The sequence below is a fragment of the Macaca fascicularis genome, chromosome 14 (genome assembly GCF_037993035.2).
Source record: "Macaca fascicularis isolate 582-1 chromosome 14, T2T-MFA8v1.1".
Lineage (NCBI taxonomy): Eukaryota > Metazoa > Chordata > Mammalia > Primates > Cercopithecidae > Macaca > Macaca fascicularis.
This window is the reverse complement of record NC_088388.1, coordinates 2,023,648-2,091,609: the sequence shown is the minus strand read 5'-3', so window position 1 is coordinate 2,091,609 and position 67,962 is coordinate 2,023,648. Positions and strand designations below refer to the sequence as shown.

The following is a 67,962-nucleotide window of genomic DNA, read 5'->3' as shown; positions in this document are numbered from 1 at the left end:
GACACCTGAGCACTCAGGCCACCCTGGGCAGAGCCGGGGCGGGGCGCTCGGGGGCCTGGCGCTGCCTCACCGAGGGATCCCCAGGCATCAACCCTGGGGCAGGCAAATGAGCCTCTTCCATGGACCTTGATGGGACCTGGGGGGATCCTTGAAGAGCTTCAGCAGTCCTGGACACTGGGCATGGAGGCTGGGCCACCCGGGGCCATCATCAGGGACTCAGGTGTGTGGGCCTCAGCCCGGGGTGACAGAAGCTCACAGGCGGCAGGGTGAGGCCAGAGGTTGGGTCTTCAGGCAAATCCCTCCAACGCCCTTTTGAGCAGGCACCCAGACCTACTGTGGGCCAGGACCTAGAGGTGGAGGCCTTTGGGGAACGCCGTGGAGGGGCACAGCATCTCCGAGGGAGGACAGGGTCTGCACTGGGTGCTGGGAGACAGCAGGGGCTGAGCGGTGGGTTTCCCTGACCCCAGGGAGGTTCCAGAGGAGTGCAAGGGAGGGGGCATTAATATCATGGCAAGAAAGGGCAGGACTTGCAGAGTGAGCAGCGACCGAGGTAGGTTTTGTGGGATGTGCAGGAGCTCACCTGGATAGAGGTGGCTGAGGAATGACACTGCGAACTGGGGATCATGGAGCCCCAAACCCTTCTGGGGCAGGAAGTGGGAAGGGTCGGGGGGGTCTCCCCTTTGCTCTGACTGAGCACTCAGCCTGCAGAGGACAGCGAGGAGCCGCCGAGGGGTGTGGAACAGGGATGCCATGGCTGAAGCAGTTTTAGGAAAGGTCCCAGGGGCTATGACTGAAGAGAGATTGGGGACGGGGGTCGTCCCACAGCTGACAAGAGCAGAATGAGCCCTGAGAGATGCCAGCTCTGGTGCCACAGTGACCAGCCGGGGAACGCCTTCAAGAAGTCAGGGAGCGTCCAGGGCTTCTGCTTCCTGCTGGGCCCAGTGTGCCACCTTGGGCTGCCAACACCAGAAAGCCCAGCAGACACAGGAAGCCCCATGCCTGTCGGAAGCGGTTCCCCTCCAGGAGGGACAGCGGTGGCAGCCTCAGGCCATGCACTCTGGGGCCATGTCCTTCCCTCTCTACAGTCCACCGTTGTCAAGGTGGGCTCTGGCCATCTCTGCTGACCCCAGAGGGGTGAGGAAGCCTCCCCTTCGACCAGAAACCACCCTGGGCAGGAGCATCACTTCCTGGATCCGGGCAGCGGCTGGGAGCAGGAGGTGCCAGTGGGCGTGGGCGGGGTGCGGGTGCCTGAGGACTGTGGGGTGGACACGGAACTCGGGGGAGGCTCTAGGCTGGGGTTGTCCTCAAGGGAGTTCTCAGGTCACCCCAGGATCACCCTCGCCCTCAGGCCCGGTGGGGTAGAGGAGAAACTGCAAAGGTCTCTCCAAGGCGAAGGGCGTCAGGGCCCTCAGCACTGAGGGACGTGCGTGCTCTTCAAAGAAGGGGCCACAGGACCTCCGAGGGAAGCCAGGAGGCTAGCAGTGGGCCACAGAGGGGCTGGGTGGGGGGGTGGAAGCCGTCCCTGGCATGCCATCCTGGCCCTGGTTGCCGTGGCCACCCTGGTGGGGGCTGCAATGCAGGAGGGGGGAGTCATTTGGAAACGCATGGCATCTCCTTGGGAATGTCTTCTGCAGCCTCCCAGGGTCCTCCACACTGGACGGGGGGGCCCGAGCCTCTGCAATGACCACACCTGCAGGGCCTGGGGGCTGCGGGCAGATGGCACTCCTAGGAAACACATCGACGAGACACACGGCCTGGAGTCTTCGGGAGAAGCAAACAAATCGCCTCCTGACGTCCAGGGCTGGAGGCTGGATTCCCCATCTTGGGGCTTTCTGGGTCCGTCTGCCACGAGGGTCTGGTGTTCATTAAAAGTATGCCCCTGGGTTGCCACAGAGCCCTTCCCTGTGTGCTCCCTTGAGGGGTGTAGGGCCAAGGGGACCCTGGCTGTCTCAGCCCCCCGCAGAGCACGAGCCCCCTGGTCCCCGCAAGCCCGCAGGCTGAGGATGATTCAGACAGGGCTGGGGAGTGAAGGCAATTAGATTCCACGGACGAGCCCTTTCTCCTGCGCCTCCCTCCCTCCCTCCTCACTCACCCCCGCCTCCATCAGGCACAGCAGGCAGGGGTGGGGGACGTAAGGAGGGGAAGGTGGGGGACCCAGAGGGGCTTTGACGTCAGCTCAGCTTATAAGAGGCTGCTGGGCCAGGGCTGTGGAGACGGAGCCCGGACCTCCACACTGAGCCATGCCCACCCCCGACGCCACCACACCACAGGCCAAGGGCTTCCGCAGGGCCGTGTCTGAGCTGGATGCCAAGCAGGCAGAGGCCATCATGGTAAGAGGACAGGTAGGTGCCCGGCGGCTGCAGTGGACGGGAGCCCAGGGCTGGTGCCAGCTGCCTCTGCTACTCCCCAGCCTGGCCGGCAACCCCAGGCTCAGGGTCCATGCAGACCCCTGGGACCCGGTGTGGGTGTGGAGTCCTGGGCACGGCGGCATCCCCTGTGCCTGGTGTTTGAGTCCCTGTTGGGGGAGGGTAAGGTGATGCCTGTCCCTGTGTGTGCCCCTCGTAGGCCGACCTCCCTCGGGAGTTGTGTGGGTCCCTGAGTCTTCTTTCATCTTGAATCTTAATGATGGGAACGTGGAAACAAATCCATCCAAAAAATCCCACATGGCCAGAGGTCCCTGGCTGCTGCACACAGCCCCCACCCTACTCCCACCTGCCCCTGCCTCCCTCTGCCCCAGCTGCCCTGGTCAGCACCCCAACCAGCCTGCCTGCTCCGGGAGGCAGCCCCAAGGCCCTTCCCGGGCTCTAGCAGCAGCTCATGGTGGGGGCAAATAGGGGGCAAGTCCAGAGTCAAAGAGTATCTGGGCTCTGGGGCGATTCCCATTGGCCTGTTCCTCCCTTATTTCCCTCATTCATTCATTCGCATGGAGTCTGTGTTCCCTGTGACCTGTACTTGGAAGCCCTGTGTACAGGGGGCTATGCCGGCCAGGCGGGATCATCGGGAGCTTCTCAGCCTTCAGGAAGGGTTTCCAGTGCCTCCGTGGGCACACAGAACCATGGTGTCCCTGGCACATTTAAAATGGATTTTTATTTATGGACCTCGATTGAAACGTGGTGTGAGTTGTAGCAGTGTCATTTCCAGGTACCTTCTCAGGGACGCGGGGTGCCCTCCCCCGCCCTCCCCCACCAGGCTCCCCACCAGGCCCTCCCCAGGGGGACCCAGGCCCAGCCTCACGGGCTCTCCGTGGCCTGGAACTGCAGCCCTAGCTGCATCCTACACCCCCGCCCCAAGGGTAAGAGGCAACTCCAGGAGGGGCTTCTGCTGCTCCCCTTCGTGTTCCATGACCCTGGAAGATCAGGGTGAAGCTGATTCTTCTCTTACAAGAGGCCCAGAGCCTTCTTGGGAGTTCAGGTCCAAGAGATGAGCCCCTCGTGTCTGCCAAGTCCCCCTCTGTCCAGGCCTGGGACAGCTCTGGGATCGAGGGGTTGGAGGTGCTGAGCCCAGGGAGAGACACCTGCACCCAGAGCTATGACAAAGGGCAGAGGGATGACAAGGCAGCCAGGAGCAGGCGCCTGGGGGGTGGCGCAGAGGGGCAGGGCCTGAGGACAGGTGTCCCGATAGGCTGTGAGAAAGGGCCCCTGTGTGGGAGGCAGGAGGGTAGGGGGTTTGTTCACCGGGGCCCTGTGGGGGCAGCTCCTTCCTGAGCTGCCGTTCCCTCCCCGGCAGCCAATGCCACTGTCCAAGACATCGCCCTCTTCCCATCACTAATCCAGTTAGCGCCTGGCCTGGGGACGGGTGACACAGCGTCTCTGTCTGTCTGTTCCCCACAGAGCGAGGAGCAGGCGAGCACCCTCCCAGCCCCTACTCCTCCGCCCGCCCCCACCGCTTCTGGCTGGGCTGCCCCCATCGGGAAGGGTGTGCAGTGCCTGCAGGCACCTCGGCTAGCGTCTGCCCCAGCAGGCACTCAGTAGGCGCTCAACAATGTGCTCTCATGCCCGGCCTGTGTGCCATCAGCGCCGCCCAACTGTGGGATCAGCTCTGGGTGGGGGTCCCCGGGTCTCAGCAGGTGGAGGAGGCATGGGTGCCCCCTGTCCCCACAGTCCCCGCGGTTCGTTGGGCGACGGCAGAGCCTCATCGAGGACGCCCGCAAGGAGCGGGAGGCAGCGGTGGCAGCAGCAGCTGCTGCAGCCCCCTCGGAGCCCGGGGACCCCCTGGAGGCCGTGGCCTTTGAGGAAAAGGAGGGGAAGGCCGTGCTAAACCTGCTCTTCTCCCCGAGGGCCACCAAGCCCTCAGCGCTGTCCCGAGCTGTGAAGGTATTTGAGGTGAGCCAGTGGCCTTCGTGTCCCTGGGGCAAGTTCACCTGTGGGCGGGGCTGTGTGGGGTGAGTTCCTGGCCCCTCTATAGCAGAGGTGCAGCTGCCCAGGCCCCTGAGGCTGGCACAGGATGCAGCGGGGGAGTCTCAGGCCTCGGCTCAGCCCCCATGGCATCTAGCTACACCCCCGTGTTTTTGAGGGATCCTGAGCCCAGCCCTAGGGCTGAAGCCACCGAGCCTCCACTGTGCCTCCTGCCTTGCCCATCCCCTGGATCCCCCTCATCCACCATTTCACACATGGGGGGCTCCCAGCAGGGCAGCACGGGAGGCAGGGGTAGGATGGTGTGCCCTCTCCCTCCCGCCCAGCACAGCAACTGAGGTGATCACTGATTGCATTAGTCACTCCGGCCCCACTGTGCCCAGGGGGGCAGGTGACCCGGCTCCCGGAAGAAGCTCCCAAATGACATTAAAGCCAGACTCCCCCGGCCCAGCTCCGCAGAGCCCGAGGGGCACTGCAACCCATCGCCCTTGTTGCTGGGCAACGGAGGTGGGGGTGGAGCAGACCCTTCTGGCCAGTGTCCTGGATGCTCAGGGGCCATTGAGACTCAGGGCCCATCCTACAAACCTGGATGAGGCCACCAGGCTTGGGGGCACCTTCTGACCAGTGGCTGAGGAGCTGGACAGTGTGGCACAGCCTTGGAACACACAGACAGAGCCGCCCAGAAGCAGGTCAAGCCTCAAGCGGTGACAAATCCCGGTTAGGTGCATGACACAAAACCCAATTTGCCAGCGGCAAACCCTGGTCTGGTGGCCAACAGCTGACCTGAGCCTGGAAGAACAGGATCTGTGTGCTGCTAGAATAAAAGTCAAGGGCAGGGCCTGGCCAGCCAGCCAGAGGTGCCTCCTCCTCCCCTCCTCCTCACCCTCTCTCCATTTCTGTCTCTCCTCTCTCTCTTCCTGCTTTTGCTCCCTAAGACGTTTGAAGCCAAAATCCAACACCTAGAGACCCGGCCTGCCCAGAGGCTGCGAGTCGGGGGCCCCCACCTGGAGTACTTTGTGCGCCTCGAGGTGCCCCGAGGGGACCTGGCCGCCCTGCTCAGTGGTGTGCGCCAGGTGTCAGAGGACGTGCGCAGCCCCGCGGAGCCCAAGGGTGAGGCAGTTTTCTGTCCTTGAGTGCTGCCAAATGACCTTGAGACGCTGGGGTGCAGGGGCTCCTGCAGGGGGACCCTACAGTGACCACGTGGTGGTGGACTGATTCCCTCTCTGTGGGCTCCACTTTGCCCCCCGTTTTGCTACACATCCGTGTCTGGGCCTGGGGCCACCTCCAGAATCCCCCCGCAGCTATCGCAACCCCTGCTGCCTCTGCCCCTTGGAAGTCTTGTAGGGGAGGCTGCTTCAAGGTGGGTGACGCGGCCCCACGCCTCCAAGCTCACCAAGACCTCTTCCTCCATCCCCCATAAAGTCCCCTGGTTCCCAAGAAAAGTGTCAGAGCTGGACAAGTGTCATCATCTGGTCACCAAGTTTGACCCTGACCTGGACTTGGACCACCCGGTGAGTGGTGTGCCCCCCCACTCAGGCCTCCTGCCCCTGATCACATCCCCTACCCTTATCCCAACCCTGGACAGGAGTCTGTCGGCTTCGGGAGCCCCCGTGGCCTGTGCCCCCAACCTGAGCACGGCCTCCTGACCCGTGCACCCCTCTGCCCTCAGGGCTTCTCGGACCAGGTGTACCGCCAGCGCAGGAAGCTGATTGCTGAGATCGCCTTCCAGTACAGGCAGTGAGGGGCCCCTGCGCTCGGGACCCAGACTCCGTCCTGCAGGCTCACGCTGGACCTGGGGGGCGGGAGGGAAGGACAAAGGGGAGGACCCATCTTGTCACAGCATCATTGCCTCCTGCCAGGCAGCTCTGCTCCAGAGCTTTCCATGTCCCCAAATCCTGGGGGGGAAACTGAGGCCCGGGGGGGGGCTAGAGCAACAAGCCGAGGCCGCACAGCCGGCTCATGGCACAGTCAGCTGGGGTGCACCCTCCTGTCCATCCTCCAACCCAAAGGCCTCGCTGCACAAGGCAGGTGTGGACCTGTGCCCAGAGAGGCTCCCTCCCTCCCTCCTGCCCTTCCCACTCCCCGAGGGGACCTGCTGACCACTGGCCCCCTCCCCAGCGGTGACCCGATTCCCCGTGTGGAGTACACTGCCGAGGAGATTGCCACCTGGTGAGACCCCGTGCAGCTAGCTGGCGAGGGACTGGGGAGGAGCCCGGGGGATGCCTCCTGGAATCCTGGTGTGTGAGGGCCGACTCCAGGGACCTCGGCACAGCAGGAGAGACTAAGGCCAGGAAGAAGAGGGACCTCCAGGGATCAGAATGTTGGGTTGGGAGGAACAGGCTACCCATCCTGTCGGGCCATCCCTCACCGCCCCCTACCCCCTGGGATTCCCCAAAGCCACCAGCAAAAGCCCTTCCCAGGGGCCTGGGTCTTCACGGGTCCCCAAGAGGCGTGCGTTGGGAGGGGTTCAGGCAGGCAGAAGCACCCACAGCTCAGGAGGGGCTTCAGGGAGGGGGGTTCCGGCACTGGGGTGGGCTTGGAGGGCCCTGAGCCCCGCTGCCCGCAGGAAGGAGGTCTACACCACGCTGAAGGGCCTCTACGCCACGCACGCCTGCGGGGAGCACCTGGAGGCCTTTGCTCTGCTGGAGCGCTTCAGCGGCTACCGGGAAGACAACATCCCCCAGCTGGAGGATGTTTCCCGCTTCCTGAAGGGTGGGCCCAGACGGAAGGGGCGCGGAGTGGGGCGGGGGGGGGGGGGGGGCCGGGGACGGTCAGCCACGCGCCCCAGCCCAGCGCGGTTCCAGCCCGTCCTGGCTTGGCAGTGACCTGAGTGGCCCCTTGCAGAGCGCACGGGCTTCCAGCTGCGGCCTGTGGCTGGCCTGCTGTCCGCCCGGGACTTCCTGGCCAGCCTGGCCTTCCGCGTGTTCCAGTGCACCCAGTATATCCGGCACGCGTCCTCGCCCATGCACTCCCCTGAGCCGTGAGTGCGCGCCCTGGCTGCCAGCCCGAGGGTGGGGGGTGCGGCGCGCGGCCGCTCAGCCCCCCTCTCCCTCCCACGCGCAGGGACTGCTGCCACGAGCTGCTGGGGCACGTGCCCATGCTGGCCGACCGCACCTTCGCGCAGTTCTCCCAGGTACGCCGCGGCCTCGAGCGAGTCGGGTCGCCCAGGGGCTGGCCAGGCGCCGGGGGCGGGGGTCGATGTGCGGGTGGGTGAAGTGTGCGGCCTGCTCCTGGGCCCCGCCATGGGGGCTCAGCGCCCCGAGGGTCGCGCGGCAGAGGGCGGGGCTGGAGCGGAGCCTCCCGCGGCCTGTGCTGCCACCTGCCGGCTACCTGGGAATGGCGCCCTCGGGCTTAGGGATATGGTCAAGGAGGGCTGCCTGGAGGAGGAGGCCCGGTGGAGGTGCGGATCCAGTGGAGGTCGCCAGGGAAGGTCTCTGCCGCCCGGGAAGTGTCCCAGAGATCCCTGGAGGGGCTGCGGACACCCCCGGCGCCCCCACCTCGAGCACCTCCCAGGGCTGCCTCTCCCCACCCTTCATCCTCCTCCCCACTCCACAGGACATCGGCCTGGCATCCCTGGGGGCCTCGGATGAGGAAATTGAGAAGTTGTCCACGGTGGGTTGACCCCTCCATGGAGGGCCCGGGGTGTGGGCTTGGGGGTCCGAATCCAGGCTTCGCCCTCCTGCTGTCCAGGCTGAGGCCTCTGCTTCCACCCAGGAATCGTGACCCTCACCCTGGCTCGCCTGCGGCCTGTCCTGGCCTCCCTGGGGGTGGTGTCCTGGTCACAGGTGACCAGGGGCTGCCAGGTGGTGGTAGCTGTCTCAGGGCTGATGCTGCTTGCCTTCCCCACAGCTGTACTGGTTTACCGTGGAGTTTGGGCTGTGCAAACAGAACGGGGAGGTGAAGGCCTATGGCGCCGGGCTGCTGTCCTCCTATGGGGAGCTACTGGTAAGACCCTCTCCTTGCTGCAGCCCCCAGCGGAGGGACAGGGCTGGGGGACAGTGCAGGGAGAGGACAGGCTCCCAGCGGGAGGAAACTGAGGCCTGGGCCTCCAGGACTCAGGCTCTGTTTGGGAGAAGGCTTGTCTCTACCCAGTCCTCACCCCACACTATCCCAGGCCTCGGAAGGCCCGGCGGGAGAGGTGGGGGTGACTCTGCCCCAGGAACCCACCCAGCGTCAGGTTGTGGTATCCTGGTTCCCTCGGGGACCTGGGTGCAGTGGAGTCAGTGATGCCATTGGCCTCCTGCCAGCACTGCCTGTCTGAGGAGCCCGAGATTCGAGCCTTCGACCCTGAAGCAGCGGCTGTGCAGCCCTACCAAGACCAGACGTACCAGTCAGTCTACTTTGTGTCTGAGAGCTTCAGCGATGCCAAGGACAAGCTCAGGTGGGCTAGGCTCCTAGGGCAAGCCCCCAACGGTGCCCCCAAACTGGGCCAGCCAGGCCTGCCTTCTGGCCTTGAGCAGGGCTGGGCCTGTGAGCCCAGGTCACAGATAAGAACACCGACCCCCCGTTGCAGCAGCCCCCACACAGCAGGGACCCCGTCCGTGAGAAGGACTCCAGCGTCTGAGGAGGGGCAGACCTATAGGACTGGGGGCTGCTGGGTGGCCAGATCAAGGCCGGTCTTGGAGGTGCTGGCAGAGCCTGAGTTTTGTGAGGAGGTCCTGTGGAACCTGTCCCAACCCCCTGCCCTGGGATGGGGAGAAGTCAGAGGGGATAGACAGAGTCAGGGTGGGGGGCATGGTGGGAGTGGGGTCCCCAGGGCTGGGGGCCTTTGGTGCAATGACCAGAGTGTCAGGAGAGGGGAGCAAAGCCCACTAGCCTCATCCTCATAAAAGGTCTCATCATTTTCCCTCCAGCCTCATGTAGTGCACTGGGGAAACTGAGACCAGGGGCTATGTTTCCAGTGGGTGCGGGTGCTGAATTCCACCCACAGGCTTAGGGATATGGTCAAGGAAGGCTTCCTGGAGGAGGAGGCCCAGTGGAGGTGCAGAGAGGGATGGGACGCCCGGCAGAGTCTCTAGTGGAAAAGGCGCCTAGCCTATCTCCCCCATGAACCCCCTCACCCAGTCCTGGAAGAGGCCTCAGTGTCCCGCCTGAGACCAGGTGGCTCAGAAAAGCCCTAGGAGCTCTGAGCCACCATGAAGGTGGAAGCGCGGCCCCGGCTTCCCCTCTCCTGGAGGCTGCAGACTCTGCCCGCCAGTTGACGAGGGCTCTGCCACTCTCCTCCCCAGGAGCTATGCGTCACGCATCCAGCGCCCCTTCTCCGTGAAGTTCGACCCGTACACCCTGGCCATCGACGTGCTGGACAGCCCCCAGGCCGTGCGGCGCTCCCTGGAGGGTGTCCAGGATGAGCTGGACACCCTGGCCCATGCGCTGAGTGCCATTGGCTAGGTGCAGGGCACCCCCGAGGGACCTTCCCAACCTCCCCTGGGCCTGCACTGTCCTGGAGCTCAGGTCCTGGTGAGGGGCTGGGTCCCGGGTGCCCCCCATGCCCTCCCTGCTGCCAGGCTCCCGCTGCCCCCGCACCTGCTTCTCAGCGCAACAGCTGTGTGTGCCCGTGGTGAGGTTGTGCTGCCTGTGGTGAGGTCCTGTCCTGGCTCCCAGGGTCCTGGGGGCTGCCGCGCTGCCCTCCGCCCTTCCCTGACACTGTCTGCTGCCCCAATCGCCGTCACAATAAAAGAAAGTGTGGTCTCTACACCTGCCTGGCCCCACGTCTGTGCCACGGAGACAGGCCCTGGGATCCCCAGGCTCCCACACCCCATCCCCAGCCTCACTCGGGTTTCGCCCTGTCCTCCTTCCTCCTCTGGGAGATGGCTGGCCACCCCGGCCAGGCAGCTGGCCCCTCCGGGCCTGGTTTCCCTGCTTACCCTGAGGCCCCACCCAGCGCTGAGCCCCCAGCAGCTCCAGAGGCTCGGGCACCCTGGCTGAACTGCCCCATCTCTGTGGGGTGCCCTCCCAGGGTGGGGAGCCAGGTGACAGTGGGAGGGCCTCTCTCAGGCCTGGCAGGGAGCAGGGTCACAACCGTGCTGGCTGAGGGTGGTCTCAGAGGTGGGCCTGCAGGCCTAACCCTCCCTGCTGACGGGGCTCCCAGCCCTTGAGAGGAACGGGGATGGAGGAACAGCTGCCCCAAAGCCGTTGCCCACCCGCAGCAGGCTCTGCAAACCAAGGGGGAGCCTCAGCGTGGCCCCCAGCACATGTGCTGATGGGGAGGGTCCGGCTGAGCTGGTGCCCAGGCAGATGGTCTGGGCCTGTCTCCCCAGCGAGGCAGGCGGGGACTGGATTTCAGACTCTAAGATGCCCCTGGCTTACCCGAGGGGCCTGGACGTTGCCCTCCAGAGAGAGCACCCAACACCCTCCAGCCATGGCCAGCCAGGGTGCCCCCTTGCTACCTTGGAGAGAGCAGCCCCAGGGCATCCTGCAGAGTGGCTGGGATATCAGCTGGCCTTCAAGGCCTCTCCCTCCCTCCAGCTGCCCCACCACACTCTGCTGGGATCCTGGCTCTCAGCTCCCAGGGCCGACAACCCGGGCAAACTCCTACTCATCCGTGAAGGCCCTCCCAGGCACGGCAGTCCTTCCCAGCCTGGCAGTCTGTTCCTCACACACTTTGTCGGTGCCCAGCCCCTGAAGTTGCACCTGGGGGTGTCTCTGAAGGGCTGTGAGCCTCAAGGACGCCCTGGGAAAGTGCCTGCCTTGCCTCCCCCCAGCCCTGCCAACCCCTGGCTCTGCCCTCCCACCTGGGTACCCCCAATCCAGCCTCCCTCCTTACACACCCCTCTTAAGGAGGCACCCATGCCTTCTCCCGCTGCTGGGCCTCAGAGCACAGTGGCGTCCTGGGGCAGCCCCTGCACGTCCTGCTGTGGCATGGCTCGGGGTGGAAAGGGCGGAAGGGAGGGGCCCTACAGACAGCTGGTGCCCACTACCAAACCTGCTTGGGGCAGGAGAGCCTAAGGCTGGGTGTGTGCGGGGCAGCCTCGAGAGGTTCCGAGGCTGAGGCCAGGGTGGGACATAGGGATGGGAGGGGCTAGCGCACAGGATGCTCCAACCTGCCTGCCCCCATGGTCTCGCTCTCCTGCTGCTGGGACCTCCTGATCCTGCCCGTGGTGCTAAGAGGCAGGTAGGGGCTGCGGGCAGCAAGGCTTGGAGCCCATGCCCCCTCACCATGGGTCAGGCTGGGCCTCCAGGTGCCTGTCTTGGGGGGCTGGGAGGGCCGGAGGGGTGCACCGCAGGGGCTCAGCCCAGATGACACTATAGGAGTGATGGGGTCGTGGGGCCTGGCCAGGAGAGGGGAGATGGGCAGGGTCTCCCAGAAGAGGAGTGGGGCTGAGAGGGTGCCTGGGGAGCCTGGACGGAGCTGGGCCAGCGCACAGCCTCCCATACCTGCCCATGGAGTCCTGCTGCCACCCCCAGATCACATGGAAGATGAGGTCCGGGTGGCCTGCTGGGGACTCGCTGTTCGTCCCCACGTCCCTGGGTCGTGCCCTCCTTCTGCCACCCTGGGGAGCTGAGGGCCTCACCTGGGGCTGCTGTCCTAAGGCGGGTGGGAACTGGGCAGCCAGCAGGGAGGGGACCCTTCCTCACTCCCCCACCCCTGCCACCTTGGCCCATCCACGGGGGCATCTTGGGCAACCAGGGACTTAGAAAAAGGTCCCGAGGACAGGGGATCTGGGGATAGTGGCGCAAAGAGCCCCGCCCTGCAGCCCCAGCTCTCCTGGTGTAATGTGGAAAGTGGGCCGGGGAGGGCTTTGCTCTGCTGGAGACATTTGCCCCCAGCTGCGAGCAGGGACAGGCCTGGCCACCAGGCCCCTGGTTAAGACTCTAATGACGCGCTGGCCCTGAGGAAGAGGTGCTGACGACCAAGGAGATCTTCCCACAGACCCAGCACCAGGGAAATGATCTGGAAATTGCAGCCTCAGCCCCCAGCCATCTGCTAACCCCCCCACCCCAGGCCCTAATGGGCCAGGCAGCAGGGGGTGGCAGGCAGGGGAGATGGGCTCTGAGACTATAAAGCCAGTGGGAGCCCAGCAGCCCTCAACCCTCCGGGACAGGCTGCATCAGAAGAGGCCAGCAAGCAGGTCTGTTCCAAGGGCCTTCGCGTCAGGTGGGCTCAGGGCTGCCCCACTTGGGGGTTCCAGGGTGGCTGGACCCCAGGCCCCAGCTCTGCAACAGGGAGGACATGGCTGGGCTCTTGAAGCGTTTGGGGGTAAGCCCAGGGGCCCCAGGGCAGGGCACCTGGCCTTCAGCCGGCCTCAGGCCTGCCTGTCTCCCAGGTCACTGTCCTTCCGCCATGGCCCTGTGGATGCGCCTCTTGCCCCTGCTGGCGCTGCTGGCCCTCTGGGGACCTGACCCGGCCCCGGCCTTTGTGAACCAGCACCTGTGCGGCTCCCACCTGGTGGAAGCTCTCTACCTGGTGTGCGGGGAGCGAGGCTTCTTCTACACACCCAAGACCCGCCGGGAGGCAGAGGACCCTCAGGGTGAGCCCCACCGCCCAGCGCTGCCCCTGGTCGCCCCCAGCCACCCCCTGCTCCTGGCGCTCCCACCCAGCGTGGACAGAAGGGGGCAGGAGGCTGCCACCCAGCAGGGGGTCAGGAGTACTTTTTTTAAAAAGAAATGAAGTTCTCTTGGTCACCTCCTAAAAGTGACCAGCTCCCTGTGGCCCAGTCAGAAGCTCAGCTTGAGCACGGCGTTAGCTTCAGCAGCTGAGCCCTGACATACGTCAGAGGGTGGGCACGTTCCTCCCTCCACTCGCCCGTCACACAAATGCCCCGCAGCCCATTTCTCCACCCTCATTTGATGACCACAGATTCAAGTGTTTTGTTGAGTACAAGTCCTGGGTGACTTGGGGTCACAGGGTGCCCCACGCTGCCTGCCTGAGTGGGCCAGACCCCTGTCGCCAGGCCTCATGGCAGCTCCGTAGTCAGGAGATGGGGAAGATGCTGGGGACAGGCCCTGGGGAGAAGAACCGGGGGCACCTGTTCAGGCTCCCACTATGGCACCGCCCTGGGGCGGGGGAAGGAGGTAGGACATGTGGGCATTGGGGCCTGTGGGTCCACACCCAGTGTGGGTGACCCTCCCTCTAACCTGGGCCCGGCTTGGCTGGAGACGGGTGGGAGTGCGACCTGGGGCTGGTGGGCAGGTGGGCACTGTCTCTCCCTGACTGTGTCCTCCTGTGTCCCTCTGCCTCGCTGCTGCTCCGCGACCTGCTCTGCACGGCCTGCCCTGGCAGTGGGGCAGGTGGAGCTGGGCGGGGGCCCTGGCGCAGGCAGCCTGCAGCCCTTGGCGCTGGAGGGGTCCCTGCAGAAGCGCGGCATCGTGGAGCAGTGCTGCACCAGCATCTGCTCCCTCTACCAGCTGGAGAACTACTGCAACTAGATGCGGCCCGCAGGCGGCCCACACCCTCCGCCTCCTGCACCAAGAGAGATCGAATAAAGCCCTTGAACCAGCCCTGCTGTGCCGTCTGTGTGTCTTGGGGGCCCTGGGACAGGCCCCGCTTCCGGGCAGTGTTGTGAGCCCCTCCCAGCTGTCTCCATGCTCTCTGGGTGCCCACAGGTGCCAATGCTGGCCAGGCCCGCCATGCAGTGGCTATCCCCAAAGCGGCGATGCCTGTCGGCTGCCTGCTACCCCCACCCTGTGGCTCAGGGTCCAGTATCAGAGCTGGGGGGGTCGCTGAGAGGCCAGGGGTGGTGGGACCACTGAGAAATGACTTCTTGTTCAGTAGCTCTGGACCCTTGGAGTCCCCAGAGACCTTGTTCAGGAAAGGGAATGAGAACATTCCAGCAACTTTCCCCCACCTAGCCCTCCCAGGTCCTATTTTTAGAGCTATTTCTGTTGGAGTCCCTGTGGAGGGAGGAGGCTGGGCTGAGGGAGGGGTTCCTGCAGAGCAGGGGGCTGGGAAGGTGGGGAGAGGCTGCCGAGTGCCACCCGCTATCCCCAGCTCTGGGCAGCCCCGGGACAGTCACATACCCTGGTCTCGAGGCCCAAGCTGGCAGCTGTCTGCAGCCACAGCCTATGCCAGCCCAGGCCCAGCCAGACACCTGAAGGACCCACTGGTGCCTTGGAGGAAGCAGGAGAGGTCAGATGGCACCATGAGCTGGGGCAGGTGCAGGGACCATGGCAGCACTGGGCAGGGCCTCAGAGCCCACACCTTGGGCACCCTGGCCATAAGGCCCTAAGGATTGCAGCCCAAGAGGACCAGGGAACCACCAGGGCCACAGAGGCAGAGACTAGGGCCAGGGTCCCTCTGTGGACCCTTAGCCCTCCCTCTCCCAGAAAGCAGGGCCACTTGGCTGGCTTCCTTTGCTACAGACCTGCTGCTCACCCAGAAGGGCTGACGGGCCCTGGTGATAAGGTCATTCTGATTCCAGGTCCTTGGGGATCCTGACACGCAGCCTCTTCTTCAGCACCCCTGAGCACAGGTTGGCTCTGCTGGGCATTCAGCCTAGTGGGCAGACGAGAACCCAGGGGCTGCCTGGACCTACTGTGGCCTGGGAGGTCAGCGGGTGACCCTAGCTACCCTGTGGCTGGGCCAACCTGCCTGCTGCCCAGGCCAAACCAATCTGCACCTTTCCTGAGAGCCCCACCCAGGGCTGGGCTGGGGATGGCTGAGCCTGGGACTGGCATGGGCTGTGGCTGCAGACCACTGCCAGCTTGGGCCTCGAGGCCAGGAGCTCACCCTCCTGTTAGGGACCTGGCCACTGGGGCAGCCCTGTCCCTAAAGCTCTGAGCTCACCCCTTCCCCATGACCACATCAGCCCCCTCCACCCAGAGATGTCACAGCCCCCAGCTAGCCCCGCCTCCAGAGTGGGGGCCAAGGCTGGGCAGGCGGGTGGACGGCCGGACACTGGCCCCGGAAGAGGAGGGAGGCGGTGGCTGGGATCGGCAGCAGCCGTCCATGGGAACACCCGGCCGGCCCCTCTCGCACGGGTAGAGACGGGGCGCCCTGCTGGAGCTGAGGTATGTGAGCTCGCGCGGGGCTGGGCCAGAGCAGGACCTGGTGGGCCAGCTGGGAGGCTGCCCACCAGGTGGCCATTGGCCAAGCTGTTGCCCTGGCCGAACCTGATGGCCAACAAGGTCGTAGGGAGTGATGGGCAGAGGTCTGTTCTGGGAAGGGAGGGTCAGCGCTCTGTGGGGGACCATGTGTTGGAGTGGAGGGTAGCAGGAGGAGCCCTTGGGTGTCCAGGGACTCCTGGAACCACCCCAGCCTTCCAGGACTTGCAGAGCAGCTGGCACTGGCTGGTGCTAGGGGCTGAGGAGTGTCCTTTGAGGGGCCAAATTTTCTGTGACCTCTGTCCTGGGGGACTTCTGGCCTGAGGCCTCAGGAGAGGGCAAGGCTGCCCACCCAAAAGAGACGCAGCCACGGTTCACGGAACCCTCAGCTGCCCTGGGCCAGAGCTGGGGCCAGTTTTCACCTTGTTGAGACCCAGGACTCTGTCCCCCAAGCCTGTCTTCTCCAGCACCTGACCCCACCCCCCACACACTGTGTCCTAGAAAAGGTGGACACGGGAGACCAGAACCAGGGCAAGGGATCACCCCTCCATCCCCCCAGGCCCAGTGAGAAGCAGCTGGCCAAGGTGATCCAGGTGGCAGAGAGAGCATCAGACCCAGTTTCCTGTCAGGCACCACCTTGGGCACCGGTGCCCAGATGCCCTGGCTGGGAAGCATGGATGCTCCCGGAGCCCCCAGGTCACCCCATGTGAGCCAGGCCCACAGAGCTTGGCTCTGCAACGCCTGCTGGGCCGCTGCCTATGCTCCGCCCCTTCTGGGAAGTTAAAAGACAGCCCTTCAGTGTCCAGAGACCTGCCTGGCCTTGGAACCTGGGCTCCACACGCCCACCGGGCTGGCAGGGGCACTCAGCTGCCTCCAGCCCCGGTGGTCACCCTGGCGTTGGGTGCATCTAACTGCTCCCCAGTCACAAGGCAACTGCTCCCCAAGGCTCCCCAAACCTGCCGGCCCCCCTAGAAGCCTCTGCCCATTCCTAGAGGACTCAGGACAGCCTGCAGTCCATCCCGCACACAGCCTTCTGTCTGGGCATCCTGCCTTCACATGTGCTGAGCAGGGAGGAAACTCTTGTACCACGTTCCTTAAGTGGAGACTGAAACCTGGAACCAGGCACACGGCACGTGCCCCCACCCACCCAGGACACTGCGGTGTGGCTGCCTCCAGGCTGGCTCCCTGGATTACGTCTGCTTCTGGCATGGATAACTGGCACCTTTGCCTGGCCGTTGGGGCAGTGTTTGCCTTCCCCTGTCGGCAGCAAATATTTACTGTCCTCCCTGTCTCCAGGCCTGAGCAGACCCTGGGGGGATGAGAGTGGACTCAGGGGTGCTGAGGGTACCCCCCTGCCCTTCAGGTCCTGGTGCCCAGCAGGGGTCCAGCCCAGGGAAGAGAGTGAGGCCAAGACAGGTGGTATTTAAGCCTGAGCTGCTGGGAAAGGTAGCCCTGGGCAGAACTTGGGCGGAACATTGGCCAGTGTCTGTCTCCAGCCAGGCTATGAGGTAGCTTGTTCCGGGATGGGCACCTTTCCACTCCCAGCACTGTGGCCAGGAGCCGCCATTCACAGGTGCGACCAGCAGATGGCATCAGAGCCTCACTTTTGATGCACTCCAGCCACCAGCCACGGGTCCAGGCTCCGGCCGCCACCCAGGGTCTGAGCAGCTGCATCCTGCCCCTGCCGGGCACTCCCAGGGGCTGTGGGGCCTGTGGGAGCCTGTGGGGACCCTGCCGGACACTCTTGGGAGCTGTGGGGGGCCCTGATGGGCACTCTGAAGAGCGTGGGGCTTAGGAATGAGAGGAGGCATCTGATGATGATGAGGGGGTCCACCGAGGCCCCCGGCCTGCTCAGGTCCAGTCTTGGCCCCCAAGTCAAGCCTCAGGCCAGCTTCTCACTGGCCTGGGTTTCTCAGAGGGCCGGGACAAACGTCCTGGGTCTCTAATATTCCGAGAAAGCCTCTGGCTAGACTCTGAGCCCCACCTGCGGGCCCTAGAATCACAGAGAGCCAGGGTGAGAAGACCAGGGGGACTCCGTCCCATCCTCGTCATGGCTGAGCCCACCGTGGCCGGAGGTGGACCGGGCTGTGGGTTTTGCTGAGGGTCCCCAGGGCCCCTGGGGGCTACTGAGGCTGGAGGCCAGTGGTGGCCAGGGGGCTCCATCCCTCAGCCACTCCAGTCGGAAGGTCGAGTCCTGGTTCCCATGTGAGGAGGGGGCTTCAGGGACTGGGATCTGGGGGCATGGAAGGCCTGGAACTGGGGTCCGGGCAGCTCAGGGTTAGCGTGTTCCCACGCTCCCCTCCGCCAGCGCCGCGAGGAGAGGGAGGTCCACTCTGGAAATAATGTTTGGGGGCAGGGGTAGACAAGGTCTGGGAACGCGGAGATGACACACTGGGGTGCCGCCTCCGCACCCTCCGCCCTTCCTCCCACTATTGTTTCTGGCCTCGGCCGGCCGCAGGAACAGCAAGGCAGATTCCTTCGAAAGTGGGGCCGGCCGGAGGCGGTACCCCATCGTCCCTCTCGTGGCCCAGCCGCGCTGTGCTGGCGCCAAGCTCCCTGCTGGCCTCCCACCCGCTCCTCCGCGTCCTCAGCTCACTCCCCTGCTCCCAGGTGGCCCCAGTCCCCACCCCACCTCGCTTGGACTCCCCACTTCCTGCCCATCTGCTGCTGTCGGGTGACATCCTCCTTGACCCCAGGGACTGCTGAGGCAGGCTCCAAGCCTCCCAGTGTCCCTGAGGCTGCCCTTAGAAGCTGGCTTGGGGCTGTACCAAAAGTCACCCCACAGTCCGCACTTTCCAAGGCAGGGAGATGGCAGAGATCTCAGGGTGCCTGTGGACCGAGGACTAAGTCAGAGTCGGGGTCCCTCAGGCCGAGGGAAAGATAGGTGGTGCCTGCCAGGCTCTCCTCACCCAGGGAGGCTGAGAATGTCTAGACCCAGGTGGCTGTGACCCCTGGGCAGTGTCACAGGGCTGCTGAGGGCTGCGCCAGAGCCAGTCCCCCCCTTGCCAGGGATGGAGACCGGCCTCGAGGAGGCCCGGCCCTGGGGGTCCGCAGGCCTGTAGGCTTCGGGGAGGCTCTGGCCCCTGCCCCCTGCAGCCCAGGCTGCTGAGTCATCAGAACCTCGGGGGCGCCGCGGGCCCCACATTCCGCCCAGGCCTCTCTCTGACCCTCTTCCCAGCCCATCTGTGTTTTTGGAAAACAGAGCCAGAGCCCCCCATAGCCCTGCCAACTTGCGGCTGCTCACGCTGGGACTCAAATCGCACCCTTCTGTCTTCAAAGTCCACCTTCACTTCAAAGCTCGGTCCCAACCCAGCCCAGCCTCCACAGGGCCACCACCTGCCCACATCCAGGCCTGCTGCTGCCCAGCTTCGGAGGGACCTTGGGCATCCCCTGATCCTCTCTAGAGCACAGGATCCCTGGCATGGGCCCATTACACACGGGTGGCTGGGTGGGTGGTGAGGACGGGGCTGGGAGGAGATCCTGGGGACCCCATGGTGGAGGCGATGAGGCTCCCAAACCCCGACTCCGGAGATGGCTGCTTGGTCTTCCATTGGGCCCTCCGAGCCCTGACCTCCAAGATGCAAGGAAAGCTTTCAGGGGCAGGGGCGAGTGGAAGGTGGGCTTCCTCCCTTGCCACCCGGGCGTTGGGCCCAGGGCAGATGCTCCATGGGCACTTCCCAACCTAGGCCCAGCTGTGGGGAAGGAGGGAGCAGGCGGCCAGGCTCCAGGTAGGGGGAGAAGTTGCCTGAGAACTAGGGGAGAGGGGGAGGGCTGGGGCACCCCATGCCAGCTCCAGCTGCACCACCAGAGCTCAGAACAGAGCAGGCAGGAGCCAGCAAGCTGAGAGGCTTCCTGAAGGAGGTGTCCCAGACCCTGCCAGCACTGCAGCCTTAAGCATGAGTCCACGCTGGGCTCCCACTGCCAGGGGCGCAGACCCAGCCCAGCACTGCCCATGCTGCCCTCGTCAGAGACCCATACGGAGTTAGCACCTGGGTCCTTCCCCCTGGCTGGGCATGGGCTGGCCCTGACAATGAAGAAGGGGTAGCTGTGGCCTCAAGGTCTACAACGGGCTGTGATCTGTGGGTGCCAAGAAGCCACAGGCCCTCAGTGTCCACAGGGCCAGTGAGTGTCCACCCGGGCCAGTGTGGGGTTGAAGGGTGAGAGCTGGCAGGTGGCGTTGATGTCCTGGCTCTGCTGCTGGTGGCTGTGTGGCCTTGGGAAAGTCACTTAGCATCTCTGGGCCTTGGTTCCCTCATCTATCAGAAGGGAATCAAAGGAGCCCCTGCCTGCCTCGGCTGCCGGGTGGTGTAGCTCAGTGGTGTCTGTGAGCGGCAGCCCTCGGGCAGCTGCGCCTCTGGCTTCAGTACACACGTGAGCTGCTTTCTGGGCCTTCAAATTACGGGGACAGCCCCGCGGGTGTGTTTCGTGTCTGGGCACCACAGCAAGGGGAAGCTGACATGTCCTCCGTGGGAAGTGGCAGTCCCCATGGCTACCGGGCATGAACAGGATGTGCGGAAGGGACCTTTCAGGGAGGAGCAGCTCCCCGAGGGAGGAGCCGGGGGCTGGGATACGGAGGCCTCTGCACATCTTGGAGTAAAACAAGCAGGAGGGGCTGGGTGCGGTGGCTTATGCCTATAATCCCAGCAATTTGGGAGGCTGAGGCGGGCAGATCACCTGAGGTCAGGAGTTTGAGACCAGCCTGACCAACAGGGAGAAACCCCATCTCTACTAAAACTATAAAATTAGCCAGGCGTGGTGGCACGTGCCTGTAATCACAGATACTCAGGAGGCTGGGGCAGGAGAATCGCTTGAACCTGGGAAGCAGAGGTTGCGGTGAGCCGAGATGGCGCCGTTGCGCTCCAACCTGGGCAACGAGAGCGAAACTCCGTCCCAAGAAAAAACAAAAACAAAGAAAATCAAAACAAACAAAAAAACCAGCAGGGGGGGCTCCGAGGTGCCTGCAACACCCAGGTGCCATCCGTGGTCCTGAGGCCCACCATAGGGAAGGGGCCTTTGCAGCTCTTTCAACCCCCAGCCCAGCTTCCAAGGAAGCCCAGGGCAGGGAGAAACCTCAGCGGCACCATCAGAGTCAGAACAGAGGAGCAGAAATGAGCAGGGAGTGGGGCCAGGGAGGCGTCCTGGAAGAGGTGTCTCCTGCCTTGCTGGCACCGAGCTCTCGAAGATGGGTCCATACTGGGCCCCCGCTGCCAGGGATGCAGATCCGGCCCAGTGCTGAAATATGTGCTCCTGGAGCCTCCCTCCTCTTCATGAGCCACAGGCTGTGAAAACCCCAGAGTCCTCCCAGGCAGCAAGTTTGTTTGTTTGTTCGTTTGTTTTGAGAGTCTTGCTCTGTCGTCCAGTCCAATGGCGCGATCTCGGTTCACTGCAACCTCTGCCAGCCAGCCAGTTTTCCTGGGGTAGGTGGAGGAGCCTTTGCAGAGAGATCGCCCAGGCTGCCTAGGCCTGCCGCAGAGTTGCTGTGCAACTAGGCAGTGTTTCTGTAGGACCACCAAAAAAGGTTTCGGCCCCCGTGGGTAGGGGAGGCAGGGGCAAATATCACTGGACGTCAGGGGGAGGATAAAATTGAACGTTTGTTAACATTGATTTTGTGCCAGAGGTGGCTACCCAGACCCATCCACTAAAGCGGTGAGGTTGGAAGGGAGAGGGGAGGCGTGAACAGGTCTGTCCAAGGTCATTGGCAGAGCGGGGCTGTGAACTGGGTTAGCCCCCAGGCCCCTCCTGCCCATCCGTCCTCCAAGCACTGATGTGTGAGTGGCACAGTGGGCCCCTCGGCCCTGCCAACCCCTCGGGCTGTGACCCTATAGCCTTTGAGGGGCAGCCTCACTTCCCCAGCACAGGCAGCCTGGCCTTCCCGTACCTCGATGGTGTAGGGCTCTGGGGCCACAATCTGGTGTTTTCAGGACTAGGTTGTGAGTTCCTCCTTTTCTCTCAACTCCCAAGATTTGGTAAAGCGGCCCTGTAGCCATGGTCATCATGGCAATATCGATGTATTGGAAAGCAAGGTGCTTTCTGAAGTTGTGGATGTAATTCTCACACGTGGCCACAAGGTGTCAGGCTCGGGCCAGATTTGGAAATCTGCGCTTTACAGGTGGAGCAGGGTGGGGCTGGGAAGCGAGTTAAGAACGAAATTCAGCCCATCTGGGCTCATCCTAGGGACGCTGCCTCTGAAAGGGGATCCCAGCGTTCTACCCCGGGCCTCTCAGTAATAGATCTGATCTTATTTTCATGCTAATGTAGTAGTTTCCTCTCTTAGAACAAAACGGATGTTTCAGAAAGGTGTTTCCAGACCTATCCTGTGGCTTAGGCCTTAAGCTTTAGGCTGCTCACCAGGCCACAGCCCCCTGGGGTAGGAGACACCCAAAGGGAGGAATTCCTTTAGCGCCCCCTCCCAGTACTGTAATGCCAGGACAAAAGCAGGTAAGAGCCCCGGCTCCAAACACAGAGGCGCAGAACCCATGGCACCCCGACACTGTAGGGAGGTGTCCTAACTTTGCCCCCAGAGTCCCCCTCCAGAGTGCTCCAAATTGCAGAGTCCCCCTCCAGAGTGCCCCAAATTGCAGAGTCCCCCTCCAGAGTGCCCCAAATTGCAGAGTCCCCCTCCAGAGTGCCCCAAATTGCGGTGCCCAAGACCTTTGGGTTATGCCACTGTAATTCTAGAAATGGCCGCCAGGTGTCAGCATAAGGCCACTTAAGACACTAAATGGCGAAGGCTTGGTGTAGATTTCTGGGGGTTCCCAAGACCCTCATGCATGAACAAGGGTGAGCTGAGCCTCTCCCAGGCCTAAGAGGCAGTGGAGCAAGGAGGTTTTTCTATGTCGCGTCCCTCACTCCTGCACCACAGTTTTTGTCCGTTTTGCGGTCCCTCTCACCTGTCTCCATAAAGCATGTGTACCCCCAACCTCTGCGTGGAAAATCTGTGGAAGGTAGTGCTGTGGGATCACAGCTCTCGCACCCCAACTCACTGACCCCCAATGCCTCTAGTCCTGTCTCGGTGGCACCATGGCTGAGCTGCTCCCCGGGGGCCCTTTCTATCCTGACCCCTTCTCCCTGCTCTCCTTCTGTTTACACACCCTGTGTTACAAGATCCTGATGGGATAAAATAGCCCCGGACTAGAGTGAGCTCCTCCTGGGCCCATCCAGAGATGGACTTTCAGTCCAGGGCAGAGTTTGGATTCAAGACACCATTGTGGGACTGGGAGGCTCCAGGTTGCCAGGAGTTTGAGCCGTGGGCTGCTTCCCTTTCAACCCCTTAGTTGCCCACCTCCTCAACCTGGGGACCCTTCATTCTGGGGGGCATCCCATGAAATCACTTCATCTGGCTTGGTGTCAGTCCTTCACTCTCTCTAGGTCCATCTGCAGCTTGGAAAGTCCCAGCCAAGTGTCTCCAGAGGGCTCTGGCTGTCACTCTTTGCAACATTTGGGCATCTCGCAGCAGACGCTGGGGCCCGCACGTGCTGCAGGGCCTCTAAGCTGTAGAGCTCCAAAGCAGAGCTAGAGCCAGCAGGATGGAGGGCTGCTTCATGCTGACTTCCTTGTATCTTTGTTTTGTTTCTTTCCCTGAGTCTTTGTTTTGTGTCTTCTCTTCTTGCAGGCTTGAGGAAGAGGTGTCAAATCCCCAGTAAGACTTGGTCTAATCCAGTGGGTGATTCTTTCTGAACCCTCCGTGAGCTGCTGCCAGCTCCGAGTCTGTGCTTTAGCTGGAAAGACTGTGAACCCATTCAGTGCTCTGGACCTGACAGGGTCATTAGCATCCCTCCCCACCCAAAAGCCAAGTGAAAACTCCCATTTTCCCTCCTCCCATGGGAGGGCATGGCTCTGGGGCATCTACATCTTATTTGAGACATCCCCCAACACACGCCAGATTTTAATGCCCTTCAAGTCTAATTCTCTTCCCTGTTGAAATCCTTGTTATCCCCACTAGATGTCCTATTCCTCCAGCTAATGAAGGGATTTAAGATGAGGGCTTGAAAGAAAAAGGGAAAGGGGACAATTAAATGCCAACCCAGGCTAGTAAGCTAAACACACTGAAGGTGGTTGGGGTGCATGGGTGTTGGGAGGGTGGGGACTGGTGGCTCTCTGGAAAGTACATGTCTTTGCCTCTTCCTGTGTCTTTGTGCCTGGTCTTCCTGCAGGCTTGGGGAAGAGGTTAGAAATTTCCAGTGTGATTTGGTCCAATCTGGTGGGTGCTTCTATATGAACCCTCACCCTGCTGCTGTCAGCTTTGAGTCTGTGCTTTGATTAGAAAGGCTGCAAACCTGTCCAATCACCCCATCCAGGAATGCCTGCGAGTGCCACTTGCAGCAGTATCATTAGAACTTAGTACCACACATGGACTGCACGAGGTCAGATCAGACATGAATAGTGAAGTGGAAAACTCCCAGCTAGGTCCCTTGTCCATGGAACATAGAAGGACATCACTGTACTAGGAACACCTAAAATCCAATTTTTCTGCTCATTCTTGAACCCTGCTTTTCCCCCCTTATTCCTCCACCATTTTACCAGTGCCACGCCCACCAACATTCCAGGGTGTCAAGTAACTGCCAAGTGTCACTCTAAGTAGAGCTACACCCACTCCCCACTACCTCCACATAGCCCCTACCTCCTGGCAGGCAGGGGGCTTCTGGCTTATACCCACGCCCACAGGCGCCTTTCTGCCAGGTCAGAGGTGGGCCAAACCTCCATCCCCTAATGCACCATGCCCTGGTGCTGGAAAGTGCCTGAGCCAGCTGCCCCAGCGGCCTCAGCACTACCAAGTTGGCACAAAGCTCCCCAAATTTGGAGGGGCTCAGGGAAAGGAGTGGAGGGGAAGAGGAGGTGAGGGGTGAACCCATCATTTCAGTTGGCATTTGAGCAGGTGCCATGCTCAGCAGAGATGAGGCTATCCCATCTGTAGGGGCTGCATTCACATGCACACTCTAAAAGTGCCCTTTGTTTCTCCAGCCTCAGCCTTGTCCCCCTCCTCCTCCTCCACGTCAACCTGGCCAGAGGGTCTGGACGCCACAGCCAGACCACCACCTGCTTTGGTGGCGACTGCTAATATTGGCCAGGCTGGCAGATCATCATCCAGGCAGTTTCGGCAGAGAGCCTTGGGCACCAGTGACTCCCCGGTCCCCTTTATCCACTGTCCAGGAGCTGCGGGGATTGCGCAGAGACTAGAGTACAGGTAACTGGGCTCCCATCCCTTGAGTGTGGGAGAAGAGCTGCATTTTGAGTGTTCAGGCATGGGTGGGCCCGGAGCTCGGGGCAGCTGTCAGGATCCTGATTTCTGAAGGAGGGGAAGAATTTCTGCTGCTGGAGGGTCCAGGGAAGCCTCCTGAGAGCAGCCTCCACTTCAACTTCGGGGGTGGGGGGTGGCAGGGAAGCCTGAGAGCAGCCTCAACTTGGCAGGGGTGGCGGGAAAGGCCACTGTGGAGAGGGTTCTTCTATAGGGCTGCACAAAGCCACTGAGGCTTTTGCAAGGAAAATAGGTTTTCCTTTACTAATTCACCAAGCAAAATGGGAGGGGTAGGGGAGGAGGGCCAGGCGGCTCTTCCCAGCGGGAACACACAGCTGTCTTCACAAGTGTAAAGGGAAGAGTCTTTCTGTGTGAAAAATTTCCTCCTATTGCATCCCCCACCCCATTCCCAGAGACAAACAGGAGACTTTGCAGAGCAGCCAGGGGCCCGAGATTCTGGTGCAGATATTTTATTTATTTATATATATATACATATACACACACACACACACACACACACACACATATATACACCATTTTAAAAGTAAAGCTTCCCTCTCTCCCACCTCCCTATGCCTCCTGACCACCAGCAAAAAAATGGACAGGAGACTGAGGAGAAAGGCCGGGAGCGGGCAACAATGCCCCTCCGTGTCCCCCCCAGGTTTAGCTTCTCTCCTCCTGATGGTGCACCTGGTCCCCCTTGCCACCCTCTCAGCCTCCCTGGCACACAGAGGGGCCTTGGGGCCAGGGCAGTTTCCCTGGGAATTCTCATTCATGCATGAAGTTTTTCTTTCTTGCGCCCTGGACCCAGACTCCTCAATCCACCCAGGGTGGTGTCTGTGGGGAGCGGATTCATTTCCCCAGGAAGCACAGCCACCCCTCCCTCACTGGCCTCGTCAAGGCAGAGCTGTGCATCCAGTGGCTTTTGCCGGGCCCCCCTCCTTGTCTCCTTCCAAGGTGGGAGTGTTTGGAGGTGCAGGAGGGTTTCATATTTTGTGCTGTGACCCCTCAAGGTGGGCCATTTGTGGGCAGCCCTCCACCCCCAGTGCCAGGCGGAAGCCCACCCTGGCCCAGGACCTGGGCAGCCTGTCTAACAGAAGGATTTCAGCCTCTCCATCAGCACCAGAACGCCCTTTCTAGGCAAACTTCTCACCACTTCTACCTTCCCTTGGACTTTGAAAAAGGGAGCTCTAGGCGGGGGAGGGGCTCGAGGGGGAACCACTGCTCAAATCCTGACAAGGTGATCCGAAGGTAGCCAGGGGAGGGGGATGGGACAGGGCTCAGGCTTGGTGTGTATGGGGGGGCTTTGCTTTTAAAAGAGACCGGCCGGGCGCGGTGGCTCACACCTGTAATCTCAGCACTTTGGGAGGCCGAGGCGGGTGGATCACAAGGTCAGGAGATCGAGACCATCCTGGCTAACACGGTGAAACCTCGTCTCTACTAAAAACACAAAAAATTAGCTGGGTGTGGTGGCATGTGCCTGTAGTCCCAGCTACTCGGGAGGCTGAGGCAGGAGAATGGCATGAACCCGGGAGGTAGAGGTTGCAGTGAGCTGAGATTGCACCAATGCACTCCAGCCTGGTGACAGAGTGAGACTCTGTCTCTAAATAAATAAACAAATAAATAAATGAGGTAATCTCAGCAACATCTTTTTGCTTTTCCTCAGGGGCCGAAGAGTCACCACTGAGCTTGTGTGGGCGGAGGTGAATTCCAGCCCCCAGCTCCAGGCCTCCGAATCGCTGCCGGCTCAGCCCCCTGCCCAGCCTGCCCCACAGCCTGAGCCCCAGCAGGCCAGAGTGGCCAGAGAGTCCAGTCCTGAGGTGAGCTGCTGTGGCCTGTGGCCCAGGCGACCCCAGTGCTCCCAGAACTAAGGCTGGCAGCCAGTCCCAGTCCCAGCCCCAACTGCAGAGGCAGAGAGGTGAGTGTCTCAGGCACCCTGAGGCCTCGCAGAGAGGGCCACAGGCTTTGTGCAGGGGTCTTCAGACTGGGATCGCCTGCTTCTGCAAGCAGCTGTGGCTCAGAGAGGCTGGTGTGGATTGTGAGTCACACAGCTGGGATCTGGAGTTCTGTGGTGGGCTCCAGGTGTTTCCAGGGGCCAGAGCAGGTGTGGGCAGAGCAGGCTTCCTGCAGTCTCCACAGCACTGAGGTCCTGGCAGGGGAGCTCCTGGGAGAGGAAAACGGGCAGAGAAGGGGAGAGGGGCAACAAGAGAGTGGGCAGCCAAGAGGGAGAAGATAGGCAGAAAGTGGATAAAGGGGGGAAAAGGGGAAAATATATCAGTTAGGAATAATCTGGAAACCCAAGGAAAGCTGGGCTCTGCTGGGGGCTGTGAGACCCCTGGGTTCTCCCCGCCCCAGGCTGCTGGCCGTGGGGTCTTGCACCAATAGCCTAACCTTTCTGTCTGTCCCTATTTGTCAAAGTGGGTGACAGTCTCAGGACTCCTGGCTGTTCAGAATTGAGGCAATAACCAGAGGCCTCTGAGCAAAGGGCCTGAGGGGCTCCGGCGTCAGGATCCCATTGTGGTCAGGAGCCTGCGGGGCTTCCTTTGTGTGAGGAGGATGGAAGGTGGCTAGAAAGGCCCGGCCAGTGGCCTCTGCCTCGGCCGGAGGGAGCTCTGTGGGGGTGGCCGCACCCATTCACTGGTCAGGCACTGGGGTGACGGGGGTGGCCGCACCCATTCACTGGTCAGGCACTGGGGTGACGGGGGAGGTTCCAGGACTTGGGGAGCACTGGAGGTGGAGGCACATGGATTGGAGTCCCTGCACCTGCCCCATGACAGGGGCCTCCCTCGGGGCCTGCAGGGAGGGACCCAGCAGTGGACTCCTCAGGCTGGTTTGCCCAGATAGAAGCCAGGAGCGCTCTTTCAAAGCTGTCTTCAGCTTAGACACTCAATAAAACAGTAACACAGTGGCGCCATCTCAGTGCTTTGGAGCATGTACCGTCTGAACCCCTCTCCCAGGGCCCTCTCCCAAGCACCCCAACCTGGACCCATATCCCCCACGTACTTTTGGCTTTGGGTGGGTCGAGCAGCCTTTGGGTGGTCTGTGCTGTCTGGCGTGGAGGCTTCCAGTTTGGGTCCTCCGTCGGACTTCCCAGTCCAGCCGGGCTGACGCCAGCAAGCGTGTCCTTCGCCAGAGAGGGGAGCGAGCGCAAGGTCAGCGCCCTGCAGGGGGTGACGGAGGGGCGCTCTGAGGACCCTTGGAGAAAGGAACTGGGTTTGTAAACTGCTGGGCTTGGTCCCATGGACGGGTGAGCGGTGAGCTCAGAGCCAGAGCCGGGGAGGAAACGGGAATGAGAAAGACCCACCGCAGGCCGGTGAGCGAGGGGATGTGCGGCGGCCACAGGCTGAGGCTGGGGTATGGGCCAGGCTCTGTGGGGTGAGTCTGAGTCCTTGAGGGGATGTTCATTCTCTGTGGAAATTGGGTTTGCCAGTGGAGAGGAGACCAGCGCTGCCCTGGTGAGGTGCTGGGTCAGGGCTGGGGGAGGGTGCTGCTTGGGGCTAAAGTTCTTGCCAGCCAAGCTCTGGGCGAGAGGAGACCCCAGCCCCCTCCCAACACCCTTGGACTGCTGGCGGGACCCTTCCTACCTCCGGGGGCTGGAAGTAGTAGGGAAGGAGCTGGTCTTGGGGAAGAACCCGGATGCTGGTCTTGGCTAGGGGGGAGCCGGTGTGCTTTTTGAGTCCCAGGGCGACCGGGGTCTGCCCCAGCCTCCAGCTTGCCCTGGTCACTTTTGACTAAATAAGGAGAGTACTCAGCAGGCAGCCCCGTGAGGGAGGGGGAACATGTGTGTCCCCCTACTTCCCCACCTGCTCCTCCCTCCCTACAGGGCCACTACACCCTGCTGTGGACACCCCAAGGTGACCTCAGCCTTCTTCCTACCTCAAAAAGTCCAGGCATGTGTCTCCAAGCATGAGTGGTGGCTCCTTGGGGGAAGGCACCTCTGCAGGGTAGAACAAGGGGAAGAGACCCCCAAACAGGTCACTAGTGTAATTGTCCCCAGCACCCCCAAAGAAGAGGAGAGTCCACAACTCGGAACTGGGGCTCTCCCCCAGTGCCCATCCTGTCCCCAGCCTGGGAAGCAGGCGTGGAGGAAAAGGAGTGGGGAGCCCAGAGCTGGCCCTGGGGGCCCTGGTTTTGTCAATGACAGGAGCCTCAGCAACCTAGTCTGCTCTCCCAGGATCCAGGTTTGCAGACAGGCACTTTTCAAATGCTCCTCACCTCCAAATTTACAAGTCACCTTGCAGAGGAAAACATTAACACAGTCGGAGATTCTCTGCTGGAGGCTCCCTGTTCTATAGAAACGGGCCGGAGCGGCCAGAGAGCTGGGAAACGGGGAGGCTGCAGAAGGCTGGTGGGAAGGGGGCCAGTGATGGGTGGGGGTAGATGGGCCAGATGTTCTTGGAATGGGACTTGGGGGTGATTGATGCAGACAGAAATTTGAAGGGGACATTCCCATATGTCTTGTGCTCTGGGTGGAAAATGGACTGTTTTTCATGGTGGGGGGGTTCTCTCCGTCTTGCCAAGCTAATGTGAAAGAGATGCCTCACCCTGCTCAGCTCCCCACACCTGTCCAAGGCTGTTAACTTCTGCCTCCCCAGTGCCAGGCTTTGAGATGCCCCCCTTCTAGCGGGGGTCCTCCTATGGGGTGACAATGGTGACAAGCAGTGCCCACTGTACTTGCCCCAAGATCCCACACCATTCTGCTGGTCCCCAGCGGTGCCCCCTCTCTGGCAGTCCCCCCACCCACCCCACAGGTCCCCTTAAGGCCACTGCCCCATCGCCCGACATTGCCCAACGCCAAGGGGTGACCTTGTTCCTGCTGACGGTGCGGTTGGGCGCCTGCACACGGGTTTAATATTTGCCTTTAAGGAACTGGGCTTTCCCCAGCCTGAGTGGACAGGCTTTCCCTGAAAATTCGCTTGGAGAGAACGAAAAGAGACGCCTGGCACCCCAGCGGCGTGCAGTCCTGCACCCCCCTCCCCACCGGCCCCATGTTTCTCATTTTCCTCCCCACTTCCTCTCCTCTTCAGTGTTACCCAAACAAAACTGGTTTCACCCTTGTTTGGTGCTGGCGAAGGCCCGAACGGCGCGCGCAAAGCTCCGAGGCGGGCCGGGGGTGGCCGCCGGGGGTGCTCCGGGCCCCCAAGCCAAGCCGGGGACTAGCCTGCCCCCGGTGGCGGCTCGGCCGCGGCTTCGCCTAGGCTCGCAGCGCAGAGGCGAGTGGGGCGCAGTGGCGAGGGGAAGCCTGCGGACCTCCCACGCGGGGACCGAGCAGGTAGCTGGGAGTCCCGGGAGCTCCCGGGAAGCAGCGTGCTGGTCGCTCCCTCGCGGCCTTTGGGTTTCTTCCTTCCACCCAGACGCCCGCTAAGCTCGGGCTGCCGCCACAAACGCGCTCTCCGTGTGGAGAAGGCAAAGAAAAAGAAAAGAAAGAAAGAAAAAACCCAAAGACCGAAAAGCAGAATTTCAGCCGGCCGTGCGCGCCAGGGCGCTCCGCGCTACCTGCCCGCGCCGCCCGCGCTCGCGTTCCCCGGGGAGGGCGCCAGTGCTCCGCACGCGCCCCAGTCAAGGTGAATCCCGGGCAGCGCCTTCCTTCCGCGGCCCGGGAAGCTTGAGCTCAACAATTAGCCTTTGATCCTGGGGGATCCCAATCCACGGAACAACTTCCCTGCTTTCCCCAAACTCGGACATTTTACTTGTTCTGGGATCCTCTAAATTTAAGCATTGCTTCCCAAGTCTTCCAAATATATTCAGCATTTCGACGGGTCACAAGAATTTTCTTGGACATTAATTTCCGGGGACGTCAAAACACACCAGCCCGGGCTGGCTTTTCCAGACTTACACTATGTCGCCTGGGTCCCCAGATTTGCTTTCTTCCAGGCTCTGGACAGTTTTATACACCCCTCCCCAGGTCCCACAGATTTACAGACTACTAACCCGGGTTCCCTAATTTTAAAGACGAAGCCCTTGGTCCGTGGTGGTCGCGCTGACCGATTTGCCTGGTTCCCCAGGATGTGGACAGTGCCCTTTCCACACTTGGACATTGTTCCCCAAACAAGTGGACCTTCCCCCCATAATTTTGAAAATTAACTCCAGGGTCTCCTAAGCTTACTGTTTCCCCCACATTTCCGCCCCATTCCGCACCCCCACCCCACCCTTCCCCTTCACCTCAGCATGGGACATTTGCTACTTAGTTCTGCAAATCTATTCGCGCTAACCTGGGTTCCCTAAATTTTACACGTTGAATCCCAAGTCCCTCAGGACACTGAGCAGGGCTGGAAGGTTGGAACCCTCAGAGTATGAAAATTCCTTCCCATACCTTCCCCCAAATTCGGGCATTACACCCAGAGCACATTCAATCCTTTTCTGAATCAAAAACGACCTGCCCTCTGATTGCCTGAGTTTCATAAAATGGAGAGATTTCCCCAATGATTCCCAAAACCTATTGAGAATGTTGTGGGTGTGTGAGTCACAAAGCTTTGCGGCATTAATGTCTATGGCTCTATACGCTGCTTGGCCATGAATCAAGTCCGTTAAGTGTAGACACTGCCACTCAGGTCCCTGGAACACACTGAGCAGTTACCAGGAGGTGCTCAAGTGTGACCCAGGATTCTCCAGGTCTCCCAAATCACACAGGGTCTCACCGGTCCCTCTGGGCTAAACGAAGCACAAAAGAACCCCTTGGGCAGAGGCTATTTTTATTTCTGTTATGCCAGGTGTTGCTAACGGCCCCAGTTCCCAAACATTCTGAGCATTTTCTCTGCATCACAACATTGACTATTAAACAATTCTCTGGGTCCCAGGAGCTTCGCCACAAGAATCTTGCTTTTCCAAAATTCAGGCATTGGTCTGAAACCCCAATGGCCAGGATCACACTGGACCCTCTTCCTGGTCCCCCATACTTGGATGTTCTGGACGCCGCTCTCCAGGCCCTCTAGAAACATTCGGCATTGCCCTCGGATCAGAGGAAGGCACCGATTTCTTGGGCTCCAACAACCCACTGAGTCATCTGAAAGTTAAGCAATATTTCCTTCAAACACACTGTACACTCCCTATCACAAAATCTGAAAATTCCTAAGTCCTAAGACATAGGAACGCTGAATCTCCTTTCTCAAAAACATACATACCTAAAACGTACAAGTCCTCCAAGGACTATGAGTGACTTCCCTAGATCTTTAGATTCAAAAACGATTTTCCTGGAGCCCCCAAATTGAGGTATCATCTCCCAGCCTTCCAAGCAAATTGAGATTTTTTTCCCTTCACAAAAACAATTGAGGTATTTTTTAAAATACTGATTTATGAGTCTCCTGACTTTATGATCCCTGCCCTGGGTCCCCCTACATTTAGAAAATGTTCCATGGACCCCCAAAGCACACTAAAAAATGTCCCTGGGTCCCAGAAATCCCAGGCATGAAAAAACCTGTGACCTGTAAGTTTCCTAGCTACTAACCAGGTTCCCAGACATTTAGATATCAAATCTCCATTGGGTAATTTCCAAGTGTCCCAAAAACCTGAAACGTGTTTCACTGGGGCTTCCCTAAATGCAGACACTGTCCAGGAAAATATATAGTATTTTTCTTATTTACCGAAAATAAACTAATGGAAATAATTTAAAATTTGACATAGAAAAAGAATACTGATTTTTTTTGTTCGTTTTCCCCAAATGTACTGATCACACTCCAGGCTCCCCCAAAATTTAGACAGTGCTTTCTTCCATCTCTAAAGGGCATTAAAATGTTTCCCTGAAGCCACAGTAATTATGAAAGTTACTTTTCTCCGCATGCTGCCAACGTCCAGGCGACTAACTTGTATTCTTAAGATGTGAAAATTAATCTCAGCTTCCCTCTAACACACCAAGAATGTGTTTGGATCCCCAAAATGTGTCCCTTGCTTTCATCTGCCAATTTTAGGCAATGTGCCTCTTAGGCAAAACTCCCAATTTCATATGGAGAATTTCCTTTAACTACCCCTCCTCAAAAATTGGTCTGGGATTTCCTGGGTCCCCCAAGCTAGCTGGCCCCTATTTTAGACCTCTTTCTCTATGTTCCCAATTGCATGGAGCAAGTTCCCTCATCCCCCAAACCTGTAATCTATTTTTGTAGAGTCTCAGGTTTAGTCATTAATCAAGGTTCCCACATTAACGGAGTCCCCGGGGTCTCCTCCTCCAGGACACCCATTCGCTAAGCCCGCAAGGCAGAAAGAACTCTGCCTTGCGTTCCCCAAAATTTGGGCATTGTTCCCGGATCGACGGCCGCCCACTGCAGCTTCCTCAACCCCGTGCACAGCGGGCACTGGTTTCGGGCCTTTCTTTCTCCTACGAAGTCCCCAGAGCAACTAGGATTTGGGAAATTTCTCTCTAGCGTTGCCCAAACACACTTGGGTCGGCCGCGCGCCCTCAGGACGTGGACAGGGCTTCCCTGCGTCCAGGAAAGCGACCGGGCATTGCCCCCAGTCTCCCCCAAATTTGGTCATTGTCCTCGGGTCTTCCAACGGACTGGGCGTTGCTCCCGGACGCTGAGGACTGGCCCCGGGGTCTCGCTCACCTTCAGCAGCGTCCACCGCCCGCCACAGAGCGTTCGATCGCCCGCCGCCTGAGCTCCTGGTGCGCCCGCGATCGCAGCCTCCAGCCTCGCGGTGAGCTCCCCGCCGCGCCGGTCCCCGCTGCCTCTGCGCCCCTGCCCGGCTCTCGGCCCTCATCTGCTGCTGTCCCGCCGGTGCTGGCGCTCGTATCCGGCTGCCGCCGGAGAGGCCGGCGTGGGGCACGGGACCCGGCTGAGGACTTGAGGCTTGGCGGCTGCGCTCGCTCCGGCTGGGCGCCCCGAAATCCGCGCCACTTTCGTTTGCTTATTGCAAAGATCTCATTTGTGGGGAAAGCGGCTGGAGGGCCCCTAAGTGGGGCGGGCAGGGGGCTGCGGAAAGGGACGCGGAGGAGAGGCGCTCCCGCCGGGCGGTAAAGCGTCTCTAGCCCGCGGGCCTAGGACTCCGCCGGGAGGCGCGCGCGGAGCGCGGGCGAAGTGATTGATGGCGGAGCGAGGGGGGCGAGGGGGGCCCGGGGGGCGCGAGTTTCCGCCGGCGGCCCCTTCCCCTTGACCAGGCTTTGGCGGCGGGGGGCTGGCGGGGTGCGGGATTTTGTGCGTGGTTTTGACTTGATAAAAATCACAGTGCTTTCTTACATCGTTCAAACTCTCCAGGAGATGGTTTCCCCAGACCCCCAAATTATCGTGGTGACCCCCGAGACTGAACTCGCGTCTATGCAAGTCCAACGCACTGAGGACGGGGTAACCATTATCCGGATATTTTGGGTGGGCCGCAAAGTCGAGCTACTTAGACGCACCCCGGTGAGCTCGGCCATGCAGGTAGGATTTGAGCTGTGTTTCCCGCCCTGATTCTCTCTCCTTTGGCGGCCGGAGCCTCGGCAGGCTACAGGCCTGGCCCAGATTCGGCCTGGCCCAGCCGGCCTTCCGTGCGTCCCGCACCTGGCGGGGGCTCCGGGGCTCCGGCGCGGCACCGGGGGGCGCTCGGGATCTGGCTGAGGCTCCAAGCGCCGCGTGGCCGGCTCCTCCTGCTAGGGCAGGTGGCGGCTGCGCGCCCCGCCTGAGCCCAGGGGCCCCCTCCGCCGCAGCAACCAACAAGGATCCCCCGATCCAGCCCCGAGCCACCTGCATCTGCACTCAGACGGGGCGCACCCGCAGTGCAGCCTCCTGGCAGGGATCTGGGATCCTGCCTGCCCCTGCCTGCCCGGAGACCCCAGCTCACCAGCACAGGCCGCCCTGGCACCCCAGAAACCCTAGATGGGGCCCCTGAATTCTCTAGAACGGGCATTCAGCATGGCCTTGGCGCTCTGCGGCTCCCTGCCCCCCACTCAGCCTCGTCCCCGCGCACCCCCCAGCCCCCGCGACCGCCGCCCCCCCCAACCGGGGCCCCAGGGCCCCAGGGCCCCCAGCCCGCGCCCCCCGCCCCGCGCTTGGCTCGGGTTGCGGGGGCGGGCCAGGGGCGGGGCGAGGGCTCCGCGGGCGCCCATTGGCGCGGGCGCGAGGCCAGCGAGGCCCGCGCGGGCCCCGGGCCGCGGGCTGGCGCGACTATAAGAGCCGGGCGTGGGCGCCCGCAGTTCGCCTGCTCTCCGGCGGAGCTGCGTGAGGCCCGGCAGGGCCCGGCCCCCCCCTTCCGGCCGCCCCCGCCTCCTGGCCCACGCCTGCCCGCGCTCTGCCCACCAGCGCCTCCATCGGGCAAGGCGGCCCCGCGTCGACGCCGCCCGCTGCCTCGCTGCTGACTCCCGTCCCGGGCGTCGTCCGCGGGGTCGCGCTCCGCCGGGCCTGCGGATTCCCCGCCGCCTCCTCTTCATCTACCTCAACTCCCCCATCCCCGCTTCGCCCGAGGAGGCGGTTCCCCCCGCAGGCAGTCCGGCTCGCAGGCCGCCGGCGTTGTCACCCCCCCGCGCTCCCCCTCCAGCCCTCCCCCCGGCGCGCAGCCTCGGGCCGCTCCCCTTTCCACGCTGCGTCCCGGAGCGGCCCCGGTGCCGCCACCGCCTGTCTCCTCCCGAGGCCCGGGCTCGCGACGGCTGAGGGCTCCGTCGGCCCAAACCGAGCTGGGCGCCCGCGGCCCGGGTGCAGCCTCCACTCCGCCCCCCAGTCACCGCCTCCCCCGGCCCCTCGACGTGGCGCCCTTTCCTTCGCTTCTCTGTGCTCCCCGTGCCCCTCTTGGCATCTGGCCCCGGCCCCCGATCTTTCTCCCGCAATCTTCCCTTCGCTCCCTCCCGTCCCCCCCAGTTCCCAGCCTCAGACTCCCTCCCCCCCTCAAGCCCGCCCTCTCGCCTTCGCCGAACCAAAGTGGATTAATTACACGCTTTCTGTTTCTCTCCGTGCTGTTCTCTCCCGCTGTGAGCCTGCCCGCCTCTCGCTGTCCTCTCTCCCTCTCGCCCTCTCTTCGGCCCCCCCCTTTCACGTTCACTCTGTCTCTCCCACTATCTCTGCCCCCCTCTATCCTTGATACAACAGCTGACCTCATTTCCCGATACCTTTTCCCCCCCTAAAAGTACAACATCTGGCCCGCCCCAGCCCGAAGACAGCCCGTCCTCCCTGGACAATCAGACTAATTCCCCCCCCCCAAAAAAAAAGCCATCCCCCCGCTCTGCCCCGTCGCACATTCGGCCCCCGCGACTCGGCCAGAGCGGCGCTGGCAGAGGAGTGTCCGGCAGGAGGGCCAACGCCCGCTGTTCGGTTTGCGACACGCAGCAGGGAGGTGGGCGGCAGCGTCGCCGGCTTCCAGGTAAGCGGCGTGTGCGGGCTGGGCCGGAGCCGGGGCTGGGGCGGCGCGGGCTTGCGCCGGACGCCCGGCCCTTCCTCCGACTGCTCCTGGCCCGGGCCTGCGGGGCTCGGCGGGGCGGCTGAGCCCGGGGAGGAGGAGGAAAACGGGCGGCTGCGGGTCCCGTTCCCTGCGCGGAGCCCCGCGCTCACTCTGGCGGTGGAGCTGGGGGTGGGGTGGGGTGGGGGCGTCGGGAAGGGCCAAGGGAGGTGTGAGCTGTCTGCAGGGGCGACTTCCTGGTCGGTCTGTGGGTGCAGGGGGTGCTGCCGAACATGTGTGATTCGTGCCTTACGGGCCCTGGCCTCCGGGGTGCTGGGTAACGAGGAGGGGCGCGGAGCCGCGGAAGCCCACCCTGGTATGTTGGCGCGGTGCCAGCGAGACCGCGAGAGGAAGACGGGGTGGGCGGGGCCAGGATGGAGAGGGGCCGAGTTGGCAGGAGTCATGGCAGACGCCACATTCGCGATATCTCCCCCCACACCCCCTCTGGCTCTGTCCGCAACATTTCCAAACAGGAGTCCCCGGGAGAGGGGGGAGAGGGGCTGCTGGCCCGAGGCTAAGAAGGGCAGAGCCTTCAACCCAGAGAGAGGCCAGGGCCCCTGCCCAGTGGGCAGCGTGGAAGTTTCCATACAAGGAGGTGGGAAGGAGACCCCCCCCTTCACTGCCCTGTGCAGAGATGAGCTGGGGGTGCAGGATGGGAGCCCATGGCACTTCGCTACGGGATGGTCCAGGGCTCGCGGTTGGGGGTGCAGGAGAGAAGAGACTGGCTGGGAGGAGGGAGAGGGCGGGAGCAAAGGCGTGGGGGAGTGGTCAGCAGGGAGAGGGGTGGGGGGTAGGGTGGAGCCGGGACTGGGAGGAGTCGGCTCACACATAAAAGCTGAGGCACTGACCAGCCTGCAAACTGGACATTAGCTTCTCCTGTGAAAGAGACTTCCAGCTTCCTCCTCCTCTTCTTCCTCCTCCTCCTCCTGCCCCAGCGAGCCTCCTGCTGAGCTGTAGGTAACCAGGACTGTGGACTGAGGACACCCGCTGCCATCCCACTCCAGCCTGAGGCAGGGCAGCAGGGGGCACGGCCCACGCCTGGGCCTCGGGCCCTGCAGCCGCCAGCCTGCTGCCTCTCGGACAGCACCCCCCTCCTCTCTCTTCCTCTGCCCCTACCCCCACCTGGTCTCTGCTTCCTCACCTGCTCCTTCCCTTTCCGTTCCTTCCCTTCGGCCCCCTGCTTGCCCAGGTCAGGGCTTTTCCTGGGCCCTCACCTGCTCCGCACCGCGGCAGGCATGCTTCCTGCCCTGCTTTCTGCCGGTCCCCTGACCCGGACCTCCAAGTTCGGAGTGGTGGGGCTTGTTGCCGAACCGCGGCGAGGGCTTGAGTGGCCAGCTGGCCGAGTGTGCTCTTATAATTTGGAAGCGGGTGGCAGAGGGGGCGGTGAGGGGACTGGCTAGGGTCCAGTCAAGGAGATGACCAAGGAGGCTTTCGGATCCTCGGTGCGGCTGCCCACTGCTCTTTAGAGAGGGCATGCAAACTTGTGCTTCTGTCCCATTGCCTGCTCAGTCGCTCACATAATTTATTGCATCAAAAACTCGCCTGGGTCTGTGGAGGGAAGGCTGGGGCTGCCCGCCTGGAGGGCTCCACCTTCTGCAGGGGTAGGGCCAACTTGCTGTGGTGGCCCCCGGCCTCCCACCCCGGAGTTGGTTAGCGGCCCCGTGGCCCTGCAGCCTGTGGAGGGGGTGTGTCCTAAGACTGGCCTCCCCTTCCAGATTGCACTCAGGGGAACCTGTTGTCTGACTTCCCAGGTGGCCTGAGCTGGTCTCTCCAACTCTCACGGGGAGAGTTTGGTAGCGCAAATGGGGAGATGTTCTGGAGGCCCTGGCTTTACTGGTTTGATTTGAGGCCTGGAAAGGAGGCTCTGGGCTTGTGTGTGTGTGTGTGTTTGGAGGTACACATAGCAGACTGGAGTTGGAGAACTGGGTGACTGGGAAAACAAGGTTTCTAGAAGCATGAGTGGTGTGGTTGTGCTAACCACTGGAGTTCTGAGCCAGGCCTGGCTCAGCGGCAGACTGGAAAGGTGGAAAAGCCAGGGGAGGGGGCGGGACTGGCCCAGCAGGACCGGCCTGTCGCTTTGAGGGGGATGGTCCTCCTGGACCCCCCCTGCTCAGCTGGGGGTTGTGGGGAGGAAGGGACTGGTCCTCCTGGATGCACATGCTCTGTGGGGTGGGGTTGTCTGCCATCTTGGCTGGCGCTGGAGGCCTGAGACGTGGTGATGGGCCCCTGGGCTGGCCCTGCCCCCATGGTGTCATAGGACGGAGGCCAGGTCGGGTGTCCAGCCTGGGCCCCTGCAGCTGTGGGTGCCGCCGAGCTCCTGCAATAATGACCACGGAGATGGTCACTCGTCGTGTAAAATTACTAGTGCTTCTTGCAAATCGAAGGAACTGGGCCCTTTCTGCGTGCTTCCAGACACTTCATTCTCCAGGTGGCCCTGCGCCCTCAACTCGGCATTGTGACCTATGTGTTACTTTTGTAATGAAAATAATGTTTATAGGAAAGCCATGCTTTAAATTTTTAATTGAATTTGTAGGTTGGCCAACGGCCTCTGGTTTGGGAGGGGCACCTTTGGCCTGGGGCTTGGCCTGGCTGCCACGCTCACACCACTTCTCTCCCGCCCCCAGATACCAATGGGAATCCCAATGGGGAAGTCGATGCTGGTGCTTCTCACCTTCTTGGCCTTCGCCTCGTGCTGCATTGCTGCTTACCGCCCCAGTGAGACCCTGTGCGGCGGGGAGCTCGTGGACACCCTCCAGTTCGTCTGTGGGGACCGCGGCTTCTACTTCAGTAAGTAGTTGGGAGGGGCTTCCTCAGATCCGGTCAGGCCCCTAAAGTGATAGGTGAGGACGCCTAACCTCAAGCCAGGGGAGCACACTCCTAGGTCAGCGGCCCAGCCCCTGCTCGGAGACTCCGACCTTCCAGCTGCGTTTCTGAGAACCTGCAGGGTCCCAGGGCATCCACACCAGCTGACTTTCCCTTCACAAGCCTCCTTCGAAGGGTGGGCCAGAGGTGTCCCCTAGACGTCGGGAGCACTTACGGGGGTCTCCCTTGGGGTCAGAATTTCTGTTGGGGGCTGTGAGCTCCCGCTGCGGAGGCGCCGCACCCCTAGGGCAGGGCTTCAGGCTCTGGAGGAAGAGCTTGCCTTTCTTCCTGCACCTTTTGGACATTTTGACAAGGGATGTGCGTTCAGTGAATGATCAGAATTAAAATCAGTAAAGTGATTTATAGAATTAAAATCAATAAAACAAGTGCAGTTGGTGGGTGGCAGGGGTGAACGGTGCATGCGCCTCCTTGGGCCCCAAGGCCGCCATGGAGGGTGCCCACCTGCTGACCTCAAGGACGATTCAGCCTTTCCTCATCTTTCTCTCTTGGTTTTCCGGCCTGGGGGTTGGCGGGTGGGTGCACAGCTCATTGTGCTTGAGACCCCGCCCCCAGATGGGGGGCTGGGTGGATGCAAAGGCAGGCATGGTGCCTAGGCATGCCTGATGGGGCAGGGGAGGGGCCACTTCTCGCTGGCCGGGACCACACGGCTTATTCCACCTGACACTCACCACGTCTCATCTTTACCACTTACTACTTACTCACGCTGTGCAATGGACTCACAGGATGCAAATGCACTTCAAAGCTTCTCTCTTAAAAGTTCCTGCTGCTTGACTCTGGAAGCCCCTGCCCGCCCTGGCCTCTCCTGTGCCCTCTCTCTCGCCTGTCCCATTTGGGGATAGGAAGTGGCACTGCAGGGCCTGGTGCCAGCCGGTCCTTGCCCAGGGAGAAGCTTCCCTGCACCAGGCTTTCCTGAGAGGAGGGGAGGGCCAAGCCCCCACTTGGGGGACCCTGTGATGGGGCTGCTGCTCCCTCCTCCGGCTGATGGCACCTGCCCTTTGGCACCCCAAGGTGGAGCCCCCAGTGACCTTCCCCTTCCAGCTGAGCATTGCTGTGGGGGAGAGGGGGAAGACGGGAGGAAAGAAGGGAGTGGTTCCATCGCGCCTCCTCACTCCTCTCCTCCCGTCTTCTCCTCTCCTGCCCTTGTCTCCCTGTCTCAGCAGCTCCGGGGTGGTGTGGGCCCCTCCAGCCTCCTAGGTGGTGCCAGGCCAGAGTCCAAGCTCAGGGACAGCAGTCCCTCCTGTGGGGGCCCCTGAACCGGACTCATATCCCACACGTTTTCCAAATCACCCCAGTGTGGGCCTTTGGTCCTGGTGGTGTCTGTCTGGCCATGGGACCAAGAGCTTGTGCCCATTTTTCATCTGAGGAAGGAGGCAGCAGAGGCCACGGGCTGGTCTGGGTCCCACTCTCTTCCCCTCTCACTTCTCTTCATCCTGGGGTGCCTCTGCCTGCCAGCTCTCACTTCCCTCCCCTGACCCGCAGGGTGGCCTCATCTTTCCAGAGCCTGGCCTGAGGGCAGGGGTGGTTTGCTCCTCCTTCGGCCTCCTGGGGCAGGGGGCAGCACGGTGCTAACATGGCTCTCTCTGTGCTGTGGGACTTCCAGGCAGGCCCGCAAGCCGTGTGAGCCGTCGCAGCCGTGGCATCGTTGAGGAGTGCTGTTTCCGCAGCTGTGACCTGGCCCTCCTGGAGACGTACTGTGCTACCCCCGCCAAGTCCGAGAGGGACGTGTCGACCCCTCCGACCGTGCTTCCGGTGAGGATCCTGGGCCCCTTCCCCACTCTCTAGAGATAGAGAAATAGGGTTTCGGGCGCCCAGCATTGCCTGTGGCCTCTGGGACCCCTTGGCCAGGGACAAGGACCCGTGACTTCCTTGCTTGTTGTGTGGCTGGGGAGCAGTTCAGACGCTGGCTCCTTCTGTCCCCCTGCCTGTGGACGTTAGCTCGAGTTGCTGATCAGTCACAGGGGTGACTTGTCAGGTCAGGCGGGTGGCTCGGGCGGAAAAGCGTGGAGAGCAGGCACCTGCTGACCAGCCCCTTCCCCTCTCAGGACAACTTCCCCAGATACCCCGTGGGCAAGTTCTTCCGATATGACACCTGGAAGCAGTCCACCCAGCGTCTGCGCAGGGGCCTGCCTGCCCTCCTGCGTGCCCGCCGGGGTCGCATGCTCGCCAAGGAGCTCGAGGCATTCAGGGAGGCCAAGCGTCACCGTCCCCTGATTGCTCTGCCCACCCAAGACCCCACCCACGGGGGCGCCTCCCCAGAGATGTCCAGCAATCGGAAGTGAGCAAAACTGCCGCAAGTCTGCAGCCGGCACCACCACCCTCCAGCCTCCTCCTGACCAGCGACGTTTCCATCAGGTTCCATCTCCAAAATCTCTCGGTTCCACTTCCCCCCCGGGGCTTCTCCTGACCCCAGCCCCCGTGCCCCGCCTCCCCGAAACAGGCTACTCTCCTCGGCCCCCTCCATCGGGCTGAGGTCCACAGCAACATCTTCAAACATGTACAAAATCGATTGGCTTTAAACACCCTCCCTCCAAATTATCCCCAATTATCCCCACACATAAAAAATCAAAACTTTAAACTAACCCCCTTCCCCCCCACCACAACAACCCTCTTAAAAATAATTGGCTTTTTAGAAACACCAGAAAAACTCAGAAATTGGCTTTAAAAAAACAACAACCAAAAAAAAAAAATCAATTGGCAAAAAAAAAAAAAAGTATTAAAACGAATTGGCTGAGAAACAATTGGCAAAATAAAGGAATTTGGCACTCCCCACCCCCCTCTTTCTCTTCTCCCTTGGACTTTGAGTCAAATTGGCCTGGACTTGAGTCCCTGAACCAGCAAAGAGAAAAGAAGGGCCCCAGAAATCACAGGTGGGCATGTCGCTGCTACCGTCATCTCCCTTCTCATGGGAATTTTCAGGGTAAACTGGCCATCCCAAAATAGCAACAACCCAGACTGGCTCCTCACTCCCTTTTCCATCACTAAAAATCACAGAGCAGTCAGAGGGACCCGGTGAGACCAAAGGAGGGGAGGACAGAGCATGAAAACCGAAATCCATGCAAATAAAATGTAATTGGCACAACCCCACCCCCAAATCTTATATCTCAATTCCCATCCTAAAAAGCACTCATACCTTATGCATCCCCGCAGCCACATGCACGCAACACACAGCACACACACACACACACAGCAAACACACACAGCATACACGCACACACAGCACACACACGCACATGCGCACACACAGCACACATGCACACACAGCACACACAGCATACACGCACACACAGCACACGCACACAGCACACACAGCATACACGCACACACAGCACATGCACACAGCACACACAGCATACACGCACACAGCATACATGCACACACAGCACACGCACACACAGCAGACACGAACACAGCACACGCACACAGCACACGCACACAGCACACACGAACACAGCACGCACACAGCATACACGCATACACAGCACGTGCACACACAGCGCATATACACAGCACACACATGCACACACAGCACACACATGCACACACAGCACACACACGCACACAGCACACACACACAGCACACACACATGCACACACAAGCACCACCTGCGCACACACATGGGCACACACGCACACCCCCACACAATTGGATGACAACAATAAGCATATCTAAGCAACTGCAATATCTCTACGGATTAGGCCAAAGTCCCGCTAAGATTCTCCAAACTGTTTTCATGGTCTGAGCCCCGCTCCTGTTCCCATCTCCACTGCCCCTCAGCCCTGTCTGTGCCCTGCCTCTCAGAGGAGGGGGCTCAGGTGGTGCCTGAGTGTGCGGCCCGCGGCGTTTGGGATGCGCCCATAGGGTGGGCGGGGTGTGTCCCAGGCGTAATTCCATCTTTCCACCATTAGAGAGGTGCCCTTGCGAGGCTGGCCTCGTTGGCGCCTGTCTCCGCGGCCCCCGCAGTGTGAGCCACGATGCTCCCCACGCCCCACCATCCCGATACACCTTACTGTGTGTCGGCCCAGCCAGAGTGAGGAAGGAGTTTGGCCACAATGGAGATGATGGTAGCCGAGCAGACATGCCCCCACGAGTAGCCTGACTTCCTGGTGTGCTCCTGCAAGGAAGATCTTGGGGAACCCCCACCGGAGCACACTTAGGGATCATCTTTGCCCGCCTCCTGGGGACCCCCCAAGAAATGCGGGGTCCTCAGGAGCCGTGCACTGATGCGGGGAGTGTGGGAAGTCTGGCGGTTGGAGGGGTGGGTGGGGGGCAGTGGGGGCTGGGTGGGGGGAGCTTTGGGGTAGGAAGTGGTCCCTGGAGATTTTGGATGGAAAAGTCAGGAGGAGTGACGGCAGACTTGCGTAGAGAAATTAGGAACCCCCAAATTTCACGTCAATTGATCTATTTCCCCTCTTTGTTTCTTGGGGCATTTTTTCCTTTTTTTTTTTTTGTTTTTTTTTTTTTTGATCCCTCCTTAGCTTTACGCGCTCAGAAACCAAATTAAACCCCCTCCCTATGTAACAGGGGGGCAGTGACAAAAGCAAGAATGCACGAAGCCAGCTTGAGACCATCACGTCCTGCCCTCCGCCATTTATCGCCCTGATTGAATTTTGTTTTTATCTGTCCCTGTTGCTTGTGTTGGGTTGAGGGTGGAGCCTCCTGGGGGGCACTGGCCACTGAGCCCCCTTGGAGAAGTCAGAGGGGAGTGGAGAAGGTCACTGTCCGACCTGGCTTCTGGGGACAGTGGCTGGTCCCCAGAGGTCCTGAGGGCGGAGGGGGGAGTGGGCAGGGTCTCCTCAGGTGTCAGGAGGGTGCTCGGAGGCCACAGGAGGGGGCTTCCGGCTGGCCCAAGGCTGGCCAGAGGGGAAGGGGTTGCAGGTGTGTAAACAGGATTCCATCAGGCTGGTGCAGGGTGGCCGCCTTCCGCACACTTGAGGAGCCCTCCGCTCTCCCTCGGTGGCATCTTGCCCGCCCCTCAGCACCCTGCCTTGTCTCCAGGAGGTCCGAAGCTCTGTAGGACCTCCTGGGGGCAAGGTGGGGTGAGGTCGGAGAGTAGGGAGGTCAGGCAGGTCTGAGCCCACAGAGCAGGAGAGCTGCCAGGTCTGCCCATCGACCAGGTTGCTGGGGCCCCGGAGCCCGCGGGTCTGGCGATGCCGACGCAGCCACCACCGCGGCGCCTAGGGCTGTGGCAGGGACTCGGCGTCTGGGAGGCTTACCTCGCCCCCACTTGTGCCCCCAGCTCAGCCCCCCTGCACGCAGCCCGACTAGAAGTCTAGAGGCCCGAGGCTTCTGGGTCCTGGCGACGGGGCTGGCATGACCCCGGGGGTCGTCCATGCCAGCCCACCTCAGTCGCAGAGGGTCCCTCGGCAAGTGCCCTGAGAGTGGGCCATTCGGAACATTGGACAGAAGCCCAAAGAGCCAAATTGTCACAATTGGAGAACCCACATTGGCCTGAGATCCAAAACACTTCGAGGCACCCCAAATTACCTGCCCATTCGTCGGGACGCCCACCCACCCAGTGTTACATTCGGCCTCACCAGAGTGGGTGTCCCCGGGGCACCTGCCGACGGACCCCTTGCGCCCCCAGGTTTGCAGCTCTCCCCTGGGCCACTAACCATCCTGGCCCGGCTGCCTGCCTGACCTCCGTGCCTGGTCGTGGCTCTCCATCTTATCTCCTCCCCGTGTCCCCAATGTCTTCAGCGGGGGCCCCCTCTTGGGTCCCCTCCTCTGCCATCAACTGAAGACCCCCACGCCAAACACTGAATGTCACCTGTACCTGCCGCCTCAGTCCACCTTGCGGCCCGTGTTTGACTCAACTCAGCTCTTTTAACGCTAATATTTCTGGCAAAATCCCATGCTTGGGTTTTTGTCACTAACCTGTTAACGCTTGCAATCCCAATAAAGCATTGAAAGCCATAATCTTCTGAGTGTTCCACTCTTTGACTAGGGTACCAGATTGCGGGAGGGAGGGAAGGGGCTGAGCACCTGGGAGCGGGCAGAGGGGCATAGGAGAAGAGGGGAGGGGAAGGAAAGCCTTAGGGGTGTGGACACCTCCCTCTGTCCCCTGATCACACACATGGGAGAAACGAGAGCGGTTGGAAGCCAGACTCATACTCATGGTTGTGCACCTGAATCCAGGGGGTCTGGGACAGTTTCAGGCCCCAAGTTCTCAAAGATGGGGGTGCCACGAGGATAGGAACCTGGGGGGCTTTTTCAGAGAAAAAGCAAAGTACCATCACTACCAACTCCAGGGAATGCCCCCTCCCCACCAACCTTGGAGGACTGGGGCTGGGCAACCTCTGAAAGGTTTTGGAAATCATAGCTGTTGCTGGAGATGGGGGCTCAGGGCCACTCCCACCCAGGCACTCAGCCCCCTTCCAAGATTGAGGCTGCCCATATGTCATTGGTACCACTCCCTCCTGCCAGGGCTCAGCCTATGCCCACCTGTCCCAAGGGTGCTGGCCTCTAGCTTTCAAGGGTCCCTGAGCATGGGAGGAGGGGTAGGCTGGGCTGCTGGGAGCCTGGCCCAGCCTCTTCTCTCTATCCCCCTCCAGGAACTTTCCAGCAGCCTTGGGCAGTGGATCTGCCTCTGCCCACCCCACTGTGGGGATGGAGGGACAGGGGCACCACAGTGGAGCCCGGAAGCATGCCCCCGGCCCTGCAGCCTTCAGTGCTGGGCAGGCAGTGGGGAGGGACCTGACTGGGTTGGGGGCATGTTTGCATCCTGGCACCCGGGGATTCTGCCCCTGGTCAAGCCCTGTCCCTTGACGGCTGCCTCTGTCCCTAGTTTCTCCTGTGCCGGGTACTGGAGGGTGCTGGGCTGTCACCCAAGCCTCTGGGGCCTGAGGACACATCTACACGGACGGTGTCACTGCCCACACCATCTGAGAACCACTCCAAGGGAAGGGAGAGGGTAGGCAGTGGTTTGGGGAGTTGCCTGGAGGAGGTGGGATTCGCCTTGAAAATGAGGAGGGCTGGGGGTTGGAGAAGAGCAGATTGGATGTGGGGGGCACCATGCCCTTCCCGGGCTGGTCCTTGGCTCTGTACCTCAGTGCTAGGGCTAAGCTGGAGGGCTCAGGGCCCAGGTGGCATTGCTGACCCCCAGGGGGTCAGGGTCGCTCTGAGGCCCTTCCGTAGGTGTAGATGGAGCCCTAGTCCTGTCCACCTTCCTGAGGCCAGCTGGAGTTTCTTTCCCTGCAAGCTCAGGAAGCCCTGCCCCGTGCCCCTCCCCCAGCCCTGCGGCCCCCTAGGCCCATGCAGGGCCAGCCTCATGGTCTCCCTTCCTCTCTGGATCTGCTTCAGGGCCTAGCGTCCAGCCCCATGAGCCTGGGCCTTCCTGCTCTTGCCCACACTGGCCCCAGATCACTTCAACACTGGTTCTCCCTGCACCCTGGGCCTGCTCAGCCACTCCTGCCCACGCCCGGGAGCTTCTCTGCAGCTTCTTTCCTTTCACTTGCAGCCTGGCTGCCCTCTGCTTACCCAGAACCCTTGTGACCTCTCCTGACCTCTCTGCAGAACCAGGCAAAGCCACTCACCCCAGTTCTCTCGGGATTAGCCTGGTCTCTCGCCACCCACTCAGGGCTGCCCAGCCTTCATCCTGCTCCCCTGGGCCCAGCCTCATTCCAGGGGTTCTGAGACTGCAGGGCCCTCTCTTCTCCCCTCTCCCTGCTTTGCAAATTCTCAGTTCATCCTGGCAGCTCCAACTCTCCATCCCTCCACCCATCCATCCACCCATCCCTCCACCCATCCACCCCTCCACCCATCCCTCCACCCATCCCTCCACCCATCCCTCCACCCATCCATCCCTCCACCCATCCATCCACCCATCCATCCACCCATCCCTCCACCCATCCCTCCACCCATCCATCCCTCCACCCATCCATCCACCCATCCCTCCACCCATCCCCCCACCCATCCATCCATCCATCCATCCACCCATCCATCCACCCCATCCCTCCATCCACCCATCCATCCACCCATCCCCCAACCCATCCATCCACCCATCCCCCCACCCATCCCTCCACCCATCTGTCCACCCATCCGTCCCTCCACCCATCCCTCCACCCATCCCCCCACCCATCCATCCACCCATCCCTCCACCCGTCCCTCCACGCATCCCTCCACCCATCCATCCACCCATCCCTCAACCCATCCATCCACCCATCCATCCACCCATCCATCCACCCATCCCTCCACCCATCCATCCATCCACCCATCCCTCCACCCTCCCCTCCACCCATCCATCCACCCATTCATCCCTCCACCCATCCCTCCACCCATCCATCCACCCATCCCTCCACCCATCCATCCACTCATCCATCCACCCATCCATCCAACCATCCATCCACCTGTCCATCCACCTATCCCTTCACCCATCCACCCATCCATCCCTCCACTCATCCATCCACCCATCCATCCACCCATCCACTTACCCACTCACTCACCAACTCATCCATCCACTCATCCATCTACCCACCCAACCATCCACTCACCATCCACCCATTCACCTGTTTATCCATCCCCTCCACTCACTTACCACTCACTCACCCACTCATCTATCCATTTACTCACCCCTCCATCCGCCTACCCACTCATCCATCTATTCATCCATCCTCCACCTACTCACCCACTCACTAACCCACTCACCCATTCACCCATCTTTTCATCCACCCGCCCAACCATCCACTCATCCACCCATCCATCTATTCATCCATCCCATCCACAAACACCCCACTTACTACTCACTCACCCACTCATCCATCCATTTACTTACCCCTTCACTCATCCACCCACTCATCCATCTATTCATCCATCCTATCCACCCACTCACCCACTTACCCACTCTCACCCACTCATCCATCCACCCACTCACCCTCCCATCTACCCACCCACTCATCTATCCATCTACCCATTCACCCACTTACCCATTCACTCACTCATCCATCCATCCACTCACCTTCCATCCACCCACCCAGTCATCTATCCATCTACCCATTCACCCACTTACTCACCCACTCATCCATCCATCCACTCACCCTCCATCCACCCACCCGGTCATTTAGCTATTCACCTGTCCATCCACCCACTTACCACTCACTCACCCACTCATCCATCCATCCACTCACCCTCCATCCACCCACCTGGTCATCTAGCTATTCACCTGTCCATCCACCCACTTAACTCTCACTAACCCACTCATCCATCCATCTACTCACCCTCCATCCACCCACCAGGTCATCTAGCTATTCATCTGTCCATCCACCCACTTACCACTCACTCACTCACTCATCCATCCATCCACTCACCCTCCATCCACCCACCAAGTCATCTATCTATTCATCTGTCCATCCACCCACTCGCCCACTTACCTCTTACTCGCCCACTCATCCATCCATCCCATCTACCCACCCACTCATCTATCCATCTATCCATCTACACATTCACCCACTTACCCACTCACCCACTCATCCATCCATCCACTCACCCTCCATCCACTCACCCAGTCATCTATCTATTCATCTGTCCATCCACCCACTTAACTCTCACCCACTCATCCATCCATCCACTCACCCTGCATCCACCCACCCAGTCATCTATCTATCTACCCATCCACCCACTTACCCACTCACTCACCCACTTATCCATCCATCCACTCACCCTCCATCCACCCACCTGGTCATCTAGCTATTCACCTGTCCATCCACCCACTTACCACTCACTCACCCACTCATCCATCCATCCACTCACCCTCCATCCACCCACCCACTCATGCATTTGTATGCATGGACAGGCACTATCCACATGCTGGACTTTCGGGCCAAGAGATGGGCTCAGTGTCATGGAAGGAAGAAGGACAAAGGTGTTGGGTGCTCTTTTAAGTAGGACAGGCCTCATGGAGAAGTTGGCATGGAGGAAGAGACTGGAAGGAGCGGAGGATGGAGTATGGAGTGTGCAGAAAGAGCATTCTTCCTCGTGGGGATGAAGCATGAGTGGCTGTGGGAGTGTTTGAGCAACAGCAGGAAGTCGGGGGTTTTGGTGGGTGGGAGTTGCAGCAGCAGGAGGAGGTGGGGGGCCTGTGTAGGGGCCTGTGTAGGAGGCACAGCTGTCATGGGGGGCAGATGGCCTGGGCTGCATAGGCCAATGCCATTTGTTCAACAGACACCACGGGCCCCTAAGGCCATGGGGTGAATGGTGGCCCTCAAAAAGATCTGTCCCACCACATCAGTGACTCGAAACTGTAGTCCCAGCTACTCGGGAGGCTGAGCCAGGAGGATCACTTGAGCTCGGGAGTCCAAGGTTACAGTGAGCAGTGATAGCACCTGTGAATAGACACTGCACTCCAGCCTGGGTTACAGCATGAGATCCCCCCCCATGTCTCTAAACAATAAAAGAGACCTGTCTATATCCTGACCCCCTTGGACCTGTGAATGTGCTCGTGAATAGAAACAGGGTCAACAGGCGTGGTGGCTCACACCTGTAATCCCAACACTTTGGGAGGCCGGAGGTGGGTGGATCACCTGAGCCTAGGAGTTTGAGGCCAGCCTGGGCAAGATGGCAACACCCCATCTCTACCACAAACAACCACCCCAAGACAAAAATTAGCTGGTGTGGTGGCTCACGCCTGTAGTCCCAGCTAGTTGGGAGGCTGAGGCAGGAGGATGACTTGAGCCTAGAAGGCAGAGGTTGCAGTGAGGAGATCGCACCACTGTACTCCACCCTGGGTGAGAGAGCAAGATCTTGTCTCAAAAAAAAGAAAAATAAAAAAAGATGAAGGGTCTTTGCAGGATCTTGTGATTAGATCATCTTGGGTTTGGGGTGGGCCTAAATCAAGTGATAGGTGTCCTCGGAAATGACACGAAGGGGAAGGGGCACCCCAGGACAAGGCCAGGTGACCCTGGAGGCCGAGATGGGAGTGAGGCAACCACACAACAGGGAACGCCCGGGCCCCAGGAGCTGGAATGGGTGGAGAGAAATCCTCCCCTAGAGACTTTGGAGGTGCCTTGCAGACCCCTTGGTTTCAGACTTGCGGCCTCTAGAGCTATGAGAGAATGAATTTCTGTTATTTTAAACCGCCTGCCTGGGGTCACTTAGGAAATGACATTAGGATGCCCTGGCTCCGTCCTAGGTCCCATTCCAGGTGCTGTGGATCCTTCCTTGAACATTTAATCAAGGAGCTCCCAGTCCACGGCCCACATCCCGGCTGCCCCAGCCTCCTGCCTGCCTGTTCTGGCCTGTCTCCTCTCCACTCTAACCCCCACACAGCACCCACGTGGCCACATGGCACAGTTCGGCTCATAGTCTGGCAGTGGTACCTTATTTCCTTAGTGACAAGCAACACCCTCGTGATAACCCATGAGACCACCTGACCCAGGCTACCCATCACCACCACCGCTATGACACCTGCCCAGACACAGTGGTTCCGGGTCAGACTTCCCCTGCCTAGATCCCTTCCCCTGCAGACCTTTGCCCAGGTAATCTTGGCATGGTTGCACCCTCGGCATGGAGCCTGCCTTGGAATTCCTCTACACAACGGCAGTCCGTGTGGACCTGTCCCGCAAATGCTCCGGGAATGAAGAGGACACGTTTCCAGTGGCACCTGCTGTGGCCGGCTTCACTCCTCCAGGATGTCCTGCAGACCCCTCACCCAGCGTGCCTCTGCCAGCCCCCAACCACTGTCCTCCACCACACCTCACAATGAGTTGGTTGAAGAGATCCATGGACTCCACTAGGCCCTGGCCCCTGCTGCTGTCTAGCCTCCAGTAGAGCTAGCCCCTCTGGCCATGCTCCATATGGGACCAGAGCAGTGAGGCAGAGCCTGCCTCTCTCCACTTAGAGCCCTCCGTGAATCCCATGGGCCACTTGCAAATCCAGGCCCTGGCCAGGCTCCCTGGTCCTCCCAACCGCCCTCCGCTCCCAGTCCCAGGCTTCACCTGCTGCCCTCTTGCCCAGGCCCTCTGGCATCACCCTAGTCCTGGTAACTCACGCACGCCCTCTGCTGTACCGTGCCATTCTGACCCTCAGGAGTCTGGCCTCCCCAGTCCCCCTTCCTGTTTGGTCTGGCATTCAGCCCCTCCACTGTCCGCCAGAGACACTGCTAACCATGGTCCCAAGACGCCTGCTGGCAAGTCCTTTCCAGGATCCCTGGGGCTCTGTCTGGGGCTTCCAGACCAGAGGGGTCAGACAGACGGCCCCGAAGGGTGCCTCGACGAACCCTGGCACCCTACCCGGTGGCTAACTCCCTGCCCCCTGAGTTAGCTTGCCGGGGAGACCCAGCCTGCCGGGGGTCCTTGCTAGGGTTGCACACTGGCTGCTCAGCAGGCCTCATCCTGGAGGAACTTGTCCCTCTGGGCCTGGTCCCCAGGGTCCCTGCTCCTCTCAGCTCCCACACAGGTGCGGCCAGGCCAGGGCTGACAGCCCCACCCCTCAAGCCTGGTCTTTACCTTCTCAGCTGGGCCCCTGGCCCTGCCCAGCCCCCTCTGGCCCAGGCCAGGCCGCAGCCCCAGGCTCAGAGTGCAGTCTCCAGCCTGTCTCCCGGCTCCCAGCCCCAGCCAGCCCAGGCCTCAGCCAGCCTGAAACCAAAGAGAAAATGCCTGTTTATGCCAGTCATGCCGAAAGCAAAACAGTTTGTGGTTTGTGACCCAAATTTTTTGCCTTTTTTTTTTCAGAACATAACAAAGCCCAAGACAACTCCCTCCCCGCCCCCAGCCCTCCCCCCAAGGCAGACAGAAATGATCTGTTTACACTGGCCGCGGCACATTCCGGCCGCCAGCCCGGCCCTCTCCCCAGCGCCGTGCCCTCCGAGCTGGGCTCCTCCTCGGTGGAAGGGGCTGCCGAGGCCGGGGAGAGAGAACCGCACCACAGACCTGGGGCGACGGTGGGGCTTGCTTCCTCTGGGCGACGGCTGAATGAGATGTGTCTTGGGGGTTGGGGGTATCGGGGTGCATGTCCATCTGGGAGTTGGAGTGGGGACTCCACGCTACCTGCACAGGCTGCACAGGGAAGGATGGCAGGAGAGCGGCCACCTGCAGCTGCTTCCTCCAGGGAACCCCTCTCCAAGTCTGGCCCTCAGTACCCCGTTCACACAGACAGGTGCTTAGACCCTCGTGGTGATGGGACCTATTACCCACCCACCCCCTCTACTGCACCCTATCCTCTCGCCTCCTCCCTCCTTGATTGTCCAAAACCTGAGACCCCCCATGACTCAGCTCGGCCGTGGAGCACACGGAGATGGGGATGGCTCTGTCCTTGGGAGCCGGCAGCCCCAGAGTGGCGGTGTCAGTGGGGTGGTGGGTGTGGAGCAGGGTGGCCTCAGACTGCATTGAGGGAGGGGGGTGCAGGCACATGTTGGAGCCCAGTGGTAGGGAGCAGGTGGGACCCCAAGGTGCCGTGGCTGGAAGCAAGAATGGGCCCCTCCCCATCTTCAGGCAGTTCCCAAGTGGCTGGCTCTCCCAGGAGACGGAAAAGTGGTGCAAGCCTTCACCTTCCCCGGGTCTCCTCGGAGTCCTCGGAGTCCTCAGGGAGCCAGCATTGCCCCTCCCTCCTTCCAGCTTCCTCCACTGCCCTCTCCTGATCCCCGCCTCTCAGTCTTCATTCTTCGTTCATGCACTTGGCTATGCCCGCTCTTGGTGGTGGGGAGCCGAGGCTTCAGAAGAAGGAATTCCTGGGCCAAGAGGCCCTGGTGGTGTCAGTGGGATGAGGCAAAGGCACCTGGAGGCCTGGGGCTGAGAAAGACCATGCAGACAGGGCACTCCTCCCGCCGGGTTGGACAGGCGCGTGGGCATTGGCAGGACGTGGGCAGGAAGGGTGTTCTAGGCACAGGGAACCGCATGCTGCATGTGCAGGCAAAGGTGTGCACACATGGAGGGAGATGGCTGCAGCTCAAAGGGCCTCAGTGCTGAGCCAAGAAGCTGAACTTGACCTTGAGTGAGGTCTGGGAAGCAGGGAGGGGCTTTTAAGGGGACAGTGAGCCACTCAGATGCAAATTCTAGAGAGATGGTCTAAGTGTGGGAACCCTTGGAGCCTGAGAGAGTTTGGAGGTGCACCAGCAGGTGGGGTGGGAGGGGTGGTACTGGGCCAGGAGCAGGGAGGCGTACCAGCTGGGAGGAGCTCGGTGTGGCCCAGCAGCATCGCACACATGCACGGATGGGGTCCTTTCCATCCTGCCCCCAGCCCCACCAAATGCAGGTGCTGGCTCCTCAGCTGGGGGGAGTATGGGGAGCAGGGAGCTCCTCCTGCCTCAGGCCCTGGGGGCAGCCCAGGTCTGCCCACTGCCAGGCTGGCAGGCTCCCCGCACCTGACTGGGAGCATCACTTTGGGAAGGTCTGGCCGAGTACCTCTGCCTCCCCTCCCCTGCCTTGTCGTCCCTGGCCTCCCGTCTATCAGGAACAGATGTGCCTCTGAGCAGGAATCCTAGCTATTTGGTTTAGCCAGCCACTCTCAGGAGTTTTCTGATAAGGCAAATTGGTTCTCTGCAGAGTCGTGGAGCGGAGGGGAGAGGACAAGCAGTGCCCACCCCCACCTTTCTCCTGCTGAGGATGGGGCCTAGGATGTGCCCCAGCCAGGTCCCTGGCCCCAGCTCAGCAGCACTGTGGGGAGAAAGACGTTCAAGGCCTCTCCTGATGCCCCGTGGCTGCAGCGGCTAAGGGCTGGCCGGCCCCAGCAGGTGGGAGTGGGCTGAGACTACAGGGGTTTCCCCCACCCCTGGACCTGGGCTCAGAGCTTTGTGGGAGAGAGATAAATCTGCACTGGAGCCCTCTGTGGTGATGAAGCAAGCAGCCACAGCCCTCCCCAGCACCCAGCCCTCAGCGGCTACACGTCCCATGTTCCTGGCTCTGTGTAGGACCTTCCACAACACTCTGGTCCTTCCTCCCTTCGTCTGTTCAATACACATATGCCAGGCCCTGTACGAAGCCCGAGAGTCATGAAGATGGATAAAGTTCCATTCCTGCCCTCAAAACAGCTATGGGAAGTGACACATCAACATAAATGTTAACAAACATCAGGGCTGAGGAGGGGCCCGGTCAGCACCTTGCAGATTACTCACTCAGATCTTCCACACTGTTTCCCTGGATCCCAGAACATCGTCTTATCTTGTTCTATTCTGTCCGTGGTTTTAGCCTGCGGAGGCCATTCAAAATATCAGGTTGATCTTCGAAGCACTTAGCTTGTATTTCTCAGCCTTGGACCTTCAATGGGGGCTCCATGAATGGATGGGTGGATTGGTGGAAGGATAAACAGATGGGCAGATGGGTAGATGTATGGATGAGTAGTTGTTGGAGTGGGTGGGTGATGGATGGATGAATAGATGTGTGGGTGGGTGAACAGATGTATGGATGGATAAATGGATGTGTGGATAGGTGCAAGTCCGCTGTAGGTCAAGTGTCTACCTGGATTCTCTTCTGACATTATGATCCTTGTGAGGGAAGAGAGCAAAGGGACTGTAATCCGTTGAATATCTATGCTCGCAGAGATCCTATGTGTTGATTCAGGTTTAATATATCCTGTTTTTAGGATCTGACTCATCACAGAGATTTAAATATATGTGTTGATTAAATGAAATTTATTGGGAATGATATTAAAAGCAACTTAAAAAGGAAATGTAAAGCTCTTGTTTAAGCGAACATATATCTGGAAATTGTCTCAAGAGGACCTAGAAAAATCTGAACATAATGGTCAGGTGCAGTGGCTCATGCCTGTAATTCCAGCACTTTGGGAGGCTGAGGCAGGCAGATCATGAGGTCAGGAGTTCGAGACCAGCCTGACCAACTTGGTGAAAGCCCGTCTCCACTAAAAATACAAAAATTAGCTGGACATGGTGGCGTGTGCCTGTAATCCCAGCTACTCGGGAGGCTAACACAGGACAATCGCTTGAATCCAGGAGGTAGAGGTTGCAGTGAGCCGAGATCATACCACTGCACTCCAGCCTGGGTGAAAGAGTGACTGTCTCAAAAAAAAAAAAAAAAAAAAAGGCTGGACACGGTGGCTCATGCCTGTAATCCCAGCACTTTGGGAGGCCAAGATGGGTGAATCACGAGGTCAGGAGATCGAGACCATCCTGGCTAACATGGTGAAACCCCGTCTCTACTAAAAATACAAAAAAAAAAAAAATTACCTGGGCGTGGTGGTGGGCGCCTGTAGTCCCAGCTACTCGGGAGGCTGAGGCAGGAGAATGGCATGAACCCGGGAGGTGGAGCTTGCAGTGAGCTGAGATCACGTCACTGCACTCCAGCCTGGGTGACAGAGTGAGACGCCATCTCAAAAAAAGAAGGAAAGAAGGAAGGAAGGAAGGAAGGAAGGAAGGAAGGAAAGAAAGAGAAAAATCTGAACATACCAATTACTCTCAGTTATCTACTGAGAGTTATAAGATGCTACCCCAGAAAAAGTCACAGGGCCCAGAATGTTCCATGGGCAGGTTTTTTAAACACTCAAGATCATGCCTGTGCTATACAAAATGTTTCAAGTGTAGAAGATGGACACAGTTTTGATTCATTTTTGGTGTTAGCATAACCCTGATTAACAAAACCCAAACACAATGGCACAAAAAAGGAAAAACCACCGTCCAAGGTCACATGTAAAGAAAGATGCAAAAATTGTCAATAAAAGAATTAGCAAATTAAATCCAGCAGTGTATTAAATTAAAGTAATAACACACCATGGCCAAGTAGAGTTTGTTTCCAGGAATGCGAGGATGACTCAACATGAAGAAATCCATTAATATCATGATGCTAATAGACCAAAGGAAGAAAAACCATATGATAATATTGAGAAGTGCCAAAAACATATGTAATTAAATCTAAAATGCACTTCCAGTTATAAACCATGCTTAGCAGGTTAGGACTAAAAAGAAACTTCCTTAACTAAGAGAAGATACCTAGTCCTCAGTTTCCTGCTATCTTATCACCCACTGAGAGGACTTTTCATGACAACCACCAACCTTCTTGTAGCCAAATTCAGTGCACCGTTTTTTTTTTTATTAGACTTGACCACTCAGCAGCCTTTTCCTGCTCACCCACTCACTCTCTCTCCCCACTCTGAAACTTCTCTTGGTTCTACTTCCAGTATGGCATAGCAAACTTTAACCAACCAGCACTCCTGCACATAACAACGGTAAACCCTGAATCACAGACAGACAGAAACTACCAAGGACTCTAGAAAGTTAGCAAAAGCAGGTAGATTTTGACGGGGTAGTCAGGGTATGGTGTGGGTATCTCTAATTCCAATAGAAAGCCTGCCATGTTTAACACCTGTGAAAAGAAGAGGGGATTAAAAGAAGTCCTGCCATTATCACGGCCAGAAGAAGCAGGAAAGGAGCCAGGGCAATCAAAGTCACTGGAGAGTGAGATGAGACTCTCAAAAAAGGCTAGAGACGGGCCTTGCATGTGTCCAATCTGCCCCAGTTTCTGGTATGGGACAGAAAACAATCTGAACTGAGATGGAGACTCCTGTCACCTCAGGTGAGACTCTTTGCAACCGGCACCTAATCAAGTTAATTCCCTGCTAAAACAAATGCAACAATGCTCTCCAGACAAATACAAGACATTTCAGAGTCTCCAACAACATAATACTCACAAAGTCCAGGATGCCGTCCCAAACCGTATGATGTATGTCAGGACCAGAAACCGGTATTTTCTTCTCGAGGGAAGACAATTCACTGAGGCCAGTCACGATGTTGGAATTATCAAACGAGGCCTTGATTATAACTATGCCCACGAAGATAAAGAAAAATACACTTTCAGTGAAGGAAGTGATAGGAAATGTCAGCAGACAGGTAGAAAATATTTAAAAATATCTAAACTGATGTTTCAAACTGAAAAATACAATCTCTGAAATTAGCAAAACACAAAATACTGGATGAAAAGATCAGTAGTGTAGAGACGACAGAAGAAAGAGTCTGTGACCTTGAAGACAGAGCAATAGAAATTATTGAACTCATTATGAAAATGAGAGAGAGAGAGAAAAGGCTTCAAAACATGAACAGAAACTCAAGTACATGTGAATAGTGTTAAAAATTTAACATATGACCAGGTGCAGTGGCTCACACCTGTATTCCCAGCACTTTGGGAGGCTGAGGCAAGCAGATCACTTGAGGCCAGGAGTTCGTGAGCAGCCTGGCCAACATGGTGAAACCCCATCTCTACCAAAACTACAAAAATTAGCCAAGCATGGTGGCACATGCCTGCAATCCCAGCTACTTGGGAGGCTGAGGCAGGAGAATAACTTAAACCCAGGAGGTGGAAGTTGCAGTGAGCCAAGATCACACTACTGCACTCCAGCCTGGGTGACAGAGTGAGACTCTATCTCAAAAAAAAAAAAAAAAACCCAAAAATTAATATATGGGAAATTGGAGTTCTAGAAGGGGAGGAGAGAGCAAATGGAGCAGAAAAAACTATTAAAGAAATAATGATGAAAAACTTCTCAAGTTGATTTTAAAAAGCATAAACTTATGGATTCAAGAAGTTCATCAAAATCTGAATAGGATCAATTTGAAGAAAATCATACCTAGGCTCATCAAAGTCAAGTGGATAAAAAAGAAAATTTAAAAAGAAAATCTTGAAAAAAGAGAATGCCAGGTGTGGTGGCTCATGCCTATAATTCCAGCACTTTGGGAGGCCGAGGCAGCGGATCGCAAGATCAGGAGATCGAGACCATCCTGGCCAACATGGTGAAACCCCGTCTCTACTAAAAATACAAAAAATTAGCCAGGCGTGGTGGCAGGTGCCTGTAGTCCCAGTTACTCAAGAGGTTGAGACAGGAGAATGGCGTGAACCCGGGAGGTGGAGCTTGCAGTGAGCCAAAATCACGCCACTGCACTCCAGCCTGGGTGACAGAGTGAGACTCCATCTCAAAAAAAAAAAAAAAAAAAAAGAGAGAACAAGGCACTACATAGCAGGGAACGGTGAATTGAATTACTACGGACTTCCAGTCAGAAACCATGGTGGCTGGAAGACAATGGAACAACATTCCTTAAACCCTGAAATGTCCTTTCCATTTGGCTCCTGTGGCCATTTGGTCCAGTTTTATTGTCCAGTCTTTTTGTTTTCCTTGTCGGTTTCCCTTCCATTAAGCATTGGCCTCATCCTGGCCTGGGCTTCCTCTATCCTCCCCTTCCTCCAACTTCACCCCTGAATGAAGTCTTCCACACCACAGCTTTGACAATGGCATATGTCCTGAAGACTCCCAAACACGAACCTCTTGCTTAACCCTCTTGAGACTGGGCACATAGATCCAATGCGTGCTCAATTTATCCACTAGCATCTGAAGCTCTTCCTCCCATCTCAAGGAATAACCATCCCAGCCCCTCAGTTGCTGACACCAGAATTCTGGGTGTTAGCAGCCCCCATCTCTCTTACCTTCCATCACATCTGATGAACCTACTATCTGGCAAGTCTTAGTCCTTACAAGCCAGCCTTCCCTCCAGAAACTTCCACAGTCAGGGGGCCACCCTGTGCTACCTGCTGTACATCTGTTCTATCACTTCATCCTCAAAGGTAGAGCTATTCTCTGCATTTTAATTGATGGTCAACTGAGAAAGACAGGGACCTGTCGATGGTCATTCCATTGTTCTTGAGTGCCCCAGGTTAGCCACTGTGCTGGGCATTGGCCATGTAGCAGACAGGCAACTGCAAATTCACAGCCAGAGGCACAGACAGCCAACAAGGTGTCCAGTGCCCTGATAGGTGGCATGATGTCAGGCTGCAGAGAATAGCAGGGCCATGGGGCTATTCACCCCAGTGCTCCCAAGTCCTCCTGTGGTCAGGCGCTGCCCACGCTGTGTTGCCTCCCGAGGCTGAGACCAGAGATGCTGGTGGGCCTGTGCCTTCCAGGCAGTCCCTGGCCTCAGCACAATCATCTCTTACTTCCTCTACCAGGTGCAGCTCTGGGTGCAGGTGCAATGGAAGCAGCCCTATCCTCCTCCTGCCCACCCCTGGCCAGCTCAGAAAGCCTCCCAGAGAGGCAGCCCTAGGGTTGGCCTCCACTCCTCACTGCTGACCTGAGGCCAAAGGTGAGCTGTTCTGAGGCTTAGGGCCCTCTGGCACCCAGCTCTAGACCCCACCTGGCATCTCCCTACTGCCCCAGGTCAGGCCTGAGGGCTTGCTTGGGGGTACAGTTTTAAACCACACAGGTGGAGGACCCATCCTGCTGCCCAACTCTCCGGCCTCCCCAGACTCTGGGTGTGAAGGTGGGGCTTTCACATCACATTTCCCCCACTCATGGGGCCGGGGCTGCCCAGAGCCCTCCGTGTGTGTCTCCCTGAATGCTCCCCATGTCCTAGGGGCAGGCTCTGTGCTCTCCAGCCCGGCCGCCAGGTAAGAAGACTGAGTCCGCAGCCAGCGAGTGAAGGGCAGGCCGGGGTTGCTCAGGGTGCAGCCAGGAGGCTGCCCTGTGTGTGTCCCCTCCGGGCCATTGCTCTGGCCCTGGTGCCCCTCCCTTCCCCTCTACCCCTCCTCCACCAGGCACCTCCCCCACTCAGGCCCAGGAAACCACCTGGAGCTTGGAAGAGCCCTCAGGGAAGGAGGGCGGCTTGGAGGAGGGAGGCCGGTGCCCTGTGTCCAGGCTCCCTTCTCTGTCTCACAGAACTGGCCAGTCTCTGCTACTGGGCCCGCTGCTGGGCCGTGGCGAGGAAGGGCTTCTGTGGTGCCCCAGCAGGACCCCATCAGGGGTCGCTGGCTCAGGGCTGAGTTGTCTCTTCTCTCAGCTGGGCAAGATCCTCCCACCAGGGCCCAGTTCCTGTCTGAACGCAGGGTCCAGGCCAGGGCCCATGTGCCCAGGGGTGTCTGGGTCAGGCCTTCCATGCATCCCTGTCTGAGGAATGCCTGGGGCATGAGTGGGGACATGAGCCGGCACTGTCTCAGAGCACGAGCACGTCCAGGCGCTCAGGGCAGACTGCAGACGGCAAGCCCTGCTTGACCTGAGCCCCTCTGGGCCTGGGGAGCTCCCTTGTGGAAAACATGGGGGAGGACGCCTGAGGGGGCCAGCTCCTTACTCCTGGTCTTTCCCACTCACCCGGTGCTCCCTGAAACTCCTTCCTCCAGCAACAGGATCGAGCATCTAACTCTCCGCACATTCTAGGAAGTTCCTTACTGAACACTGTGCGTGAGAAGAAACTTGGGGCAGGGCCCGTCCAGCTAGGAGGTGCGCGCCCGCCACACTCTGCCTGTGATTAGCAGGGAGGCGAGGGCTTTGCTCTCTGCGGTTCACCAGGGGGTCAAGAGAATTCCCCGATCCAGAGAAATGCCACTGCGGCCAGGCCTGGGACAGAGGGCCCTACGGGATGGCTGTGAGCTCGTGGGATGGACTACAGGAGGCCGTCCTAGCCTGGGTGAGGAGGAGATAAACCACTGCCAGATAGGAGACCGGGCTGGGTGGGGAGGTCTGCCTCTGCCAAGTTCACAGCCTGGTGGGGAAGCCAAGGGACATACACGATAGTAAAGAATGGGCAGAGGGAGCTCCAGGAAGCGAATTTCTCTAGGCTGGGCTGGTCAGGGAGGGCTCCCTGGAAGAGGAGAGGCTCCAGGAGAATCTAATGGGGAGGGTGAGGTAGTGGAGGGTGGAGGGGACAGGGAAGAGGGCAGGTCTATGAACGAGGCTGGGAACCATCCCACCAAAGCCTCCTGAGGGCGGGTCTATGAACGGGGCTGGGAACCATCCCACCAAAGCCTCCTGAGGGCGGGTCTATGAACGGGGCTGGGAACCATCCCACCAAAGCCTCCTGATAGGACAGTGTGGCTGAGTTTGGGGCAGGAGATGGGACCGAGCCCAGGTCTCCCAGCACATGGGACATGGGCCAGCTGCCAGTCTCACTTAAGAATGTCCTTGATGAAGCATTAAACTTTATTAATTCTATTAAATCTTGACCCTGGTGTGTGTCTTTTTAATATTCTCGGAGGCACGCTCAAAGCACTCCCACTGCAGCCGGAAGCAGGCCAGCGTCCCCAGGAAAAGCTCCTGCACAGTGGTTTGAGTTGCAGGCTCTACTGGCTGCGGGCACCACTTTTATTGAACCGGCGACCGGCTGGTTGTCTCCTCAGAGAAGAATGAAAAGATCCACTTAGAGAAAAACAACTCCTGAATTTTGCTGTTGGTGACCACAGCGGAGCTTTCAAGCAAATAGCAGAATTTTGAGAGACTTGCAACCGCCCCCTTGAACCAGACAGTTTTCCAGTCCTTAAAGACCTTTCTGAGGAGCCCGCTGGGGACAGTCACAAATGGAGTTTTCCGTAACAGTAAAGAATGGTATCCACTCTTGGAAGAGCTGCCTGATTGTGAGACTGGTATTTTCCAAACAATCAATGCAGAACGTTACAGAAGCACACACAGGAAAATATCCTTGAGGCCGAGGCGGGAGGATGGCTGGAGCCCAGGAGTTTAAGACCAGCCTGAGCAACACGGTGAAACCCTGTCTCTACCAAAAATGTTAAAATTAGCTGGGTGTGGTGGTGCGTGCCTGTGGTCCCAGCTACTGGGGAGGCTGATGTGGGAGGATCACCTGAGCCTGGGGAGGTTGAGGCTGCAGTGAACCGTGATCATGCCACTGCAATCCAGCCTGGATGACAGAGCAAGACCCTGTCTCAAAAATAAAAATAAAAACAAAAAAATGAGGAAAAGATCCTTAGAAAGTGCAAGATAGACCAGCTGACTTTTTTCCTGATACACCTTTTATTTTGGAATAATTTCAAGATGACAGACGAGTTGCAAGGATTGTACACACAGCCTCCCTTGCCCAATCCCCCTTCGTTAAGGTCACACCTGACTGTGGTATGGTTGTGACGATTAAGAGTCTGACATTGCTTCTTGACTTATTAATGTAACCCAGGCTTCATTTGGAGTTCACCAATGTTTCTGTTCACATTTATTTTGTTTTTTGTTTTGTTTTGAGACGGAGTTTCTTTTTTTTTTTTTTTTTTTTTGAGACAGAGTCTCTTCTGTTGCCCAGGTTGGAGTACAGTGGCACGACCTCGGCTCACTGTGAGCTCCACCTCCCAGGTTCATGCCATTCTCCTGCCTCAGCCTCCCAAGTAGCTGGGACCACAGGTGCTCACCACCATGCCCAACTAATTTTTTGTATTTTTAGTAGAGATAGGGTTTCACCATGTTGGTCAGGATGGTCTCGATCTCCTGACCTCATGATCCACCCGCCTTGGCCTCCCAAAGTGCTGGGACTACCGGCGTGAGCCACCGTGCCCGGCCACATTGAGAGGGATTTTCACTCTTGTCGCCCAGGCTGGAGCGCAGTGGTGCAGTCTTGGCTCACTGCAACCTCCACTTCCCAGGTTCAAGCGATTCTCCTGCCTCAGCCTCCTTAGTAACTGGGATTACAGGTGCCTGCCTCCATGCCCAGCTAATTTTTGTATTTTTAGTAGAGACAGGGTTTCACTATGTTGGCCAGGCTGGTCTCAAACTCCTGACCTCAGGTGATCTGCCCGCCTTGGCCTCCCAAAGTGCTGGGATTCCAGGCGTGAGCCACTGCGCCTGGTCCCAGTGCATTTAGTCATCATGCCTCCATCGTTTCCTAAACTGAAGGACTGTAACATCACAGAGTTGGTAAGGGTCATGGGTTTCAGATCCCGCATTGCAGCTAAGCTTGAAGAAATGATACTTGTCAAGTTTTGGTGTAGTAGCAAAAAGAAAATCTACAAGCACATAAGGCCATTAAAATACCAGTGCGCCCTGCCCCCCACTCCCAACCATGTATGTTCGTAGATGTCCTCATCTACATTCTTCCCATGCGTTGGCCAAAGCCTGCAGAAGCATGATGGGAATCCACTGTCTTCCAGCAAGCCACAGAGATTTGCAAAGTGCATAGCAATCTCACTCTTCTCACTGAACTTGTTCTGTTTTGAAAAGCCTAGTTATCTTTTGTAAACAAATATTTTATGTTAATGTGTAGTGAGTTTATTATTGCTGTTGTGATTTTACTGTTTTTTGCTCGTTTGTTTCATTTTGGTTTTGAGACAGGGTCTTGCTCTGTGGCCCAGGCTGGAGTGCAGTGGCACAATCAGGGTTCACTGCAGCCTCAACCTCTCAGGTCCAAGTGATCCTTCAGCCTCAGCCTCCCGAGTAGCTGGTATGTGCCACCATACCTAGCTTTATTATTATTATTATTATTATTATTATTAAGGATATTTTAATGGCCTCATGTGCTTGTAGATTTTCTTTTTGATTACTCATCCTTGTAATTCCAGCACTTTGGGAGGCCAAGGTGGGAGGACCCCTTGAGCCCAGGAGTTCAAGACCAGCCTGGGTAACATAACAACATAGCCCAGGCTGGTCTTGAACTCCTGGGCTCAAGTGATCCTCCCGCCTTGGCCTCCCAAAGTGCTGGAATTACAGGCATGAGCCACCACGCCCAACCTCTGTTGTGACTTCTAAATTAATTCATTTAACCTGTTTTTAAAATTTCTAATATTTTAAACATTAAAATATTTCAGTGTCTTAGTTGTAACTTCTAAGACGGTAAATATCAGCAGGGTTGACCCTGCATCAACCAGCTGTCTTTAACGGCTTGCCTGTAACTGTGAGGAATGTGAGAGGCCCTGAGGCCAGAACATTTGAGAACCGAGGTGGAAGAGCTTGGGCTTGGGGGGCCAGTAGCTGTGCTTGTAATTAGCAGAGGGGCGAGTGTTTTGACTGTTTCAAGTCCTGGAGTGTTGCGTAGCTTTTCTGTGCCTCAGTTTCCCCGTGCAAAAGCGAGCACCTGAGCACGGGGCTCCCACCAGATGCGCGTGTAAACAGCCTGGCTTGAGTCTGTTCTCCACAAAGGGAGCTGTTGGCAGTGGCATTAAAAAGTGACAGACAGACGGCCCTTGGACAAGAATAAAACTGGGTTAGGACTACAGAAGAATCACGCGGAAAGCACAGTGAGTTCCCATGGACCTCCTGCCTCATGCTTCCACCACGGTTTCCCCTGTTATTCACATGTTGCCATATATGGGCCTTCTCTTACAACTGACCAGCCAACACCAGCACACACTGAAGTCCAGTCTCACTCTAGGGGCTGTGCATTCTACGAGTTTGGACAAATGTTATCATGCCCTATATCCACCATCAGAGTATCAGACAGAGTGGTTTCACTGCCCCACAATCATGGTTCTCCACCTCTTCCTCCCTGTCTTCCTGCAAACAATGGCAGCCACCGGTCTTGTCACTGTCTCCATAGCTTTGCCTTTTCGAGGACGCCATAGAGGTGAAATCCTACAGAGCGCAGCCTTTGCAGAGCGGCTTCTTCCACTTAGTAACATGCATTTGGGGTTCCTCCGCGTCTTCTTGCGGCTGACAGCTAACTTCTTTTTAGCACTGAATAGCATTCCACGGCACAGAGGTACCAGTTTGTGTTTACCCACTCACCTACTGAAAGATCTCGGTTGCTTCCAAGTTTTGGCGATTATGAATAAAACTGCTATGAATACTTGTGAGCAGGTTTTTGTGTGGACATAAGTGTTCTCTTTGGTCGAATTTTATTTCAAATTACTAACACATTATCTCAAGACAATGTTGAAGGCAGCTCCTCTGTGCTCCTCTGCTGGAAGGGCTTCTGAGATCCTATGCTGTGGTTTTAAATTGCAGTGTTCTTTTTTTCTGGAGTTTTAATGTTCTTTGTGTAGGTTGCTGGTTCCACTTCCAGACTTCCACTTTTCCTCCCCAGCCTATATCTCCATCTTTGCATCAGTACCATGAGGTTTTAATTATTGTTACTCTAGAACATGTTCTAACTTCTGGCAGGCTGAACTTTTCTGCTTTAAGCCCCTTTTATTTTAGAGCATTTCTTTAAAACTTGCCTCACACCTTTCTCTCTGAACCTGGCTCAGAGAGACCCCTTCCCTGACTCAATGCCACCAGGGTGAGCTTCTGCAGGCCTCGGTGCCCCAACTGGGCTGCGGCAGCCCTTTGAAGGCCCTTGACCTGCCCAGCATGGCTGCCCGCCTCCTACCCACGCCCATTCTGCCCCATGAGAAGCCCAGCTAGTTTGTGTGTTCTGGGCTGGGTCTCAGCACCCTGGGTGGAGTGGCTGAGCCCACTGTGGCAGAGAAGGCTGTGTGCTGGGAGCCCACCCTTCTCTGACCTGCACGGCTCCATTGGCCAGGCACGAAGCCCAGGGGTTCCTCGCGGGGGAGTTCCAGCCTGGCCGTTTCCTGGAGGGATGGGACTGCCCAGCCCAGCTGAGGGCCTGGCTGCAGCGCCACCTTCTAGGCAGCCCGCATGCTGAGGCCCCAGCCCTCCCCTCACGTTCAGGGAAGACCAGCTGCTTCCTGTTTGTGTGAAGAATTCGGCTGTTTTCCTGCATGGTGGGTGAGGGTCCAAGCACCCAGGGGGACGGTCACTCCTCGTTTCTGTGGGGCCTGCTGTTCTGAGGAGAAACTTAATCACTTTGTTTTCTTGGTTTAGGTTTTGCTTTTTAATAATAATAATAATAATAAAAGACCCAGCTTGACTGCAGCCCCAGGGCCCTGTGACGTTCCTGGCACAACAGGCGTCACTTTTACACAGGCTGCTGCAGTGGGCGGCTGACCGGGAGCTCCCGGGGAGGGCAGTGGGTCTCATGGACTTGGCCCTGCCCAGCCGGGCTGGGCACTGCTGCCCGAAAGTGGGGGGGCACGGAGGAGCCGACCCCTGTGTCTCGTGCTGGCTCAGCCTGGCTCCCTCAGGGCCCTGACCCTCTCCCAGCCACGGGTCAGTGCTGGGAAGAAGGTTCTCAGATGCCGGGGAGGCCTGGGAAGGAGAAGAGCTTGCAGGCTCCCTCAGCCAGGGCTGGCAGGTCTGGGAACCGCCGGGCCACCTGACTTCCAGGGCAGCCCCTCCGGGAGTCAGCACCCACCCCCTCTCCCAGGAGCCCAAGCCAGGAAAGATGGGAGACAGAGCCCCGGCACCCCCACTCTTTCTGGCATTCTCCTCTCAGAGGCCTCAGCTGCTGGACAAGGTCCTGGGCTCCCGGGGTTGCCCTCTTGGCCCAGGCTGGGGATGGAGAACGCTGCACAGACAGGGCCCCCAGGGCCTCAGGATGCCTCCCCCACCCTCCACCAGCTCTCCTGCCTCCCAGCCGGGCCCTTCCCTATCCCACCCAAAACTCTGGCTCTTCCCTTCTTGCCCTGTGGCTGGGGAATCTGCAGAGTCATGGGGCCAGGGGAGGGGACAGCAAGGAGGGACCCCCCTCTATCTCAGCATTGGAGGGGTTCAGGGTCCAGGGCTACCCCAGAGACAGTCACTGTCTCACTGAAGAGCTGCAGGCACCCCCTGCCCGTGGCGCTCAGGGTGAGCCTATTGTGGGGAAGGAAGACGGGGCTGGAGGTGTTGGCTGGGCCAGGTCACCAGGTGTCGGGAATGGAACAAGAAGATGGTCAGTCTGGGGCTACCTTGCCCACTGCTTCTCTCACTTCATGTCATTTGTGGAAGAAAGAAGAGCATGTCATCTGCAAGTCATGGTAGCCATGGCCCCAGATCTGCACTTCTAGGAATTCTGCCACTGTGCGGCCCCTCTCACATTAATGGGATGGATTTGTGTAACCAACAGTGGGAATGATGGCAGGTGACTTCTGAGGCCAGGTCATAATCGAGACTGCAGCATCCTTCTTCTTCCCCCACCTCTCTCCCTTCGCTCCCTCTGGGGAAAGCTGGCTGCCATGTTGTGAGGATGCCCAAGCAGCCCTTGCAGAGGTTTGTGTGGAAGGACTGAGCTTCCCTCCGACAGCCACACCAGGTTGCCCGGCATGAAGGAGCCACTTTGGAGGGGATGCTCCAGTTCAGCAGAACCTTCAGATGGCTGGGCCCAGGGCTGGTGGCTTGGCTGGGGCTGTCCTGGGGTGGCAGCCAAGCCAAGCCACAACCACCAGGCTAAGCTGCTCCTGTACTCCTGACCCACAGAAACCAAGATGATAAATATCCCTCACTCTAAGTCTTCATTGTTTTAAGTTTTGGGGTAATTCATTGTGCAGCTATAGGCAACGAACCCTGTCTTCTGGCAGGGGTGACATAGATGCAACTAGACCAGAGGGGACGAGGCTGGTGCAAGGAAGGCTTGTAAGGACGGAGAGTGTGAGGGGAGCTCAGGAGTCCTGGCTGTGGGTCTGGCCTGGCTCTGAGGCTCAGCAGCTATGTGCGCTGGACAAGTCTGCCTCCCACACAGGTTAGCATGGGTGATGAGTGTGGTGTGTGGCAGAGGCAAATAGCCTACGATCACACAGGGAGGACCAGTGTGAGTCACGCAAGGGACAGCAATTAAGGGTGACATTGGAGGGACTTGGCTTGTGTTCTGGGTACAGGTGACATCAGGGAAGCCTGCAGATGGCTCAGAGTGACCAAGTCCCCAGAGCAGGCACAGAAGAACAAAGCAGAGCATGACTCAAAACAACTGGCACCAGCACCTCCAGTCAGGCTGGGCACATCTCTTTTGGCCCCTTCAACACCCGGGGCCCAGCAGTTGTTCTCAGGTCAGGGTGAGTGGTCTGGGAAGACAGCTGCCCACCTGGGCCTTTCCACTTGGCTATGTTCCCTGGCTGGCATTCAGAGAAAGGGCATCCACCCATCCATCCATCCATCTGTACATCTATCCATCCATCTATCCAGGCATCTATCCATTCATTCATCCACCCACCATCCATCCACCCATTTATACACCCAGTCATTCATCCATGTATTCATCTATCCACCCATCCATGCATCCACCCATCTATGCGTCTATTCATCTATTCATTCACCCACTCATAAATCCATGTATCTATCTATCATCTATCTATCTATCCATCCATCCATCCACGCATCCACCCATCTATGCATCTGTTCATCTGTCCATTCACCCACCCATTCATACACCCACTTATTTATCCATATATCTGTCTTCCATCCATGCATCCACCCACCAATTCATCCATCCATCCATCCATCCACTCATTTGTTCATGTATCCATCCACCCATCCATCCTTCCTTCCTTCCATCCATGCATCCATCCATGCATCCTTCCTTCCTTCCTTCTCCTTCATTCCTTCCTTCTCCTTCCTTCTCCTGCCTTCCTGCCTTCCTTTTCCTTCCTTCCTTCCTTCTCCTTCCTTCTTTCCTTCCTTCTATGAATCCATGCATCCACCTATCCATCCATCCATCTGTTCATCCATCCATCTCTTCATCCATCCATCCATCCATGCACCCATCCATGCATCCATTCATCCTCCCTCCCTCCCTCTCTTCCTTCCTT

General features: G+C 58.9%; 3 protein-coding genes and 1 pseudogene across 15 annotated transcripts; 3 read left to right on the top strand and 1 right to left on the bottom strand.

Annotated features, from left to right (window-relative positions):
• The first annotated feature begins 2,210 nt into the window (after positions 1-2,210).
• On the top strand, positions 2,211-10,044 carry TH (tyrosine hydroxylase). 3 transcript variants are annotated; one of them, XM_074012876.1, is made up of 14 exons: positions 2,231-2,346; positions 3,213-3,292; positions 4,101-4,322; positions 5,288-5,462; positions 5,775-5,863; positions 6,022-6,089; positions 6,471-6,521; positions 6,919-7,064; positions 7,197-7,332; positions 7,416-7,485; positions 7,908-7,964; positions 8,202-8,297; positions 8,600-8,733; positions 9,581-10,044. In XM_074012876.1, the coding sequence occupies exons 1-14, from the start codon at positions 2,241-2,243 to the stop codon at positions 9,738-9,740; spliced, it is 1,590 nt and encodes a 529-aa protein (XP_073868977.1). In that variant the 5' UTR covers positions 2,231-2,240; the 3' UTR covers positions 9,741-10,044. The 3 variants fall into 3 exon arrangements, with proteins under 3 accessions (XP_045226560.2, XP_073868977.1, XP_045226561.2); XM_045370625.3 differs by lacking the exon at positions 3,213-3,292 and having other exon boundaries at positions 2,211-2,342; XM_045370626.2 differs by lacking the exon at positions 3,213-3,292 and having other exon boundaries at positions 2,231-2,330.
• A 2,337-nt stretch (positions 10,045-12,381) lies between these two features.
• On the top strand, positions 12,382-13,789 carry INS (insulin). Its single transcript, XM_065527780.2, has 2 exons — positions 12,382-12,820; positions 13,573-13,789. Exons 1-2 carry the CDS (start codon positions 12,523-12,525, stop codon positions 13,716-13,718), a joined length of 444 nt encoding a protein of 147 aa, XP_065383852.1. The 5' UTR covers positions 12,382-12,522; the 3' UTR covers positions 13,719-13,789.
• Positions 13,790-15,181: 1,392 nt separating this feature from the next.
• Positions 15,182-44,701, top strand: IGF2 (insulin like growth factor 2). Of its 11 annotated transcripts, none has more exons than XM_074012871.1 (6): positions 15,182-15,299; positions 24,294-24,516; positions 26,234-26,387; positions 38,526-38,688; positions 40,385-40,533; positions 40,827-44,701. In XM_074012871.1, the coding sequence occupies exons 4-6, from the start codon at positions 38,532-38,534 to the stop codon at positions 41,061-41,063; spliced, it is 543 nt and encodes a 180-aa protein (XP_073868972.1). In that variant the 5' UTR covers positions 15,182-15,299; positions 24,294-24,516; positions 26,234-26,387; positions 38,526-38,531; the 3' UTR covers positions 41,064-44,701. The 11 variants fall into 11 exon arrangements, with proteins under 11 accessions (XP_073868972.1, XP_073868969.1, XP_073868974.1 ...); XM_074012868.1 differs by having other exon boundaries at positions 26,234-26,485; XM_074012873.1 differs by lacking the exon at positions 24,294-24,516.
• On the bottom strand, positions 26,217-33,535 carry LOC102123822 (uncharacterized; annotated as a pseudogene).
• Positions 44,702-67,962: the final 23,261 nt, after the last annotated feature.

Bases quoted from the DNA above. Each gene is read 5' to 3' on its own strand.
- INS (XM_065527780.2), top strand. From the start codon at position 12,523: ATGGCTGGGCTCTTGAAGCGTTTGGGGGTAAGCCCAGGGGCCCCAGGG. The intron at 12,821-13,572 runs GTGAGCCCCACC...CTGCCCTGGCAG, and splicing joins GGAGGCAGAGGACCCTCAGG to TGGGGCAGGTGGAGCTGGGC.
- TH (XM_074012876.1), top strand. From the start codon at position 2,241: ATGCCCACCCCCGACGCCACCACACCACAGGCCAAGGGCTTCCGCAGG. The intron at 5,463-5,774 runs GTGAGGCAGTTT...TCCCCCATAAAG, and splicing joins CAGCCCCGCGGAGCCCAAGG to TCCCCTGGTTCCCAAGAAAA. The intron at 6,090-6,470 runs GTGAGGGGCCCC...CCCCCTCCCCAG, and splicing joins ATCGCCTTCCAGTACAGGCA to CGGTGACCCGATTCCCCGTG.
- IGF2 (XM_065527779.2), top strand. From the start codon at position 33,756: ATGGTTTCCCCAGACCCCCAAATTATCGTGGTGACCCCCGAGACTGAA. The intron at 38,689-40,384 runs GTAAGTAGTTGG...TGGGACTTCCAG, and splicing joins GGACCGCGGCTTCTACTTCA to GCAGGCCCGCAAGCCGTGTG. The intron at 40,534-40,826 runs GTGAGGATCCTG...TTCCCCTCTCAG, and splicing joins CCCCTCCGACCGTGCTTCCG to GACAACTTCCCCAGATACCC.